Raw genomic sequence first — 62,207 nt, 5'->3', positions numbered from 1 at the left:
AAAATTCTTACAACATCAACTGAGATGATTTCTATTACAAAGTTTCTAAAGTGTCTGATATTGCAATGCATAAGCTGCTCAGTACACACTGACTGACCACTGTTTACTAAGTTTACACGCCACATGAGAAAGTTAAACTCGATAAATCTCATGTATATATATCTACTTCTGTAGGTTCTATGTTGTGAATTGTAATCAGAGCAGTGTTAAATTGGCATTAAACAAGATATGTTTGTAAAACATGTATGCCCCCTATCAGCAGCCATTTAGTCATGTGATAAGGTTATTATGCATGACTTCTGACCCAGTGATCAAACAATTAATAAGGGTTATCAAGTATCTACTGGTCATGACCTTAACCTTTGACCCCTTGACCCAAAACTCAATAGGGGTCATCTGCTGGTCACGACCAATCATCATACAAAGTTTGAAGTTCCTAGGCCTAAAGCGTTTTTAGTTAATTGAATCGGAAACCGTTTTTACCTACAAGGTCAATGTGACCTTGACCCTTTGACCCCAAAATCAATAGGTCATCTGCTGTCATGACCAATCACCATACCAAGTTTGAAGTTCCTAGGCCTAAAGGTTCTTTTTATTTGATCGGAAAAAAACCGTTTTTAACATACAAGGTCAATGTGACCTTTTGACCTTTGACCCCAAAATCAATAAGGGGTCATCTGCTGGTCATGACCAATCACCATGCAAAATTGAAGTTCCTAGGCCGAAGCGTTCTTTAGTTATTGATCAGAAACCGTTTTTACTTACAATGTCAATGTGACCTTGACCTTTGACCCCTTGATCCCAAAATAAATAGGGGAATCTGCTGTCATGACAAATCACCATACCAAGTTTGAAGTTCCTAGGCCTAAGTGTTTCTTTAGTTATTGATCAGAAACCGTTTTTACTTACAAGGTCAATGTGACCTTGACCTTTGATCCCTTGACCCAAAACACAATAGGGGTCATCTGCTGGTCACGACCAATCATCATACAAAGTTTGAAGTTCCTAGGCCTAAGGGTTCTTTAGTTATTGATCGGATGGTCAATGTGACCTTGACCTTTGACCCCAAAATCAATAGGGGGTCATCTGCTGGTCATGACCAATCACCATGCCAAGTTTGAAGTTCCTAGGCCGAAGCGTTCTTTCGTTATTGATCAGAAACCGTTTTTACTTACAATGTCAATGTGACCTTGACCTTTGACCCTTTGACCCAAAACTCAATAGGGGTCATCTGCTGGTCATGACCAATCATCATACAAAGTTTGAAGTTCCTAGGCCTAAGCGTTTTTAGTTTATTGATCTGAAACCATTTTTTACCTACAAGGTCAATGTGACCTTGACCTTTTGACCCCTTGACCCCAAAATCAATAGGGGTCATCTGCTGGTCATGACCAATCACCATGCCAAGTTTGAAGTTCCTAGGCCCAAGCGTTCTTTAGTTATTGATCAGAAACCGTTTTTACTTACAATGTCAATGTGACCTTGACCTTTGACCCCTTGATCCGAAAATCAATAGGGGTCATCTGCTAGTTATGACAAATCACCATACCAAGTTTGAAATTCCTAGGACTAGGCGTTCTTTAGTTATTGATCAGAAACCGTTCTTACTTACAAGGGTCAATTGACTTGACCTTTAGACCCCTTAACCACAAAATCAATAGGGGTCATCTGCTGGATATAACCAATCACCATACCAAGTTTTTGAAGTTCCTAGGCCTAAGGGTTCTTTTTGTTATAGATCAGAAACCGTTTTTACCCCAAGAGGTCAATGTGACCTTGACCTTTGACCCCCTTGACCCCAAAAAATCAATAGGTTCATCTTGCTGGTCATGACCAATCACCATACCAAGTTTTGAAGTTCCTAGGCCTAAGGGTTCTTTAGTTATTGATCGGGAAACCGTTTTTACCTACAAGGTCAATGTGACCTTGACCTTTGACCCCTTAACCCCAAAATCAATAGGGGTCATCTCCTGGTCATAACCAATCACCATACCAAGTTTGAAGTTCCTAGGCCTAAGGGTTCTTTTCTTATTGATCGGAAACCGTTTTTACCCAAGAGGTCAATGTGACCTTGACCTTTGACCCCTTGACCCAAAATCAATAGGGGTCATCTACTGATCATGACCAATCACCATACCAAGTTTGAAGTTCCTAGGCCTTAAAGTTCTTTAGTTATTGATCGGAAACCGTTTTTGCTTACAAGGTCAATGTGACCTTGACCTTTGACCCCTTGACCCTAAAATCAATAGGGGTCATCTACTGATCATGACCAATCACCATACCAAGTTTGAAGTTCCTAGGACTTAGGGTTCTTTAGTTATTGATCGGAAACCGTTTTTGCTTACAAGGTCAATGTGACCTTGACCTTTGACCCCTTGACCCCAAAATCGATAGGGGTCATCTATTGATCATGACCAATCACCATACCAAGTTTGAAGTTCCTAGGCCTTAAGGTTCTTTAGTTATTGATCGGAAACCGTTTTTGCTTACAAGGTCAATGTGACCTTGACCTTTGACCCCTTGACCCCAAAATCAATAGGGGTCATCTACTGGTCATGACCAATCACCATACCAAGTTTGAAGTTCCTAGGCCTAAGGGTTCTTTAGTTATCACTCGGAAACCATTTGGTCTACGGACCGACGGACCGACAGACCGACGGACCGACAAGTGCAAAGCAATATACCCCCTTTTCTTCGAAATGGGGGCATAATAAACATTTGTGATTCATTTGTAAAATTTAATATGAATTATTTGTAATAAATTTTTGTAGGGCATTGGATTGGGTTTTGACTAATCTTTGTTTGTATAACAGAGCACTCCAAGCTTCAATTTTCGCATCATTTTGTTGACTGTTATAAAAGTCCATTTCACAAAAATTGTCAAATGTGTTCACTGTAAACTAGGAATGCTTGCTCAATGTCAATGAGGGAACTTCTTCAAGAAAAGGAAACTTTGTCAAGGATAATTATAGTCAATGTTTATGTTTTGTTGATGATGTTTATATACATTATGTTACTTATATGAATATATTGTGAGAGTACATGTATATTGTTGTAGTTTCTCAATTTTTTTTATCCAAAACGAGTTCTGTCAGGGCAGTGATGTCCAAGAGATTTCAAAAGTCACCCTTTCATCCTAACATTTAAATACAAATACTTGTATATTAACATAACACAGAAATATGATCAAAGTTTTCATGTGACCAGTGCATGGCATAATATTAATTTACATACATGTATTTTAATTATATATCATTTCATTACTGTGACAAATTGACAAATATGTAATACAGTGTCATTCTACTGTACCCTAGTGGAGGAAACTCTCTGAGAATTGCCAATTCTTAGCAAAGAATGAGTTTATTAATTTTTTGAAAACAATTTTTTTTTAGAAATATGTCCCTTGATTACACAAGGGTTTTACAGTGTCATTTTGACCTTATGACCTCAAAATCAATAGAGATCATCTCCTGGCCATAATGTCCCTACCAAGTTTAACAAATTTAGATTTATTCCTTTTCAAGTAATTGATTGGACAAGGAGTTTCACTGTGACCCTGACCTCAAATTCAATAGGGGTCATCAAATGGTCATAGCCAATGTCCCCACAATGTTACACAAGCTTGTTTGTTATGTGACAAGTTCTCCTCGGGTGTCTGCAATAATGCAGTTTGGCACCTGGGGTATCCTCCACCAGTAAAGCTGGGAAGTTGTCATATGACCTATACAAAGTTATGTCCTGGAGAAGAAAAGAGGACGTATGGACAGACAAGTGGAGACTGTATGCTCACCCTTCGGGAAGCATGAAAATTATATATTAGGTGATCCATAAGTAAGATATTTTTTCTTTTTTTTTTACATTTTTTAATGTAAACTCTCAAAGAAACTAACAAAACAATGAGGAAAAAAGGCAGTGGCATACATGTATTAAACAGTTTAAAATATCAAAATTGACTTTAATGATTTTGAACTTAATTAACAAGTACATATTATATTCATATAAAAAATATATGTGAGACAATGAGAATGTTCTTATCAAAATCATATTTCAAACAGTACTATATCTAACAATTAAACCTTAACATGCTGAATTAGACTAATGGATTTGGCCACCTTTGATCAATATTGAAGGAATTTCAGTATCAATTCAAAAATTGAACTACCCACAGCATAAAGCTTAATTTTTGTCATGGCTTTGGCCTGCTTTGACATTGAAACAATCCATTCGAAGTTGAAGGGATTTCAACATCAATACAAAAATTGAGCTACCCACAGCATAAAGCTGAATTTTTGTAATGCATTTGGCCTGCTCTGATATTGAAACAATCCATTCAAAGTTGGAGGGACTTCAACATCAATACAAAAATTAAGCAGTATGATGCTGATAAGTTGACAGTATTTTTTGCTTTTTAAACATTCAACCACATGCTGTTGTCTTACTTATATCCAAAGGTTCGCTAGTCCAGGGACTTTCAGCTGTTAGTCACTAACAACTTTTCCCAACCAGTGGTGGATAAAAATGATACACTGTGTTTGAATCAAATTGTCACAAAAATACAACAAAAACTTGAAATACCCCGATACTTAGACTTGCAACCCTCTCAAGGAGTTCTTCTTTCTGAATTATCCTGGCATTGAAAGGATGTAAAGCTATAACAAAGAAAATATTCTAGAAAAAAATTGAGGTATAAAACTATCATTTTAGTATCATACTCTCAATTTTCAGAAAAACTTCACAAGTGTTTCTATTATTTAATACATAAATTACAATTAAACAGATTAATTTTTTCTCCAACATAATATTTCATGGTTATTTTTGGTAGGAATTTGCGCATGCACTGCCATGTTTCACTATAGTTTAGTCTAATAACCTTATTATATCAATATAAAAACCTTAGAATGATTCTTATTCTTACAATCATTCTGCCAAATGAGGCGAACTCAATATTATAGTTTTACACCCTTAAAAACTGATTTAGATGGCACAATTTTACAAATACAAATGTACTTAAAACACGCATATTGTTACATTATTTACATATAAAACAAAACATATATTTCATAATTATACAAATAAATGCACTTTATTTCAAAAGGAAAACACTCTTGTAACTTTGTAACTGGAAAATGAACAAGATTTTTTTGATAACATTTCTACAAGATTTGATTCAATTCTTTAAAACATGATTCAATCTATCCAGCATCTGATAATGATAACATCAAGAAAAACATTGTGGGACAAAATAGTCTTATATGGTAGTCACAGACATATAATGAAAATTTACATGAAGTTTAGACCCAACTTATACACAAAGAGTCTAATGCGCTAGTAAATACTGCATTTAAAAAAATATGAATCTTTTTATACAAATTTTCATTTATTAACAAAAAAAACAACAACAAAAAAACATGAAATTTGTGTTCAGTTTTCTTAACTGTTACACACATTTAAACAATAACTAAAAACAGTATATCCAAAAATGTTAAATGTATTAAAACAAAAAATACTTAATCATCAAGTATAAATATAAAGAAGAATTATTTTTTTTCTGTCATTTATCATTAATACTTTGTCTCATCTATTTAATAGCTTTAATTGTAAAAGCAATGAACAATAAAGTATTTTTGGTAAAAAAAAAAATTACGGACAGTACTGGAAAATGCAAGTTGATGTAAACACCCCCTTAGCACTAGCTTAAGCAGAATTCAACATGAAAAATCTATACAGAAATTTCTCACCAACACTAAAAGAATACAATTTATTGAAAACCGATTTAAATTTGAAACCTTACAAATTAAGTATTTATTAAAAATGTCATATATTAACCTAAAGATATCATATTTAATATGATAATCCAAAAGTTTGCAAATGAGAAATAATATCATATAACAATGAGATCCAGTGATATAAAGATGGTTTCTAAAAAAAAATATTGTACCCTGCAAATTATGAGATAATGGAATTATTTACAGAGAATTTGACAATATGGAACCATTTTTTGAGATTTATACATTAAAACAAAGTTTATTACATCCTCAGAATTTGTGAATTGTCAAGTAATCTATGGAGTATTAAAAATGCCATCAATTATAAACGAGATCCTTTAAGTTCAAATTTACATGAGATCAGATATGCAAATATATATTTTTCCTGAGATCCAAAACAAACATATTTAATGGTATTACATTTTACCTGAAATCCAAAATAGAAATTTATGAAGTTTTAACCCTTCATCCAATTTTAAAAAATTTATAATATTTTTTATGAGATCAAACATTGAAATTTATCCAGATGTTCATAAGAGCAGCCAAAGGGATTAAGTTTTTGCCAGACATCAATTTGAGATTTATCAAATTTTTCCTTAGATCCAATTAACCAATATAAAGTTCAATAATGTTTTTTTTTAAAGATCCAAAATGAAGAATTATTATAATCATTTAGATATGATTCTAAATTACAACTACTGGAAAAGTCAAATTACAACTATCAGAATCCTTAAATTACAACAATGAGGTCTTGTAATTTCACCTATGAGAATCCTTAAATTACATCTATTAGAATCCTTAAACTACAACCATAATAACTTCAACTATGAGATTCTTCTAACTACAATCATGAGAATCCTTAAATTACAACAATGAGGTCTTGTAATTTCACCTATGAGAATCCTTAAATTACATCTATTAGAATCCTTAAACTACAACCATAATAACTTCGAATCCTTAAACTACAACCATAATAACTTCAACTATGAGATTCTTCTAACTACAATCATGAGAATCCTTAAATTACAACCATGAGGTCTTGTAATTTCACCTATAAGAATCCTTAAATTACATCTATTAGAATCCTAAAACTACAACCATAATAACTTCAACTATGAGATTCTTTTAACTACAACCATGAGAATCCTTAAATTACAACCATGAGGATCTTTAAGTTACAATCATAAGAATCTTTAAATTACAACCTCGAAAATCCTTAAATTACAACCATGAGGATTTTTAAATTACAATCATAAGGATCTTTAAATTACAACCATGAGGATCTTTAAAATACAATCATAAAGATCTTTAAATTACAACCATGAGGATCTTTAAATTACAACCTTGAAAATCCTTAAATTACAACCATGAGGATCTTTAAATTACAATCATAAGGATCTTAAAATCACAACCATGAGGATCTTTAAATTACATCAATGAGGATCTTTAAATTACAACCATGAGGATCTTAAAATTACAACCATGAGTGTCCTCAATTACAACCATGAGAATCCTTAAATTACTACCTCAAAAATCCTTAAATTATAACTATGAGAATCCTTAAATTACAGTCCTGAGAATTCTCAAATTACAACTATTGGAATTCTTAAATTTTATCAAACATTTTCTCAAAAATTTAACATGCTACATTCTACATAACTACAGTAACCCAAACAATTAAAACAATAACATTAAGACTAATAAACCAAAGATACTTTGGGAGAAAAAACAGCAAAATATGTACAGCAGAAAATAAGATAGATTGTCTTTAGTCATATAATAGTCATGATACAAAAAATTAAAATGGTCCAAAAGATAAACCTAAACCATATATACAAAAAAAATTAAACCAAACAAAACAATTTTTTTTAAAAAAGCCCAAAAATAAAATTAACAACAAATTTGCACATATCTTTGGTTGTTTTGTATACATAAGAATATTAGTGATGATATTGGTGGAATCTCTCTGTTGCTGCTAAAACACAGCTAAAATACACATGAACAACCTATAGTGAAAAATTGAACCAAATTTTTACTCCATCAATTCCTAACCCCTTCAATAAAAGAATGGCATCCACTAAGGTTAAACAATATACCAAATAAACTTCTCCCAATATACCTTATAAATTCATGGATTTCATGAGAGTCTATTTCTAAGTAGTAACATGTAGAAAACTGTTGAAAGCACTATTTTCCTGAAGGAGTATAATTATCTTGAACTTAGTGCTCGCCAGTTTTTTTAAGCCAATCACCGGCGAGGATTTTTCAAATTTTCAGGTTTCAAATCTTAATAGAACAGATTTTATATAAACTGGACGTTTTATATTATAAAACGCAAGTCGGCGGAGCACTAAGCCGGTAAGAGTGCATATTGGATGTTCTTCATAAATAAGAAAGCAACAGTCGCTTCGCAAGCTCCGCTCCTTTTTAGCTTTCTTATTTACGAAGAACACCCAATATGAACTCTAACCTATACATGGTGAGAAAATTAATGTTTGTATCTCCTAAAATTAATAGAATACAAGTTGACTAATGTTCATCATCCAACCCTCCATCTTCATGTGTGTGCAAAAACAATCATTTCATGTCAAGTAAGTATAATTCTTCTGCACTTAATACTAACTTCAAATATATTTTACCATATAAAAAATAACTACATAAATATTGACTATGACATACAAATGTAATACTGGCTAGGTTTTTTCAAGATAATACTGTAGAATAATCATTTATTAAAATACTGACAAGCTCAAGTCATTATTTACATATGTAATGAAATGGAATGACTTCAAGTTGAATGGAATGTACATACAATGATTATAGTAACTCTAAATTTCTTTTCTTTCAGCAGAGAATGGCATGTTCGTATACCACAATAAAATGATCAGTATGGTAAGTGGGGTTGTTTATATACCAAATCTATCCTATAGGATGATTTGGATATATAGCCTTATAATAAGCACAATGTCTTCTTCCAATTTATTGCTTAAACATGTGCCATCACAGGGAGATTGAATAAACCCAAGTTTGATCCAATTGTCAACAACACCAGACAGTTAACTTATGAGTATTCAGGGCAAAAATATCAAAATTCTTGATTTTACAAGGGCAAACAAATCTTTGCAAAGCTAAGGCTATCCATTACACAATTATATAGATCTGGCCTTGAGGTTATAAAACATTTTTTCAGAGCTCTGTTTCAAACCTCAGGATTTTCATAATGTGTTGGTTTCTCACTAATCAAATACCTGAGATCTGAGTTAGAGCAAGAAAAATTTCCTTATTACCTCAGACATAGGTTCCAACTGAGGACTGTCCAAGCATGATCATCCATATGGTGAATATTGGCTACACCAAGGAAAATGAAAACTGCTATAATACAATCAAGAGTGATCATGCAAAATGTTACAGGTCATGCTGGCACTGTCACTGATATAAAGTTTCATAGAAGCTACTAGAGTGTAACTATGGTTGACATAGATACATGTATAATAATCCTTAACAGTTCATGCAGTCCTGTTTAGTTAATGTTCTGTAGACATAAGGATAAAATCTCTCTTCCTTAAGATGCCCTATTACTGTCATATTTGAACGAGAATACAAAATCTAATCTCCTGATTTCGTGACTGTTTTCTCTGGCTTCCTTTGAAAATTTAGAAAAACAGGTCCTTATGCAATTCTGCAGTTGTATCTTTATGAAATAATTCAACATAAATAAAACACTGACATGATTTTTTCCAGGAACAACAAAAAAGGAATTGCGCTGGTTTTCTTAAAAATATTCTTTTACCATTGTGCACCATTCATCTCTTTACTTTCAGCCTTTTTCCATTCTGACACTGGGAATACGCAGTAAATTCTAGGCCTATGTTCTTACCTGAATAAAGAAAGAAAACAGACTGTGTGCTGTAAATACAATTAATATAAATTTTACCTACAACGGTTCCATATTTATCCTGCTATACTTAGACAGTGGACTTGAAATTCAAGGATGTTAGTTGTTCCTTATTAATTTAAAGCTGCATGACTCCAGATGAGCCAAAATATTTCAAGACTAGAAATGTGTCATCATGCCACGGATGCCCCCGCATGCAGCCAAAATTTCAGATGTTATAATATTTAGTTCCAAATTTGTTTGCACAAATTATTTTTTTCATTTGCAGTTCAAAGCCCTTAAAACTTTTCAATGTTAACACAAACCATTTTCATACAATGTTCAAAGCACTGAAATTATTTAGTCTTAACCTTTTGAAAATAGCATATTTCATATTTGTAGCCAAAATAATGGCTACATACATTTCCACAAAAGTATGAGTGCTGAAACTGAAAGTTCAAAATTTTTCCAACATTCAAGAAAGATAAGTTTGTCCAAAATCATTGAACCAAGACCAAATTCAAACTTTCCACAAAAGTATGAGTGCTGAAACTGAAAGTTCAAAATTTTTCCAACATTCAAGAAAGATAAGTTTGTCCAAAATCATTGAACCACGACCAAATTCAAACTTAAACTGCTTATTCCTAAGATGTATCTATATTATTTTCAAAGTGAAAGGGACATAACTCTGCCAAAAAATCATCGAACCAGGACCAAATTCCAACTTGACCTGCCAATTCCTTTGACATATCCATATGTCAAATTTGAGTTGAATATGTAACACTGTTGGGGAGATAATAAATAGAAACTGTAAATTTCATATTATTTTCAAAGTGAAAGGGGCATAACTCTGCCAAAAATTATTGAACCACGACCAAATTTGAACTTGACCTGCGCATTCCTTTGATGTATCCATATGTCAAGTTTGAGTTGAATGTGTTGTACCGTTGGGGAGATAATGAATGGAAACTGAAAATTTCATATTATTTTCAAAGTGAAAGGGGCATAACTCTGCCAAAAATCATCGAACCATGACCAAATTCGAACTTAAACTGTATTTTCTCAAGACATATCCATATGTCAAATTTGAGTTGAATGTGTTGTACCTTTGGGGAGATAATGAACGGAAACTGAAATTTTCATATTATTTTTTCAAAGTAAAAGGGGCATAACTCTGCCAAAAATCATCGAACCATGACCAAATTCGAACTTGACCTGTATTTTTCTCATGACATATCCATATGTCAAGTTTGAGTTGAATGTGTTGTATCGTTGGGGAGACAATAAACGGAAACTGAAAATTTCATATTATTTTAAAGTAAAAGGGGCATAACTCTGCCAAAAATCATCGAACCATGACCAAATTCGAACTTGACCTGTATTTTCTCATGACATATCCATATGTCAAATTTTAGTTGAATGTGTGCAACCGTTACTTAGATAATGAACGGAAACTGATGATGACGGAATGACAGAATGACGGAATGACGGAAGGACGGAATGACGGAAGGACGGAATGACGGAAGGACGGAAGGACGGAACAGGGTAACACTATATGCCCCGGCCATTACATGGCGGGGGCATAAAAATCAAACTTGAGAAAAATGTACTAAGATTTCATAAAAAGTAAAAAGATTAAAGATTCATGTAATACTTTACATGTTGTGTGTGATTAATGACTGATTTTGCAGTATTTATCACCGTATTGCTATTTGTGTGACTGACACAGGCTATTTTTTTTGCATATTTTAACCCTTTTTTGGTAATTTTTGTACATTTTAAGTGCCCTTTGCAATGAGTAAATTTCTTTCTTTGTTCACTTCGCAATGTCTTTTTTTAAAAACACATTTTCAAAATTTTCATGAAAAGTATAGGTTTTAGGACAGTTCGAAAATAGTCATGTCTAATTTTTACAAGACCAGTATTTTACAAGTACTGTTAAAGCATTGAATTTTTTACTTGTGCCAACACTTTCTGTTCATGTAGAACGTAAATGCAGAATTTAAAAAGACCCTTACTTACTCCATTCCTTTAAAAAATGTATAATGTTACATCTAATGTTTATTAGATGTTTATGTGTACTTACTGTTAACATCCAAATTTTTCATATATTTCTCTAAAGAGTCTGGGTGAAGAGACACCTTGGCATTACCATTGTTGTTTCTTAGATCACTATGGATACCAAATACTGTTAACAAGATAACTTTCACTAGTAAAGGTGACATCTGTACTTGACCAACATATGGTAACTGGCAAAGTAAAATAAAACAAAACATATACAAATATATTCTGTGTGGGGATTGGTTTTCAAAGTTAGATGACATTCAAGAAATACTGCTGGAAAAAGACACAAGGCCTTGATGTTATAAATATATTTTTCTAAGCTCAAATTCTGATATAGGGTATTTGATTGGTCAGAAACCCACACAGGGCGAACACTTAATAACTAGAAATGTGTCCATAGGACACGGGTGCCCCCACCACGCCACTGTTCTGTCAATCTTATGACTAGGTCAAATATTTTTTGAAAACTAAAAATATCTACTAAGTAAAGGGCAATAACTTTACAAATACTGAATAAATCCACAAGCAAACCCCAAGGTGCATAAGTACACATGCTGACCAACATTCTTGTAAACTTTCAGGCCTACAAGTCAAATACTTTTTGAGCTATGCATGAACAAGTTGAAAATTGCAAATTTATACTACTGTAAGTCAAGGGCAATAAATCTAACAAAACTGAAAAAAATCCACATGTAATGTCCCAGGTGCATAGCTTCACAGTGATGTGAATCATTATTCCTGTAATTTAGTGATGTTGATCATTATTCCTGTAAAGTTGGTTGCTTCTACCTCAAGCACTCAAGGAACAAATAACAACATAATGAAATGGTTTTTACTAAGTCAAGGGAAATAACTCTACAAATACTGGATAAATCCACAAGCGAAACCCCAGGTGCAAAACTAAATATGCTGGGCAACCTTCCCATAAGGTTTAATGACTCTATGTCAAATACTTTTTGAGTTACATGCGACACAAGTTGAAAATTGCAAATATTTTACTAAGTCAAGGGCAATAACTCTAAAAATATCCAGACGAAAATACCCAGGTGCACAACTACACATGCTGATCAACATTCCTGTAAAGTTTCTTGACTCTAGGTCAAATACTTTTTGAGTTACATGCGACACAAGTTGAAAATTGCAAAATTTTACTTGCGACACAAGTTGAAAGTTGCAAAATTTTACTAAGTCAAGGGCAATAACTCTAAAAATACTAAATAAATCTACACGAAAATACCCAGTTGCACAACTACATATGCTGATCAACATTCCTGTAAAGTTTCATGACTCTAGGCCAAATACTTTTTGAGTTACATGCGAAACAAGTTGAAAATTGCAAAATTTTACTAAGTCAAGGGCAATAACTCTAAAAATACTAAAAATATCCAGACGAAAATACCCAGGTGCACAACTACACATGCTGATCAACATTCCTGTAAAGTTTCATGACTAGGTCAAATACTTTTTGAGTTACATGCAACACAAGTTGAAAATTGCAAAATTTTACTAAGTCAAGGGCAATAACTCTAAAAATACTAAATAAATCCACACGAAAATACCCAGTTGCACAACTACATATGCTGATCAACATTCCTGTAAAGTTTCATGACTCTAGGTCAAATACTTTTTGAGTTGCATGCGACACAAGTTGAAAATTGCAAAATTTTACTAAGTCAAGGGCAATAACTCTAAAAATACTAAAAATATCCAGACGAAAATACCCAGGTGCACAACTACACATGCTGATCAACATTCCTGTAAAGTTTCATGACTAGGTCAAATACTTTTCGAGTTACATGCAACACAAGTTGAAAATTGCAAAATTTTACTAAGTCAAAGGCAATAACTCTAAAAATACTAAATATATCCAGACAAAAATACCCAGGTGCACAACTACATATGCTGATCAACATTCCCGTAAAGTTTCATGACTCTAGGCCAAATACTTTTTGAGTTACGTGCGACACAAAAGAGAACGGACAGACGGACAAGGGTGAATCTAAATGCCCGCACTAAAGTGGGGGCACAATAAAAACCTAAGATTTGAGACAGGGTTCAGAAAAAAGTTGAATGTCCTTGAGGCCAGGTACCTCATTCCAAGGACAACCAGTTATATAGATAAAACCACATGTAGTTTCTTTACTGGCTTTAAAGTGGAATCAAACACCTGACAGCAGTGAGAGGTTAAGTCCTCAACCTTACAAAAATAATTCTATGTTAATTTTTTCTAATAGTAAATTTTTAAATCTTTTTTCTATTATTATTATTATCAAAATGTATATCTGTTTAAATTGTGTAATTTTTAACATTACTTACCCCTACTGGATGTACTTGTGATGCCATCTTAATTATTGTCACATCTAGTAACAGCTCCTCACTACTCAATCGGGAATTCATGACAAACAGATCACAGAATAAATCATACAAGTCAATCAAGTAACACTCAATGATCGCCTTCACTTCATTACAAGTGTGTATAGACTGTATACAAATACAGCGAGGTTTTTCGTAACTCGGCTCCGCAAATAAAACCGAGCTTTGTTTCATGTCCCGGTACAAATTTTTCCGGAGCTCATTTTTGTTCTCCACAAGGGCATTGAGCAAGCTACGTTTAACTGCCTCTCGAATATCAAACTCGGCATTATCGGCTATATATAACTCATAAATCTGTACAGGTATGACCACAAACTCAGCTTGTAAACAACTTTTTATAAAATCTGATGCAATCGTTCTCAAGCCTGCAAAAAAAAAGTTTTAGAATTGTTTCCTTTCCGAACCTATACAGACATCAACTTCTTGTTAGAATGGAAATTATAACCATATCAATCTATCTACGAGTATAAAAATGATATATTGATCAAATGCCTTCTTGACAACATTCCTGCACATTTTAACAGACAGCCGTGCATGATTTAATAGCACACTTAAAATTTTCATATATTTCCTTGCACAAATGTACATGCTTTTTGCCAATGAATGGATGTTACATTTCCGAACCTATACTGAAATCAACACCTTCGCACTTACAAATTTTGTTGAAATCTGCTTTGACTCTCAAAACATTTTGTAAGTGGTTTCCATACCTGCTTATACGGACAATTACTTCTAAAATATATGTTGTCTTTGCATTAAATACAGTTAATTTACTATTAGTCTATCCAGTCATACACAAAACTTCGTAATAGATACTTGTAAAAAACAATTAATTTGCTAAAACATATTATTTAGTAGGTCTAGTGCATTAATATTTTAAAATTTTACTGTAATTAAAGTCCTGATATACAAAAGTACCTCTCTCCTTCCAACTGAATGCCAAACAAAACAACTGAAAGGCCAATGAGAAATTCTCCTCCATACATAGCTGTTCTATTAATAATTGTACAAGAGTATTTAGTCTATCTTTAGCTCCAAGAAATTCCAAACTTGTTGACGGAAATGCTGAAACATAAGAAATAATCCGAAACATTCTTCTCATGGGGACTCCTACACAAAATTGTATATGACAACTGATATAAACATTTATTATTTGGAAGTGCAGGCCTAAACCAAAGATTTATAGCTTTCTGTAACATATATTTATAGTATTATTACAGATAAAATAAATTTTAAGGATGAGATTTAATTTCTTTTCCTCAACATTTCAACCTTTATTTACTTCAAACCACTTGCTTCTTAATCAGTGATGTGGGTTTGAATCCCACCAGGAACCATGGAGTCTTTGATAGGAAGCAATTGTATAACTCAGGTGCCTGCTTGCTTCTTAGTCAGTAACTATGCACAGTTGAAAGCCATTTGGACAAAAAGAACACAAAAATCAATTAGCCAATAATGGTTAATAATGCAGACACTTCAATTACTCATTACAGAAAAAACTGATATTAACATAAAACTCAATATCTACCAAGAACAATTTCTGCTGCTTTTCCAGGCATGCCAACTTTAGAGAGGTACTCTCCTGCCTCAAGTTCAAGACATACATTCCATTTATGACTCACAAACTGGCTCAACGACAAGAATGCTGTGTTCAGTATCACCAGTAGAACATCTTTTGTGTCGAACAAATCCATCATATAACAAGAGTAGAAGATTTCCGAGCCGAGCACAGACAAACTGTAGTTGTCCAGTCTTAAACCAGGATCACTTCTTTGCTCTAAAATAAAAATGAATTGTAAGTAGGAACATCTCTTGATGTATCTATTTCTAAGCAAATGGTGAAAGCTTATACTCCATAATCTCAAGTTTCTTTGCTATTTGCATGTAACGCCAACTGTGTCAAATCCTCAGAAATCCACAAATCATTTTAACCCAGACACTTTCAATAATACTGTGTAACTGTTGTATTCTCAAATGAATTCCCAACTGCCAGATGTTAACCTTCAGCCTACTGGTGGCAACTGAGTCTACCCAAGTGACCAGTGCTGACCAAGATAAGTCAGCACATCCATGCCATCTGATCATTATCAGCACTGTACATTATTCAATCAGTAAATGTTTTTTAAAACTCTTAAAATGGAGAATGGTTTTTACCACAATTGAAATATATTATGGTCAAGTTTATTTAAGATATTTAGCATGGTAAGGAATATTTCCAAAGGTCTCAATACCTATGTATCAGACATGAAATAATCAAGAGTAAATAAATATCAAAATTTACTTTGTTTAATATGGTCAATGAACTTTGCCCAAACATCTCCAATATTTGTATGATGTGTGGTGAGGGCCAGTTGTACTTGTTCAAGCACTTCCGGTGATATTCTGCCATTCTTACAGCATAGAAGAAACATATCTGCCAATCCCTGCCAATCACTTATATCAAAGGCATGCTGGAAATAAAATTTTTGAAGTTTTGATTCTCCATGTTGAGTACAAATGTACCTGACAGAAGATATAGTCATGTGTCCAAATATAATGCCACACTGCGACTTTTAAATTTGTATTTTGAAGAAAAATCTTTAGCTATCTCTCTGTTAGTGTACTCAAAGATAAGCAGTTTAGTCAAAAGTCTGAAAAGCTACTTTATAGTCTGTTTTTGTACATTATAAGCAAATTTTCACAAATTTTTGGTCATATCTTGGCAATGAAACATTTTCTGGCTTTCCCGGATAACTATAAACCAGTAATTACCAATTTCTCTGCAAGTGACTGATTTATCATGATTTCTAAATCAGTGGTGAGAGACAAATAACCATTAGACTAAATGTCCAAGATTTTATGTCACAGGAAAACTGCATAAAAGGATGAAACTAGTGACATCTGGATTACAAATCTAATGCTCTCCCTACTGAGCTAGGTGGGCAAACATCTACTTTATAGTCTCCTCACAAATAAAACCTCTATTTCCTGAGCCGAATACATAACCACAGAGATGAAGTTGAAGTTATCTAAAGTCAAGTCTTCACTGTTCATCCATAAAGGAACCATTATAACAAGTGATTTTAAGATCTTGTACAACTACAAAAATGTACATTTTTTAGCATATTGATAAAAATACAATTAATTCTTGTGACAAATCAAACCAATACGTAACCACTTACAGTTTCCAAAAATGAAATGGTAAATTATTAACTTTCATATAAAAAACTGGATCAAGATTCATACTTTATTACCTTTATGTCATTTAAGATATCTTGCTCAGTCCCGGACTGTTCTCCACTTACTAAAGGACCTAAATTATTCACATTGGTTGGAGTTACTGCCCTTGTTGGGTTTGACAATGTCACTGTTCTCTGTCCCTCACTGTCAACCTTTACAAAGTCCCTTTCTGGCTGCTTGTTACTTCTTGATTTTAATCGACTTGTTAACAGCTGCTTGGGTTTCAGCCTAGAACAATTCGCTGAGTCATGCCCGACTTGAGTAACTGCCCCTGCATGATTTTGATTCAAATTCTCCTGTTGTATACCAGTCTGTTGATTCCCAGTAGTCTGGTTCATAAGTTCAAAATAAGACCTAGTAACAGGTCTTGACTGCACATTAGAAGTTCTCTTATTATCTTCAGGAAGTGCAACATTTGCATTTGTACTATTTGACTTGAGGTTTGACCTTGGTAAATTTTGCTGTTCTTCCTTGTCATTATTACATTTTTTATGCCCAATACACTGTCTTACTGAACCAGCTAATTTCAACATATATCTCTTTTGCAAACTGTTGGCAAATGTTGATAAAGTCTGAAAAGAAAAAGTTATATATCAGTAAAAGAGGTAAATGCTTGAGTGGGATCTGAAAATGTAGTGTTTTATAACAGAGCTTAGGCTATCAGCAAGTTCGCTATAAACACAAGATTTTATATAAGATAAAATAGGAGGACGATGGGGATCCAGCAGAAATGTTTCTTATAATCAAGTTTCACTGCCTCCGAGTTCGCTACAAGCAAGGACCACTGTTTTTGATCTTAAAGCTTCACATAGGGATTTCTTTGCGCGACACACTGCCACATCATACTAAGTATTTATCGTAAGTTATAACAAAATCACCAAATCAAATGTGAATTTCTTTACTGTAATAGGACCCGATTGTTGATAAATATTTAAGAATCCCGGAATTCAAATCAAGTTTACAGTCTAGAAAAGCTTTCTACGTATGAATTTAAGGCTATATAATTCTGTTGTTTTTTTTTACTTGTAACACATCGTCTTAACATTTGTACCAAGTCATTTTACAATCACTCAAATAGAAGTTACAGCCCAGACAAAATATACCAACACCCAAGATCACAAAACAATCCCCCATCCCCTCCCCATCATCCAGGTCATTACAAGCGACTTAAAAAAAAAGCAAAATAAAAGTCAGTGATAGATATAGATTATACAGCATATTCTTCTTTTAAATATACCTCTTCATTTATGTTTGATTGTTGTTCTGGCGAGGTTTTCTGCAGCCAGTTGACAGCTGCCGACAAAACGTAGGTATCCATACACTTGACTAGCATCAAAACGGCTTTATTGATGAACTGTTCTGGTATAATGTAGTCCTTGTTCATTGTGCAGTATGTTATCACATCCCATATAATGTATACATCACCGTATGTTGCTGAAAATGCCCTGAAATAATCAAACTTTCATATATGGCTAAAAATGCCACCATATCCAATTGACTTTAAGTCACATCAGCAGTAAAGATCAGATGGCTTTTAATAAGTGTAGGATGGACATAATTCCAGACAGGAGCAGGCACCACAAACCATTCATAAACTTAAAGCCTAATATCTAATGGTCTTCAACTTTTTGTTTTTTTTGTTTTGTCCGCATCAGAATAATGTTACATATATATATTTATTTTTTTTTGGTTGAGTTTTACACTGCACCAACACAGAACAGGTCATATGGCGACTTTCCAGCTTTACTGGAAGAGGAAGACCTGATGTGCCCCTCTGTATATTATTTCAGGCACAAACAGGCACCTGAGTAGAACATTCCATTAAGATCCTGCAAAATGGTTCAGTATGCCCAATTATATAATACATTTTGACAATACTGTACAGACACTAGATGAAGATTTTTAAGTCAAAACAATGTAATTTTAAGAATAAAATAATAATGTAAAACATAAGGAACTAAATTAAGTTATAAATAAAAAGTGTAAGAAGACATGTCAGATTTTTTCAGTACATACTCTAGCATTATCAAAACTGCTCTGGGGTTGGGGAATAACTTGTTCTCTTTTGCTATATAGAAGGCATCATTCAACGGTTTGACATCTTCACTGTACATCAAACGTTTCCATAAATAGATGATATCATCAATGTGACTGAAACAAAATGAAATACTTTATATAAACCCTTACATTGATAAAATTTGTGCTGCTTTGCATTTGTAACTGACCACTGTTAAAGCGAGGGAATCAATATCAAAGGCCTATTATGCCTCAGACATATAATTTTTATTGCTCAAAAACTTTTTATTTTTGGTATCTTTTTACAGTTTCCTATAATCACTCATTTGCAGTATGGATGAAATATCTTTTTGCTTCATGTCTGTTGGCAATTTTTGTATTTTGATATTGAAATCACTGAAACTTTCAGTAAATTCGAAGTTGGGCAAATCCATTATACAAATTTAGCAGATCAAGAGCTAATAATAACCTTCACATATTATACATTTACAGCTTATAACAACAAGATACAAGTAATATCTTAACATAACAACAAGATATCAGTAATATCTTAACAATAGCATCACATAGGCATGGCAATTTACACCCAAAGGCAATTAGTTTTAAGTAATTAAAATTTAAAGATCTGAGAAAGGTCAAACCTGTGCTCTGCACATCATGTTATTATGGTTATCTTTTCTGCTAAGTAGTTTCAATTTCCTTTCACCAGTTTATCAGATACAGACTGGACATGAAACCAGTTAACAGACGGATGAAAAGACAACCGGGTGCAGAACATTATAAGCCAAAATTATTTTGGGCATATAAAATGACCAGTGATGTTAAGTCAAGAATTGTCTATTCAAATGTATATGAAGTATTTTTTCTTTTTCATTTAAGAAAAGAATTCAAACCAGTGAAGAATGATATCTTTATAACACCTACCCTTGTTTGACGAGTTTTCTGGTGGCTATAAGTTGTAGGAGGCTATGACAGAACTCCATCTTTAGATGATTGACACTGTAACCATAGAGACAGTCAAGGTCATCTTCTGATATATTCGTCTGGAAATAACTCTGACTCTCCAACATGTTCATAGCACTGCCAATAGACAAAATATTTAAAATACTTCCCTTTTAATTTCATGAAATTTAACTACAATATAATATTCTGAATCTTGACAACATTGCAACAAGTATCAACCTATCAAAGAACCAATTGATATTTCAAATACTATTTTCTTTTCATAATTAGAATTCAAGTAAAGCAATGCTGTTAGTAAAACAATGCTGTTAACTGAAAGGTCATGAAGCAACTTTCCAGCTTAAACAATTGATGAAAATCGCAGATTAAGTTCCATGCATTATTTCAGGCACAACTCAACATAACCAACCCTAAGCTACCCTACATTTATAACCTTTTCATACAATAGAATTACATGCACATAACTTTAAAGATAAAAACCCACAGGAAACAAAGTCATGTAAAGGCAGTGGGCTTTTTTTTCTTCTTTTTTTTTTGTTGGGATTTAAGTGATTTAAGTCACACCAACAACTTTACTGGACCATGCGTTAGTTCAGACATGAAAAGGAACTTGTGTAAAACCACTAATGTTCAGTAAGCTAGCTGGATAGCTTCCAAACATGAAAGAATTCTAATCTTCAACAGTAAGAAAGAATAACGACAGTAAGGGGTTTAAAGTGAATGACCTTAACTTCTTTGCCATGGACACCCCTTGAAGTCAGTGTACATTGGACTTTATATTGTATGAAGTACTGTAACTGTAAAAGAAATTCAACCTTGACATATGAATAGTAAATTAAGATACCCATTTAATTCTCCTTTTCTGCATTGTTTGATAATATCAGGCATGCATCTGTTAAGAACATCCTGCAAAATTGAAGATGACATAACATAAATGATCTCATGAAAATTATGTCTCTGCTTAAATGTACCTCAACATCTATTTTTTTAATTCTCTTTCTATTAGATATTAATGTGCATGTTAATTAATGTTCATGATTTTTCTATATTGTAGTATAATAATACAAAATTTATTGTTCAAATATTTTGTAATTGATCACTTTGGGCTACAGACTTTCATAAATTATATTAGTGTGTATTTAAAATTAAATCTTTCTACAAATACCCACTCCAAATTATAATCTATTTCCTAAATATATCCCTAAACAGTGTGAGGAACATAAATGTGCCGCGTCACGACAAAACCAACATAATGGGTTTGGGACAAGCATGGATCCAGACCAGCCTGCGCATCCGCGCAGTCTGATCAGGATCCGTGCTGTTTTCTATCACTTTTTATACTTGTAATAGAGTTGGTAAGCGAACAGCATGGATCCTGATCAGACTGCGCAGATGCACAGGCTGGTCTGGATCCATGCTGATCGAAAACCCATTATGTTGGTTTTGTCATGAGGTGACTCAAATGCTGTATATCATTACCGGCGATGGAACATCATGCCTAAAACTGCACTGTACACTACATGGCTTCCTGTTGAAATGTCTAAAGCACCAGCCACTTGGCATCCAGCGGAACTTCAGAGGGTTGCTTTTCATTGGTTGAAACACTGGTACCTCCTCCTGTTTCTGCTGTTGGTAACAGTTCTCGTCTATCATGTTTGCAGTCAAAGGCAATCCAAATTGGCCCTTCAGCAACACTGGAGGACTGGGAGTTTTCTTGTCATTTTTCTCAGGGAAGTTTTTCTGTTTAAAGTAAAATTCATGTTTAAAACATTCCAAAAAACACACAATAGTAGCCAGTGTTTTTTTCACCAAAATATTCGGCGAAATTTGGCCCCATTCCCCCCCTCAAAATAGTTATGTTTTTTCCACCATCAAAGCTGAAATTTCCCCCTAAAAGGCAACCCGAATCTGCCTGCAATGAGTATCATTTCTTTTTGCAACTACCTGCCAAAAAATGTTTTATTTTATGTCTGTAAGACTTACTGTTCAGCAAGGTTGTTTACAAATCGTTCTCGGGTAGGTAAGTGGAGCTACTCTCGGTGTCCCAACAAGTTTAACATGCGACACGTCAATATTTAAGATCCGCATATCGAGGGGTGAAAGCGAAAGAAGTCTAAGTGCATATCTGTAAATTTTTCAGGAGAGACAAAAAACTGTCCTGTTTTTTTCAGGTTATATATATAATTATCATTTGTGTACTCTGAAATGAAAATCAGTTATATTGTACATTTAAAAAAATTACTTGAAAAAAAAAATGAAAGAAAAAGATTATATTTGTAAAAATGTACTTAGACTTTTTTCGCACTCAATATTTGTCAAAATATCACAAATTTGGTAAATGCGAAAAAAGTCTAAGTGACGGAAAACAGGAAATAAACACCCTATTTAGACAGAAATGCTCAATACAGAATAAGTTTAATCATTACTTACTATTCTGAATATAGAATTGGAAAGAAAATAATATAAATTAAAAAAAAAAATTCACTTGGACCTTTTTCGCAGTAAATGGTCATTTAAAACTTGCCTGATAAATAAGTGACATTCGACCATATTAACCAGATACTTTCATCTTAAAGGAAAATAATATTAAAGTTTATAAGATTCTAAGACTAATTTAGGTTTCTACATATTTATTATTGCATTCAGTTTCTAAAATAATGGATTTTTTGTGTAATTGTGATCATAAACAGAAGTTTTAGTTGATTACCATAAGATAATCACTAAAACAGATACTGGAAGGAATTATGTTCTTCAATTCTAATGTAAAACCAAATAACAATCACTGTCACTGCAACTGTATCAACATGCAACTATTCCACAAGTCCAACTCTACAATCACTGCCACTGCTACAGTATCAACAGCTAACAATTGCACAAGTCCAACTCTACAATCACTGTCACTGCTACAGTATCAACATGCAACAATTCCACAAGTCCAACTCTACAATCATTGTCACTGCTTCAGTATCAACATGCAACTATTCCATAGGTCCAACTATACAATCACTGCCACTGATACAGTATCAACAGCTAACAATTCCACAAGTTCAACTCTACAATCACTGTCACTGATACAGTATCAACATGCAACAATTCCACAAGTCCAACTCTACAATCACTGTCACTGCTACAGTATCAACATGCAACAATTCCACAAGTTCAACTCTACAATCACTGTCACTGCTACAGTATCAACAGCTAACAATTCCACAAGTCCAACTCTACAATCACTGTCACTGCTACAGTATCAACATGCAACAATTCCACAAGTCCAACTCTACAATCACTGTCACTGCTACAGTATCAACAGCTAACAATTCCACAAGTCCAACTCTACAATCACTGTCACTGCTACAGTATCAACATGCAACAATTCCACAAGTTCAACTCTACAATCACTGTCACTGCTACAGTATCAACATGCAACAATGCCACAAGTTCAACACTACAATCACTGCCACTGCTACAGTATCAACAGCTAACAATTCCACAAGTCCAACTCTACAATCACTGTCCACTGCTACAGTATCAACATGCAACAATTCCACAAGTTCAACTCTACAATCACTGTCACTGCTATAGTATCAACATGCAACAATTCCACAAGTTCAACTCTACAATCACTGCCACTGCTACAGTATCAACAGCTAACAATTCCACAAGTCCAACTCTACAATCACTGTCACTGCTACAGTATCAACATGCAACAATTCCACAAGTTCAACTCTACAATCACTGCCACTGCTACAGTATCAACATGCAACAATTCCATAAGTTCAACTGTACAATCACTGTCACTGCTACAGTATCAAGATGCAACAAATCCACATGTTCAACTCTACAATCACTGTCACTGCTATAGTATCAACATGCAACAATTCCACAAGTTCAACTCTACAATCACTGTCACTGCTACAGTATCAACAGCTAACAATTCCACAAATTCAACTCTACAATCACTGTCACTGCTACAGTATCAACAGCTAACAATTCCACAAGTCCAACTGTACAATCACTGTCACTGCTACAGTATCAACATGCAACAAATCCACAAGTTCAACTCTACAATCACTGCCACTGATACAGTATCAACATGCAACAATTCCACAAGTCCAACTCTACAATCACTGTCACTGCTATAGTATCAACATGCAACAATTCCACAAGTTCAACTCTACAATCACTGTCACTGCTACAGTATCAACATGCAACAATTCCACAAGTTCAACTCTACAATCACTGTCACTGCTACAGTATCAACATGCTAACAATGCCACAATTCCAACTCTACAATCACTGCCACTGCTACATTATCAACAGCTAACAATGCCACAAGTCCAACTCTACAATCACCATCACTGCTACAGTATCAACATGCAACTATTCCGCAAGTCTAACACTACAATCACTATCACTGCTACAGTATCAACATGCAACTATTCCGCAAGTCTAACACTACAATCACTGTCACTGCTACAGTATCAACATGCAACAATGCCACAAGTCCAACTCTACAGTCACCATCACTGCTACAGTATCAACAGCTAACAATGCCACAAGTTCAACTCTACAATCACTGCCACTGCTACAGTATCAACATGCAACAATTCCACAAGTTCAACTCTACAATCACTGCCACTGCTACAGTATCAACAGCTAACAATGCCACAAGTTCAACTCTACAATCACTGCCACTGCTACAGTATCAACATGCAACAATGCCACAAGTCCAACTCTACAATCACTGCCACTGCTACAGTATCTTCAGCTAACAATTCCACAAGTCCAACTCTACAATCACTGTCACTGCTATAGTATCAACATGCAACAATTCCACAAGTCCAACTCCTCAATCAATGTCACTGCAACAATTCCAGCTAACAATTCCACAATTCTTACTGAAAGAAATCACTGTAGCAGAATCAAGAGCTAAAAATTCTTCAAGTCTAACTCTACAATAACTGTCATTGCTAAAGTATCAACAGCTAACACAGGTGTAACACTACTATTATTATCACTTCTAGGGGATCCCATATAGTAAGTTGGTTAAGATGGCCAGCTTCAAAACACTTCAACCTCACAACTGTGGGTTCAAATTACATAAGGAACTTTATATTCTTTCATTTGAGAAAGTATACTTAGGTGTCCCAAATGTGCCTGAAATAGTGCATGATGGTCTTCCTTTACCATTTTACGCTAGAAGTTGCCATGTAACCTTTACAGTGTCCAGGTGACAAAACAAACAATCCAAACTATCAATGCTGAAGTATTCACAGCTAACATTTCCACTAGTCTCTCAATACTATCAATATAACTGCTACAGTATCAACAGCAAACTACATGAAATATACTTCTTTGATTACACTTTTAATACTTACATTTGTATCACTATCACTGCTTTAGTACTACAACCACTAAATTATCAATAATTACAACTATATCACTATAGCTGCTACAGTATCTTCAGCTAATAGTCAACCACATAGCTTCCTTTACTTAGCTACAGTATCTTCAGTTTACTATGATATCACATAGTAGTAGTATTAACTGAAGATTCTGTAGCAATGATAGTGAAAGTCACTACTAAGACCACTATTTTACCCATTCCTGAAATTTCGTTTATCATGGGGGGTGCCAGATGAGTCACATGCTATACAATGGCATTCTAAGGATGATATGACTTTGCCGAATGGAATGAAGTTGTAATTTCATACGCAGTTATAAGAAATTAGTTACGGGTGTAATGACATTAACTTCCATGGAAAGTTGTTTTATTAAGATAAAGTATTTAAAATATGATTGAATATGGTAGATTATGCAAGAAAAAATAACTGACACATGTTTTCGGTTGAAGGATCAGAATATCTGTCCTTCTGGAACACACCCATGGGCGGGTCCCGTAGGGACGAATATTCCAATCTGAACAGCAAAATATGACAGATATTATAATTCTGTAACTAAAACAGCTATCACTTCATCACAAACGTTACCATTACTACAACAGCTACTTTCACAATGACTGCTACAGTGATTTACAGTTACCTCTAGTTACACTAAATTCATACAACACCAATCACTGCAATTGTTATAACAGCTTTAAGATACAGCACAAGTACAAAATATAAGTGGCAGTTACAGCTGTTACAAACTATTTTCAACTCTGTTGATGAGGATGATGCTTAATGACAGTGATGAAATAAAATATGATAATCAGCTGACAAAATGAACTAATAGAAGGTGATATGCATCTTATTGTGAGCCATCAAGAAACAACACCCTGTATCACATGTTTGATAGGAAAATTTGGCAATCAAATCGTTATGTCAGTTTTGGAGGGGCCCATGGTTTACATTTGCTTTCTAAACAAGCATTTCCTGTGGCATTGTCATAAAAAAGCACTAAATTAGTATTTAAATTTTCTTAATCTGACCATCATTATAAGAATTTGACAATTTGATATCAATGGGGTTGCTACATTATTATAAAGTGCTTCATCTTCTTTATTTTCATGCAATACAATGAGTTTGTTACTACTTAACAGTTGCACAAAGGATATTACTTATACTTAATGACATTCTATTAGTTTTATTGTTAATGTATTGCTGTTACCTCATTTAATTTAACATTCAATATTAAAGGCAGCTATGCCCACTATTTTGATATAAATTAACATTGTAAGTCTATAGACAATTAGCTTTTGAGCTTTAATAGGTTTTAATGAGTTGTACATTCTTTGTAATATTTAAATATACATTCTGTATGAAATAATCCATCCAATCTTTAAATATATAGAGATCTATTATATGTCATGACTAACATAATTATTTTTAAATATTGAAAACTTAAACTATGTAGCACTAAATATATCTTATAATTACAAAATTATGTCAAAATAGGCGTGTGCTAAGTATATGGACTCTATTACACCTACACCTGTCAAAATCAGACAGCAGTTCATGACTGTGCTTCTTATGGCTGCACCATTGGCACAATATCACCTTTCACGTGGCCCAACATTGTCACAACATCAAGGTTCCAACTTTTATTAAATAAAATATCACTAAAATATAGGATCCTTTGTGCACAAATTTTTATGCCTAAAAAAAACTGGCCCTATTAATGTTGCAATATTACCAATATAATGTAATACAATATAGTTTATTTGCTTTAAAGGCACATTATGCCTCAGAAGCATCTTTAGAAAGGTCAAATGATAAAATAATGGTTTTAGAGAATTTTAGAAGATGTAACCTGAAGAAAGTAGTGATAAACATAAAATAATTTGTTATAAAGGTAGAAAAATATAAACAAAGTAGTATTTTGACTTCCATACAAAGTCATTGTAAACTGCATGTACCCTATAATTGTCCAAAATGAACAGATGAAAAAGATAGTTGGGCCAATGAGTAATGTTTGGATCCTATAAAAGTACATCAAAATTATTAAAAGCTTTTGAGAAATAAAATCAATTCTGAGGCAAAATGGGCCTTTAATGTTGATTACATAAAATAAGCCAACAATTTTTCTAATATAGAAATTTCAAAATCATTTTATCATTGGGCAGTTACTATATTTCTTCTTCTGAACGCAACAAAAAATGATTTGTTATTGAACAGCATACATAAAAAATGTGTAAGATGAACATTATGAAGTTGACTAGGGCTGATTTCCTTTTACAATTAACTGATTGTTAAAAGCAAATCTGCAGTAATTCATAATATGTGCTGATAAAAAAGTAAGGATGTGCCTAAGAAGGCTAGGATGCTATAGTACGAGGGACGGTCAGAAAATATCGGGACTTTTCATGCTCCTCTCTTTCCATGTGCAGCTATATACATGTACACACATTATATATTGGTGAAAACTACATTCATTCGCCAATAGCGTGGTCAGTCTATTTTCAATGATAGTTGTGTATACACAGTATTTTGCCCTCTGATATATGATAGGTGTTTTGTCTATCATGGACTCTTTGTTAAAGGAACAACCATGTTTCACGGGTCACAACCATGTTTCTCCATATGACACCAGTACTGGTTGGTTCGAGGAAGCGGACTCGAAAGTGATTAAAATAAGTTGCAAGAACTTGTTTCGCAATCGAGCTTAAATAAATATGTTTAAAGAGGAACAATGCTCTGTAATAAAGTTTCTGGTTGCAGAAGGTGAAAAGCCCTGCCACATCTTTCAGAGGCTTAAAAAAAGATTTTCTGATAAATGTGTATTAAGTTCAACTTTCTTCAACCGGGTTTTTCAGTTTCTTGAAGGCAGAATAAGTGTTTGTGACACGCCTAGGACTGGGCGGCCAGCTGAGGTGGTGACCCCAACAATGGTAGCAAATGTTAAAGCTTTTGTCAACAAAAATCGTCGAGTAACTTTGGAGGATGTAGGCAACAAGTTTAGCATCGGTAAGGCATCGGCACACAAGATTTTACACAAACACCTAAGCATGAGCAAGATAAGTGCCAGGTGGGTGCCTAGACAGCTGTCGGCAGATCAAAAGGCAACCAAAGTAACCAATGCAAATGAACATTTAAGTTGTTTTAATCGTGAAGGAGATAAGTTTTTGAACCCCATTATCACTGATGATGTGATGAGATGTGGGTTCATTATTCCGAACCTGAGACAAAAGCTCAGTCAAAGCAGTGGAAATGAGCTGGTTCCCAACCTCTTAAAAAGTTTTAGCTGTCTCCTTCGGCTGGCAAAGTCATGCTTGTTGCCTTTTAGGATTCGTGAGGAATGATACTTACTCATTTCATGCCAAAAGGTCAAAATGTCACCGCCAAGTACTATTCTGCAGAAATTCTGAAAAATCTCAGAGAAAAGCTGAAGCAAATGCGTCCCAGGTTAGAACAGAAAAATGTCCTCCTTCTTCACGATAATGCCCCCTCCCATATCGCAGCAGCTACAGTGCAGGTTATCAACTCTTACAAATGGCAATTGTTTTCTCACCCTCCTTATAGCCCAGACCTCGCTGTGACTTTTGTTTGTTTCCAGAACTGAAAAAATTGCTTGCTGGAAAGAAATATAAGACCAAGGCGGCTTTGATATCTGCTGTTACACAGTACCTAAAACATAAGTCTACGTCATGGTTCACAGCGGGAATACAAAAGCTCCCACGAAGATGGCAAAAGTGCGTAGACATAGCTGGAGAATATTTTGAAAAAGAGTAGAAAGATTTTTTTTTAAATGTTGAATGGTTTTCGAGAAAGAGTCAAAAGTCCGGATATTTTCTGACTTCCCCTCGTATGTGCATGCCTTACATTACTTCTATGTTATTCTGGACTAATTTTGCCATGAGATAAATTACAGAATGCTTCTATTTGTTTATAAATGTTTATTTTGGGTACCAATCTTAAGTTCAGGATCATGAACTATTATAGTCATCATACACTGTAGTTATCAAAGAAAATAATTATAATCATAATCATTGTCACTGATACATACTTTGCATTTTAAATTCAATGTATTTTTTTAATTAACAATTTTTCTAGAATGATCGTTTATTAGTCTCTCAATTTGTATTTTGTCAAAAACTCAAAATGTTCTATTAAAATGTGTATAAAACAAACATCCTTCTGCTAACCCAAATCTGATCTTGCATTGCTACTGTTTACATAATGTTACTTGTATTAATTTATACCAATCTGCCCCTTATTAACGTTACACTAAGGATCTGACACCCGCCCCGGCACTAACAGGAGGTCACCTTGACGGGCACTAACAGGAGGTCACTTTCTAGCAACCCTTTAAACTGCCAATCATAATGGTAAGCTTTCACAATTTTGACAGTGAAGCAGTTTCTTATTTTAATCACTTGAAAACCAATATAGAGTAGGTAATTTTGATTATTTCTAGAACAGACAAGGCGTTGTCTATATAGCCGGCAGGTAAACAGGCAAAACAATTTTGTATAGTTATTTCCATTTATTTGTTTCAAATTACTTCATTTTTTTTTTTTTGAACAAAAATGAACAAGTTGTTTTTTCGCACAAAAATGAACAATTTGTTTTACTTCCATTTAAAGCAAATTAATAGACTGTATAAACAGAGATACTTTGTCTCATGCCTATCAGTTCTGTAAATGACGTTTTGATTGCATAAGCTTTTTCGGGAAATACGAATCAAAATGAAGGTTAAACAAATACGGTGGCAATGAGATCTACATGCAAAAGTTCATCTGATCTTTAACTATAGGTATATGCAGTTACAGTGAATTTGTCTGGAAGTCAAAATACTACTTTGTTTACATTTTTCTACTTTTATAAGCTTGACTATGCAATATGGTTGGAATAATATATCAAATTATTTGAGAGGACCACCTTATACATTTTAAAATACTGCTTAAACTGACTTTAGAATAACTTAAAATGTCACATTATGAAGGGTTATTCTCTTCCAAAAGTAATGAACATTGACTTTATAACATGAAATAACAATTATATCATTCATGTTTTTAATAGTTTGTCAATAGGCAAACATTTTTTCACTTAGACTTTTTTCGCATTCAGTTACTAGAGTATACACAGTTTCAGCACTGAATACGAAAAAAGTCTAAGTGAAAAAAATACATGAAAATACGCAAAAATGATATCATCTTATTATCAGTACTACTTTTATCAACAGTAATCATTATAAAACATACTTTAAAACTGAAAATGAAATACTGCTTATAATTTTTGTCACTTAGACCATCACATTTTTTTATAAATTAATTGCGAAAAAAGTCTAAGTGACTATGTTCACTTAGACCTTTTTTGCATTGACTGATTTTCATATTTCACTTAGTCCTTTTTCATATTTTTTAAATATATATAAAAATTAATGTGTTGTGTTCAAGATTTTTTCACAGAAGATGTATATACAGATTTCAAACACATTTATATAAAAAAGTGATTTTCTGAAAAAATGTCACTTAGACCTCTTTCGCTTTCACCCCTCGATATTAAGAAAAAGCGACATATTTCAAACTTGTGTTGCAAGAGTTGCTCCCCTTTTCTACCGAGAAGAAAACTATATAAACAAGATATGTTTGTAAAACATGTATGCCCCCCTATCAGCAGCCAATTAGTCACGTGATAAGGTTATTATGCATGCAAGTTCCTAGGCCTAAGGGTTCTTTAGTTATTGATCGGAAACCATTTTTACCTAAGAGGTAAATGTGACCTTGACCTTTGACCCCTTGACCCCAAAATCAATAGGGGTCATCTACTGATCATGACCAATCACCATATCAAGTTTGAAGTCCCTAGGCCTAAGGGTTCTTTCGTTATTGATCGGAAAACGTTTTTACCTACAAAGTCAATGTGACCTTGACCTTTGACCCCTTAACCCCAAAATCAATAGGGGTCATCTGCTGTTCATGACCAATCACCATACCAAGTTTGAAGTTCCTAGGCCTAATGGTTCTTTCGTTATTGATCGGAAATCGTTTTTACCTACAAGGTCAATGTGACCTTGACCTTTGACCCCTTAACCCCAAAATCAATAGGGGTCATTTGCTGGTCATGACCAATCACCATACCAAGTTTGAAGTTCCTAGGCCTAAGGGTTCTTTTGTTATTGATCAGAAACCGTTTTTACCCAAGAGGTCAATGTGACCTTGACCTTTGACCCCTTGACCCCAAAATCAATAGGGGTACCTACTGATCATGACCAATCACCATACAAAGTTTGAAGTTCCTAGGCCTTAAAGTTCTTTAGTTATTGATCAGAAACTGTTATTGCTTACAAGGTCAATGTGACCTTGACCTTTGACCCCTTGACCCCAAAATCAATAGGGGTCATCTACTGATGATGACCAATCACCATACCAAGTTTGAAGTTCCTAGGCCTTAAAGTTCTTTAGTTATTGAATTGAAACCGTTTTTGCTTACAAGGTCAATGTGACCTTGACCTTTGACCCCTTGACCCCAACATCAATAGGGATCATCTACTGATCATGACCAATCACCATACCAAGTTTGAAGTTCCTAGGCCTTAAGGTTCTTTAGTTATTGATCGGAAACCGTTTTTGCTTACAAGGTCAATGTGACCTTGACCTTTGACCCTTTGACCCCAAAATCAATAGGGGTCATCTACTGGTCATGACCAATCACCATACCAAGTTTGAAGTTCCTAGGCCTTAAGGTTCTTTAGTTATTGATTGGAAACCGTTTTTGCTTACAAGGTCAATGTGACCTTGACCTTTGACCCCTTGACCCCAAAATCAATAGGGGTCATCTACTGATGATGACCAATCACCATACCAAGTTTGAAGTTCCTAGGCCTTAAAGTTCTTTAGTTATTGAATTGAAACCGTTTTTGCTTACAAGGTCAATGTGACCTTGACCTTTGACCCCTTGACCCCAACATCAATAGGGATCATCTACTGATCATGACCAATCACCATACCAAGTTTGAAGTTCCTAGGCCTTAAGGTTCTTTAGTTATTGATCGGAAACCGTTTTTGCTTACAAGGTCAATGTGACCTTGACCTTTGACCCTTTGACCCCAAAATCAATAGGGGTCATCTACTGGTCATGACCAATCACCATACCAAGTTTGAAGTTCCTAGGCCTTAAGGTTCTTTAGTTATTGATCGGAAACCGTTTTTTGCTTACAAGGTCAATGTGACCTTGACCTTTGACCCCTTGACCCCAAAATCAATAGGGGTCATCTACTGGTCATGACCAATCACCATACCAAGTTTGAAGTTCCTAGGCCTAAGGGTTCTTTAGTTATCACTCGGAAACCATTTGGTCTACGGACCGACGGACCGACAAGTGCAAAGCAATATACCCCCTTTTCTTCGAAATGGGGGCATAAAAAAATAAATAAATAAAATTCCCCCTCCTATTGCATTTCCTCCTCCAAAAGGCACCAACCCCTTCCCTCAAGTGAAAAAAAACACTGGTAGCAAAAATCAATAATCAGAATTAAAAGATAGTACAAAATTCTTGTTTTATGCCAAAAACAAAGAATGACCTAGATTAACAACATTTTGTTACACAGGAAAACAGTTATAAAAGAATTGTTTTTAAATGCTCAATAAGTGTTCAACTCTGTCACAAATCTCAGTCTCATAAAAGTGAAGACTTACATTAAAATGTCAGAATTCATTAAGACTAGATCTGCAAAACACTTTTTCCTTTTTATTATTTGAACTTGTGCCAAGTTATCTTAATATATCTCTATGTACAGACAAGTGCTTTCCGCTGACCTCTTAAGTGTGATCTTGACCTTTGGCCTAGTTCATACAAATTTGGGGGAACTTTTGGGGTTGATTTTTTTCCCAAAGATCATTCCATGTTGTAGAACAGCAAAAAAAGATTGGAATTTTTTTCTGGATAAATGTCTGGCCAACTAAATAGGGAAAACCCGAAAATTTAAAATCCAATGAAATTTCATTAAGATATTTTGCATGACATTATTTTCATTTTACCTTTAGGAAAAATAAACAGTCCACAAATTTAAGAATCCATGAAATTGTTTTTGTCACAAAAGTTCATACCCACGAAATTTAGTGAATTCACAGTACACTTAATATTTTCTATACATAACTAATGATACCTTTGTCTTTGGGCTTGCAGATAAAATACAATCAGTGTCTAAGTCCATATCTATGACATCACAACTTTCTTTCACAAATTTGGTTTTGTTGGCATTTATATCTCTGCAGTGACTTTCACATTGATTAACCTTTGGTTTATTGCCATTTATATCTCTACTGTCACCAATAACTTCATCAAACTTGGCTACTTTGTCTGAATTGTTGTTCCTGCCGTAAAAATTTAGAAATTGTAAATGAACATTAATGCATTAAGATGTACACATAAATTGGTAATATTAGAATATATTATAAGGACATTTTAAGCTGAAAAAGAGTATGTTAAAAATAGCATCAAAGACCTAAAAACAAACCTCACACCAGATGTATAATTACTCTTATTTTTACTTCCAAATTCAATAATATTGGAATATTGGTCAAGACTATTGCTGGCAATTTATTTGTACTCTTCATAGTTAATATTTGTTATCAGTATTGAATTAACAAGGGCAGGAAATTTATTTTCAAGAAAAAAAACCCAAATCTTACATTAATTTTGAGGCGACAGGAGGAGGTTGTTCATTATCTAGTAAGAATGAGGCATCTTCATCAGAAGCATACAATTGAAGTATATCATCAAGCCCCTCCTGCAAACACATATCATTTTCCTGTTCATCTGCCGCTTCTTCACTGTCAGAATCATCTTCTGTTTTCATACTTATCTCATTATCATTGTTATCACCCTCAGCTTCTGCATGACTATCTAAATCAGATTCTTCAACATTTTCATTACTGTTATCTTCATCACTTTCTTCATAATGTTCTGTACTTTCATTCTGGTTAATTTTAGCACTTTCTTTATTGTTTTCTATAGCACTTTCTTTCTTGTTTTCTATAGCACTTTCTATATTGTTTTCTATAGCACTTTCTGCATTGTTTTCTATAGCACTTTCTGCAATGTTTTCTATAGCACTTTCTGCATTGTTTTCTATAGCACTTTCTGCATTGTTTTCTATAGCATATTCTGCATTGTTTTCTATAGCACATTCTGCATTGTTTTCTAAAGCACTTTCTGCGTTGTTTTCTATAGCACTTTCTGCATTATATTCTTTAACATTTTTGTAATTTTGTTATTTAAAGCATGTCTCTAAAATTTGTTATTTCATGGCCTATTTATATTGTTTTTTTTTAGTTTATGTTCTACATAAGATCTTGTTATTAACTTTTTTGTTATCATTTGTCAAGAGCTTCCCGTACCTTTTTTATTTAAATCATCATTCTTCACAACACTAACATGGTTCAAATGTTATAAGTAAAGCTTCAAAATTCAAGTATTCTTGGGTTTTTTCTACTATTTTCACCAACTAAATCCGCAAGGGAATTCTCATTTTTTCACTTACTGATTCAACACTTATTCCACAATCTTCATTCACCACAGTATAATTCTCTTTTAATTTACCTTCAGGCATAGCTTTCCTAAAAGTTGTTTTTTCTAAGTTACTGAGATCAATTTGACTGCAATCTGCTGATATGATCATCATTGATGATAGCTGTGTATCTGTAACGTGCAATAAAATTGGCAATTAAACCCACAAAAGAAACTTAAGTAAACAGAGCAAAAAAAAACAGGCTGACACCATAACCACTTATACTTCAATTTATTCTTTCTTTACATCTTGAAACATATACCAAGTTAATAACTAATACTTCAATTTATTCTTTCTTTACATCTTGAAACATGTACAAAGTTAATAACTTGGTATATGTTTCAAGATGTAAAGAAAGAATAAATTGAAGTATATGTGGTTATGGTATCAGCGTATCCTCTGGTCATATCTCTGCAGTGGACCCACCTATCTTTCCTGGATATCTAACCTGTAATTACCAATTCCTCTGCAAGTGACCAACTAATTATCTCACATGATTCCGAGTCAGTAGTGAGAGATAAATGACCCCAAGACTGTATTTCCGAAATCAAATGTCATGGAAAAAATTATGCATCGCCCAAAGATTGAACCAGCCACCCTTAGATTACTAACAAGATGATCTCCCTTTGATCTAAGTAAGCAGACTTCACAAACAGCTTTCTTTATCAGTGCTGTAGAATAATTTAATAGAAGAGGATATTATTAAACTAGGTGGTATTCATGAAATTTTTAATCCTTTGAGTGCAATAAGTGATGGTAATGTTGGGATGTCAGACCAACCTGTGCACCCATATAGTCTGGCCAGACTCTCTTGCCCCCCTCTCAAGTCTAATAGATATTTTCAAATGTAAACCATTATACTAGTTCAACCTAGGCACTCCATCACAAAATATAGCAAGAAATATTCAAATAAATTTCATATAGAAATTTATTTTAGTTCACTATCAAAATTTATTTTAGTTAATTTGTGTTGGAAGCTTGAAGCTGATAGACACATCTAGACCAACCAGAACTAAGCAACGAGCATAACTATGTTGACTCAGGAAACATGGGCTGGGGTTTGAACAAACACAGCAATCAATCCTTAGGTAACTAGTCCATCTTGTTAACCACTGTCATGCCTTAATGGAAATAAACCTTTTTAATAAATTTCATATCTGATGGGGAGAGAATTTACTATCTATACTAGTGAGTTGGTTATTGGTTTTTATAGAAATACATTACATCAAGGTCATACATCACTGTAAAATTTATCAATACTTACCATAACAATTGTCTTTATTTGCTTGTCCACATGTTGCCATTGACACTGGTTCTGGTATCTCAAGTCTTTTGATTTTCCTGCGTTTTGGCTTTGATTCAACAGCAGCAACATCACTTACAGCAGTCAATTGTTGTAACTGTGACACCTCTTGAGCCTTCACTTCATCCTGAATATCAGTTGATGAGCATTGACTGATATGTGAAATATCCAAAGCATGCCCTTGTGTATCATCAAACATTGACTTCAAATTGGTCAACTTCAAAGCTGGCGTACTCGAGAAATCATTTCTATTTTCTTCCCGATCTTTTTCAGATGTAGGTTTCAGGACTTCAGGGCTGTATATAGGTGATATATCACCATCCTCTGTAGGTACCGTCACCGACTCTTGTACAGGAAAAATGGTACTAGTACTGTCCTCCGAACTCTTTCGTTTACCAAGTCTACAAAACACAGACAGATGAGGTGACTCTGAAGGAGAATCAATGTCCGCTCCTTGTTCTGACAGTTCAGTAAATGCTGAATCATGGTCAGAGTATCTAGAATCTGTTCTGGTGGAAATTTCCGTTGTATTGGAACCTGAATTCCTTTCGTATATTGTAAAACCATTAAACGTTTGATTCATACTTGCAGGTATATGTGTCTTTTTACTGAAAGTTTCGGAAAAGGAAGGCAGAACTGATATTGAGTTATTTCCACTGTTCTCTTTCCTCCAAGAAGACGTAAAAGCTAAACTAGGATTAAAAGACTTCTGAAGTTCATTAACAATCATGTTGTCTTTTTTCATCACTATCATTTCTAATTCCTTTTTCAAATCTTTCAAATCTTCTCTATAATTTTCTCCTCGGAAATTGTTGGACATTTCAATCTTTGCACCAAAATTACAATTTGTTTTATGACATTTAATACCTCCTGCTTCAGGTATTGCAGCATCTAGATTTGTAAAAATACTTCTAGTGTCTACAGCAGAAATGTTTAATTGTTTTGAGCTTCTTGGAAATGTCAATGTTTCTTTATGAACATTTTCATCTATTTTTCTTTTACCATCAATTACATCACCTGCTAATTTTGAATTATAACCAGCACCTGTCTCTGTTGCAGTTGATTTTAATGGTGAGTCAGATTGACTAGAACTGGTTTCTGATAAACTTAATTCTTTCTTGTAAAACAGAATAGTACTATCTTTATTTGTATCTTTTTTTAAAGATTTGTCCTTCTGAGACACACTAAGTGGTGGCAGATTTCCTAAATCCAATTTAGTTGCTGAAAAATCAGGTAATTCGTCATCAAAACTCTTCCTCTGGTGTTTGTTGTAAATCATTTGTGCAGTTTTAGACTTCTGAAAATGTTGTACTGTAGACTTTTGAGAGGTGGATTTATGAGCATTTTTCCTTTGAAGTAACATCATCTTATTCTGAGCTTGTATTTTTTCAATAGTTTGATCCTCCTGTATAGTTCTATTTTTTGTAGTCGCCTTCTTTTTACCTCTTTCATTCCTTTTAACTGTATGATCATTCCATAGAGCTTTTTCAAATTCATTTGGTACATCTATATAAGCAGCTTTATTTTGTAACTGATTTATTTTACTTTGTTTAGTTTCTGCCTTCAGTTTAGTACCATTCTTTCTTCTGTCTTCAACACTCTCACCATTTTTATTTATTTTGCTCCTAAAACCTGGTCCGTCCTTATCATATTCAGTTTTTTTAAGCTCTTTTCCTTTTGTTCCAGATTCAGCGTCCTTACTCACTGATTTTTCTAATGTCTGATAGCTTTGGTTTTCACAGTAAATGTCAAAAGTCTTATTTACATTATAACTTTTCACCTTTTCTACCTTGTTTCCATTATTATTACATGTAACTTTTAGAGGAGTCACTTTCATTTCATTCCTTTTCACTATCCAACATGGCCTGGCTGGTGACCCAATAAAGTCACAATCTTCTGATTTTACAATAGATGTTTTCATTTTCTGTAAAACAAGCTTAACTTTTTTCTCCTTATCTGAAACTGTTTCACCCGGGCATTTCATTGTATCTATAGCATCACTATTTTGTGTTTGAATGTCATGGGATACATCTGAATGATCTCTATCTTTTGTATTTACAGAGCAACTCGCTCCATTAAAACTAAGTTGACAATCACTTTCAGATATTGTATCAGTATATTTCTCTTCATTTTCAAATCTCATACTTCCTGTTTCTTTCCCTTTGCAGTTATCCAATTCATTATCTTTTTTGGACTCTTTTTCTTTACAAGTCAGACACTTCATTAAATCATTCCTTGTAACACCATAAAACAGTGCTTTACATGCATCACACCTGTAAAATTTGTTGACTTTTTCTGCACCAAATTTCACTTTATCTATGCCATGTAATAAGGCTGTATTTGTACAATTCTGAATACTGCTATGTGAATTCAGACTATCCATTGATTCTGCCATTTGTTCCATTTTGAAATTTTTAGAACATGTATTTTCATTATCCATTTTTTCATCGAGTATACCCACTGCCTGTTCTTTCGCAACAGGTTTGATGATCCTCTCATGATTTATATCAAACATCTCAGATTGTGTCTCTTGCTTGAAAATACTTTTATGTTCCTTCTCATCATCACATCCTTGTTTGACAAAAGCTTCTCTCCCTTCTTCATCATTTCTAGTATGTGAAACAATCAAAGAGTTCTTCTCCAAGCTTATTAAACTGTCTAGTCCACATTGATCATCTAGTTTCACATTCTTAGTTTCAAAATCATTGTTTTCATTACCAACATTTCTAAGTTCTTTTTGACTTAATTCATTATCTATTGCAGTTCCATTAACAAAATTTACCTGCATTTCGGAACTCAAAATTTCAGGTGATAGTTCAGAGCCATCAGTTTTAAAGGCACTTTTCTTTATAACATCAAGATTATTAGTTCTATTTGTCGTTGATTCGCTTTCACAGCTTATGACAAATGCATCTCCTGAAGTCTGTGAACCAAGGCTTACAACACTTTCAGCAATTTCCATATCATCTTCGTTTACAGACGAAGCAGAATCATCACAACTTAAAGAATCTTTTAAACTTAAGTTTTCCAAATTTTCATACAGTGCATTTTCATCGAACATCAGCGCTGCATCATCCGGAGAGTTTAGAACAATGCCAACTTCCTCTGCAAATTCATTCAGAATGTCATCATAACAAGTATCCTGTAATCTGTGGCTGTCATCTTCTGAAGGTTCAAGCAAAAGAGAACCACCATCCAGCACACCATCATAAACATGTGACTCATCTTTTAAGACATCTACTGTCTTGTTTATATTAAATTCACCAAGCTGTTGTTTTGCTTGCAACTCTTGATGGACCAATTTATGCTCATTTATGTTGGTTACAGATGCATAGCTTTCATCACCAGGGATGCACTGGGTTGGCTTATCAATGTCGATTCTTTCCTTTGAAATGACACATAACTTCATTTTCTCAAGGTTTCCTTGAACCTCATGTTGTCGATCATCCTTTCTCTTTTCCTTGGTTCTGCTTGAAATGATACCTCTTCGAGACATATCATTTGCTTGACCTGAATTGACATTTTCTGAGTCAGTACCTTCTATTACTTCATTGTCATCATCATGATCAGTACAATCCGATGACGATATACATTCTTTACTTAATGCCTTGTGTTTCTTTCTTGTCTTTACTAACTTAATTTTGCTTTCATTTCCTCTAGACTCTATATAATCATCAATATTGTGTTCATTTTGGTTAGACATTTTTCTTTCCATACTTGATTTTTTATCTTCTACCTTTCTCCTAATTCTTCTACACCTACTTTTTGCCACATCATTTTCTTTCTTACATGAATTCTTGACTGTGTTTTCAAATATTTGAGGCGACTTTAAATAAGTTCTTGATTGCAATATATACTTTTCAGTTTTGCTCTGTAAAAAATCAGTCAGTTTATTAATCTTACACTCCTCTGATACATTGTCTTGAATAAAGTTTCCTTTTTGTTCTTCATCGGCACCATCAAAGTTTCTTTCACAATAGACTGCTGGGTATTTGGAAGACAGTGGTACGTTTTCTTCTTCTATAGAATGCTCTTTTACAGCAGTAACGCCCTTTTTCCTTTCAGTTTTATCAGTGGTTATATTTTCTGTGCTTCTCCCTCTTTTATTTTCAACAGTGTCCTTAAATTTAATTTCAATACCTGTATCATCCTCTCTATTTGTGTCCAATAACCGAGAATTGGCGGCAATATTTTCAGTGATTGATTTCATTCTCTCAAATTCTTTAGTCCAGCCTAATAAATCCTTTTTGATATTGTCTAAATTAAGAACACATTTTTGTGGTTTAGTGTTCTCATCTGACCTACTATGGACTTTTTGTAATGATTTAGAACTTTTATTTGGACCTTGTTCTAATAAACTGGGAACACTCGTTGCAGGTATTGTTGCACTTGTAAAGTTTCCAGCAGTGTCTTTTATTGTTTCAGGCAATTTACCCACTTCACTATTCAATTTCATGCTTGAGACCATACTTTGAACATGCTTCTGATTAGTTCTATTCTTTTTTACACTAAGCTCATATTTGTTTTCTTTCCGAAACTTCAATTTCAAGCTGCTTTCCTTTTGATCTTCGTTAACACCAAGCACATTAGTTGATTCGATTCCTGTCTGTTTTTTATGCTGATTTTGTAAAACGGACCAATTGGCTATGTTTGTAGCTTTCTCTCTCTTTTTTGTTTTACACTTATCATTTCCATGCAAACTATCATTCACCAAATTGAGGGTAAAATGGTTTAACATGATTTTCACATCTTTGAGCAAACATGATCTTGCAATGTCTATTTTATGATCACAATACATTCTTTTCCCATCTACCTCAAAAGTTAATTTCTCAGGTCTCGTGTCACTGACTGACGTATTTCTATTCATGTTGACAGAGGCAGACTTAACAGTTCCAACTTTTAATTTCAGTCCTATCTCATTTTTCTTCTGATTTTTTCTTTTATTTTTTATATTTGGCTTCCTTTGTTGGGTATCCATCTTCACTAGTTGTCCTTTACCTACTGTTTCATTACCATTTTCTTTCTCAAACAAAAAATCTGATATTTCAGAACCATTTATCTCAGGTGACCTACAATCAACACCTTCATCAACATCCATTTCAAACATCACTTTTTTCTTGACACCAGATTTCTTTTTCTTGGAATGTTTTAAAATCGAATGACTGTTCCTCTGAGTACATGATAGTGAAACTTTACGCTTTCTTTTCTTGTTAAGAAATGTATTTAATCCTTTAATGGTTTTGAAATGCGTCATATAATGATCATCCAACTTGCCATCTGAATAAAACATCTCCTGGCATAGTTCACACTGAATATTTCTAGCTTTCTTCTTTTGTACTCCAGCATAAGCATTACACATTACACTGTCTTCTTCACTGATCTCTGGATCACTTTCACACAATTGTAATTTAGACCTTTGAACAAAATCTTTTGTTTTCTGACATCTTTGAGTAGCTTTTAAATAATTTGGCTTTACTTTCTTGAATCGATTCCACAATTTCTCGTCTTGCCCAACTTTCAATTTTGCTTCACCTTCGCCATCAGAAGTTCTCTCTCTATACTCCCTTTCCAATCTATTTGATATTCCTACATCCTTAAACTTTCTAATATCTAAATTGCCATGGCCAGAAGTTTTATACTTTTTAATCAGTAAGTTTAACTTCTGTCTCCCACAGTCATCATTATCACTTTCACTGGCACTATAAACACAAACATAATCATTGTTTCTTATTTTTTTCTGCTCATCCACACCCGGTTCTTCACTTTCATTATCAGTTAAAAGTGTTTCCAATATACTTTTGTTAACTGATTCAGCTGCACCTTTTGCTTCTAATTTTTGTTCACTAAATGTACCTTTAGTTTCTAATTTTTGTTCATTAGCTGATTCAGATGATGTATTGCCTTTGACCCTCGTTAACTTCATTAGTATTCTCCTTCTGAACTGTTTTGACAGATTTTTTGGATATTCACCATTGTCACCAGTATTGTCACCTGTACAATCAGGCCAACTTCCTATTCCATTACCACCTTTGTCTGAATCGTATCCAGGATTTTGACTGTTTGGATCCCTCTTTGGTAAAGAATCTGTCTTTTCATTGTTGTTCTTTTTGGTTTTATACTTGGATGTCCACTGTTGGTATTTCAACTGCTTCTCCTTATTGTTTGAATCAGTCATCTTCTCCTGAAAAGTAACAAATCATACTTTACTGCAACAAACCATTGGCTCAAAGTCAGAAATCTATTTATAAACAAGGGCATTGCAAAGACAGGGCAATATACATCCAAATGTAAATTTGTTTGAAACTAGAAATGTGTCCATTGGATACGAGTGCCCCCACACTCCACAGATTTGTCAATCTTTTGTCTCTAGGTCAATTTTTTTTTCCGGCTACATGTGCCCAAGTTGAAAACTAAAAATGTTTTATTAAGTAAAGGGCAAATGCTACAAATACTGAATAAATCCACAAGAAAACCCCAAGGTGCATAAGTACACATGCTGACCAACATTCTTTCTTTCAGGCCTACAGGTCAAATACTTTTTGAGTTACGTGTGCAACTAGTGATGTTCCGATTGTAGCAAGTCGCTGATAATCAGTTACTGTTATGTAAAGCGACAATAATGGATTCACAAAAAATTGTTCCGCGACGTCGAAAATGTTTAAAGTATCAAAACGAATTAATTCTGACGATAATTTTCTTTTAGGAACACCTCGCCAATGGCAAAAAAATTATCTCAGAGACAATTTGGAGTTGAATAGGATCAATACGTGATGTAAACAATAGTAATATAATGTGATGTGAATGTTATTATTTGACATCCATTGGAAAATTAAATCTATTTCGTAAAATAATAACTAAATAGGGTTAAAACTGTGTTGAAAAGTGCTAAATGAAGTTCATATTACTGAATATAATCAAGTGCCTTGGGAAAAAATGTTTCTTCCCTATTTCTTTTTAACGCGACTTTAATCGGAAAGTAATCGATTATGTCCCATCCGATTGAACCGATGATCGATTGGGACAAATTTCATCCGATTTCCATCACTACGTGCAACACAAGTTGAATATTGTAAATTTTTAATAAGTCAAGGTCAATAACTCTAAAAATACTGAAATATCCACACAAAAATACCCAGGTGCACAACTACACATGCTGAGCAACATTCCTGTAAGGTTTCATGACTCTAGGTCAAATACTTTTTTAGTAACATGCAACACAAGTTGAAAATTGGAAAATTTTACTAATTCAAGGGCAATAACTCTAAAAACACTAAATATATCCACACAAAAAAACAGGTGCACAACTACACATGCTGATCAACATTCCAGTAAGGTTCCATGACTCTAGGTCAAATATTTTTTGAGTTACGTGCAACAGAAGTTGAAAATTGCAAATTTTTACTAAGTCAAGGGCAATAACTCTAAAAATACTGAAAATATCCACACAAAAATACCAAGGTGCACAACTACACATGCTGAGCAACATTCTTGTAAGGTGTCATGACAAGGTCAAATACTTTTTCAGTTACATGCAACAAAAGTTGAAAATTGGAAATTTTTTCTAAGTCAGGGGCAATAACTCTAAAAATACTAAAAATATCCACACGAAAATGCCCAGGTGCACAATAACACATGCTGAGCAACATTCCTGTAAGGTTTCATGACTCTAGGTCAATTACTTTTTGAGATACGTGCCACAGAAAAAGAGAACGGATGGACGGACGTTCTAACAGGAGAGTAATAATGTGGCTACTCTATTGTTCTTTTTAGCCACACAAAAGAAAATAGCCACATAAAAGCATTACGGAATGAATGACATCAAAGAGAAAGAACAGTCACCTATTGTCCCTCTAGCCACATAATTACTGTTCTGTGAGTGCGGATGGACGGACAGACGAACAAGGGTAAATCTAAATCCCCCCACCCCCCCCCCCCCAAAAAAAAAAAAATCGAAAAAACTTGTGTGAAAACTTTTATCTCACTTATCCTAAGTAAACTGTAATTATGAACTACAAGATCGAGACATTTTTTACCTGAAGTGAATGATTCATAAGACTTTTATAGAGGTCAACTAGGCATTGCTTTATGCCAAATATCTGAAGGATATTCAAGTTTTTTTCTATAATTACAGGATTTATTTTCATCAAGTATTTATAGAAAAAAACTTGAATTTTCTGTTTATTATATACATTTTATCATTTTAAAATGTGACAATTTGACAGACTTCCACTTAAATTTTGAGTACTGGCTGAATTTAGAAGAAAGTAGAATGGCAAAGACACCAGTGAAAATACGGAAAATATGTTTTACTGCAGTGTAAAAATAACTATTTACAGTGAAAATATGGAAAATGAAAACACACATTTTATTTCATCAATATTTCTCAATATTTCATTTATAAGTATATAATAAAGAGGCAAAGTATTTATCCACAAAAAGATAAGAATAAAGATGTGTTTTTCTTTACCTTGGTCTACATGAGGAAAGGGACTCAGAGGGCAGGGCCGATTCTGACCTGAGGGTCATGATTAATATAACTTTGTAGAACTTTCTACAAATTGATGCTACATGACAAATATCTAAGCTTTGGAAAATGTAGTTTCACACGTGTTTTCCTATAATAAAATGACCACGGGGCGGGCAAATTTTGACCCTAGGTGTATGATTTATATCAATTTTGCAGACACTCACCAGGTAATGTTACATTCCTGTGTTCTGCACTATGTCTCATAATAAGAAACATTTCTGCCAAGTGGCTTTAATTCATTTCTATTGGTTCAAAAGATACAGAGCAAACACAAAATTTTGAAAAAGAACATAATGACTAACTGCTACTTTACTTGGTAACCAACATTACTAAAAATGGCATTTTGTTTGGCATTTTGTTTAAGTGTATTTAATTATAAGGTTTTAAAGCTGTGAAAGACACTAGTTGATATGAATGCAACAAATGATAATTAAAGCTAATTGCTAATTGGTTACATCGAACATATAGATGCTTTTCACAAAGCAATTTTTACCTACCCTGGCCGTCACTTTGAGTGTCATTCCAAATATATTTTATGCTTAAGGAAAGTTACGATAAGATAAAAATCTGTAACAATTCCATCATCTTCATAAAAACTGATAACAAGAGCAATCAGTAATCACAGTCAAGGTGATATCATATTAAGCAGTTGCACTGGAGGGTGACTGACCACTTTGTTCACTCTATATGTTGCAGCTATTTTGTAGCATGTGTTAGCTACTGTGAAGCAGGAGACACAAAAATCATTAACAAGCCAAAAAAGTCTTTAATTGAAAGGCCATAACTCAGCCAAAAATCTTTCAACTGGAAAACCCATTAATTATGCAAAAGTACTTGAGGTATCAATCATTCCTGTAAACTTCCACTCAAATTGCATTTGTAGTATATAAATAAGTAGTCTTGATTAAAATAAATTATTTTAGAAATTAAAGGGTCATAACTGAGCAAACAAGATTGCATTTGAGAAAAATGCTATGCCACCGCATTAATACAACACTAAATAGTAGTGTTGGAACAGATTTTTTTTGTTTCTATACAATTTTGAAGATTGTCATAATGCATAGATCCCTGACCTATCTTATTCTTATTATCAGATTAGTGGTTAAATCTGTTGTTAACTCAATAAAAGATCAGAGTAGGAATATATCAATGCACTCGAGTCTAGTGAATTTGGTGGTGAAGGTCATATTTCACACAGCCTAAATTTCATGACTACATCAAAGAACAACACAGTAAGACACTTTGTCAAAATCTAGGTCAGCTGAAATCAAAGTTCACTTTACATCTTAATCTGTGCACATGGTTCAAATTTCATAGCTGTACATCAAAGGACAAGAAAGTAGGTCACATCATCAAAATCTAGGTCACCTGATATCAAAATTCAATTTTACAACTAAAACTGCGCACATGGTCAAAATTTCATTGCTGTACATCAAAGGACAAGAAAGTAGGTCACTGTCCCCTTGGGCAAGGCAAAATTTTGGACCCAAGGGTTTCATTCAAAACAATCTTGATACAGGTCCACCGAACAACATTTCAAGTCAAATATCTAAGCTGTAGCTTTCTCCCATTCAGAAAACATTTGTTTTATTTTCTGTTATTACTATGTGTACATAATGAGATTCACTGCCCCCGGGCAGGGCCAATTTTGACACCAGGGGAATAATTTGGACAACTTTGGAAGAGGACCTAAAGATGATATTATATAGCAAACATCAAAGCTCTATGCCTTGTACCTTCAGATAAAAATATATTTTTTTACTATATGTACATAATGAAAATCAATGACCCCCTGGGCGGAACCAATTTTGACCTCAGGGCTATAATTTGAACAATCTCGGTAAAGGTTCACTTCGCAAAGTCTCATGCCATATATTTAACCTCTAGCCTTTGTCAATTCAGAGAAGAAGATTTTTCAATTCAGAGAAGAAGATTTTTCAAGTTTTTACTTTATACATATAAGGAAAACTATCTCCTCTGGGGCAGGGCAATTTTAACACTAGGGGCATAATTAAAACAACTTTAGTAGAGGACCCATAGATGATATTATATACCAAATATCAAAGCTCTAAGCCATGTACCTTCAGACAAGAAGATTTTTTAATTTTTTACTATATGTACATAGTAAAAATCAATGACCCCTGGGGGTGGGGCCAATTTTGACCCCAGGGCTATAATTTGTACAATCTTGCTAGAGGTTCACTACATAATGTTTCATGCAAAATATCTTAACTCTAGTCTTTGTAAATTTAAAGAAGATGATTTTTTAAGTTTTTACTATATACATATATGGAAAACCTATGGCCCCCTGGGCGGGGCTAATTTTGACACTAGAGGCAAAATTTGAACAACTTTGGTAGAGTTCCTATAGATGATATCATTTAAAAAATATTAAAGCTCTAATAAAGACAATAAGATTTTTTACTATAAGTATATATTGAAGATACATATAAGGAAAACTAATGACCCCCCAGCGGGGCCAATTTTGACCCAAGGGCTATAATTTGAATAATCTGGGTAGAGGTCTACCAGACAATGCTTTATGCAAAATATCTAAGCTCTAGGCCTTTTGGGTCTTTGCAAGAAGGTATTATAATTTTTTACTATATGTACATATAGTGAAAATCAATGACCCCCGGGGAGGGGCCGATTTTGACTCCAGGGCTATAATTTGAACAATCTTGGTAGAGGTCTACCAGACAATGCCTTGTGCAAAATATCTAAGCTCTATGCCTTTTGGGTCTTTACAAGAAGATTTTTAAAATTTATAATTCCTTTTGGTTGCCACGGGGCGGGGCTGATTTTGACCCCAGGGCTATAATTTGAACAATCTTGGTAGAGGTCTACCAGACAATGCCTTATGCAAAAAATCTAAGCTCTAGGCCTTTTCGGTTTTTACAAGAAGGTTTTTTAAGTTTTTACTATATGTACATATAGTGAAAATCAATGACCCCCGGGGCGGGCCGATTTTGACCCCAGGGCTTTAATTTGAACAATCTTGGTAGAGGTCTACCAGACAATGCCTTATGCAAAATATCTAAGCTCTAGGCCTTTTGGTTCTTTACAAGAAGATTTTTTAAATTTATTCTTATAATTCCTTTTGGTTGCCATGGCAACCAGATTTCTGCATGGAATGAAATTCTTTGAACAACTTTGGAAGCCCTTCACCCAAGGATCAATCCTGCCAAGTTTGGTTGAAATTGGACTAGTGGTTTTTCACAAGAAGATTTTTTAAGTTCACTATATAATCTATAACACACACACACACAAACAAACACACACACACACACACACACAGGTGAATCGCTATATGCCACCGCATCGCAGATGCTGCGGTGGCATAAAAATCATTCAACTGGAAAAACCCATGAAATATATGCAAGTACTTGAGCTATCATAATCAATCACTCCTGTAAACTTTCATTCAAATTGCATTTCTGGTACAAGACAAGAGCCGGTTGAACCGGGTGATGCTCCCCGAATAGGTTTTGGACACAGGAAGGTATACCTCTTGTAGTGTCAGAGTTATGTCACAGACAAAGTTCAAAGTGTAAAAACAACCCAAATGTTGCGTGTGACACATTGTCTCAATATGGTGATCATTTCTGTAAAATAGTTGTAAAATCTGACTTCAAATAACAAATATGGACTGGATACGAATTTGCTGCAAGGTCATGCTGTGACCTTGACCTTCAAGGTAGCGACCCAAATGTTGCGTGTGACACGTCGTCTAAATATGGTGATCATCTCTGTGACATAGTTTTAAAATCTGACTTCAAATAACAAAGTTATGGGCTGGACACGAATTTGGGACGTACGTACGGACTGACAGACGGACAACCCGACGACTATATGCTCCCCCGAAATTTTTCAAGGAGCATAATAAACGATATTCTTCATGTTAAACAGTACTTGGTATGTTTTACATTTTCTTTCATTGATTTTTAGATGAAGTTATTTACAGTAATGTTTTTTCTTTCTTTTGTATTTGCAGGGGAATGCCAAGTCATTGAGAGTGAATAAGAGAGATGTAAGACTGCTGTAGACAAAACAGAACCTCCCGACCTCATAAATGACTTAAAATGATGTTTTTGATTACATATATCATATATGATATATGTTGTCATGTGTACTTATTTGAATATAATTTGAAATCCATATATTTATATGTCTATTTTACATAATAAACAGCTGTAATAAAATAAAATATTATAAATGTGTTTATAGTCACAATGATATGACTACAATGATATTAATAGCTTCTAGCATATCTTTACGAGGTTAGTCATGTCTCTCTTTCAGAATTATTGGCTCCAACTTTGGAGCCATTGGCTCCAACTTTTTCTGATTGGTAAATTTGGTGGCGCAAACTATAATTGTCCCAGAGGGAACCCTGAGAAGTGTATATGCTTCTCTTGGTTTTCGGTTTACTTTGTCCAGATGTAGCATGCCCATTCATGCACTACAGTGCGTAATTCACGCACAAAATTCTAGATGCACGCATAAAAATTGTAAGTAGGGGGTACATGCACGTAAAGTAAAATCGTCAGAATGAATGTTTGGGATAGCCTAATTTGCATATCAACTTGATGTTGTTGCCATCTACCAATGGTTAGGAACAGTCTAAACCCGGTCACAATTGCAAGTCTGCTTTCAAAGTCATCTCAGTCTGATTCGTAAATATTTTAGTCATGTTTTGACGTCACATGTACTGTCTTAAGAAAAAAAGTTTTGGATATTTACAACTTCCAAAAAGTATTTTGTGTTCTCCAATGATAAGCAAAAAGTTAGTCACTTGATTTTTTAACAACTACCTTCAATTGTGAGCTTAACGTATGTCATATTGAGATTTTGAAATAAATGTACATATTTTCAGATATACAAAATTTTGGTTATGGGTAATAATCGTATGGACTTAACAAAATACCAGAGATTGTAATGGCTGTTATATTGCTACCTTAAGTGACGAGTTTGTGTCTGTGTTAGTGGGTAGTAATACTTAGTGAAACAGCTGTTCATTAATATCATGTTGACAAAAACATGTTTAAACTTATGACTATGTGTACCCCCAGATTTTGAAATGTATCCCCAATTTTCAATGACAGGGGGTACATGTACCCCTACCTTTGAAATTGAGTGGGCATGCTGCAGATGTACTAATCGTTAAGAATTTTCCGAAGCATCAGTGCACTGGCAGCCCAGTGTGAAGGTGCCAAAATCATTGAACTAAATTATTGATATATATAATTCTGTTTACATACAGTCAAACGTGTATTAAGCGACCGCGCAAGGGAAAGACCCAAAACGGTCGCTTAATGAAACGGTCTCTTAAGACAGTCAGCATGATATAAAAGTCAAAATTTATAAATGACATCTTTCTTATGCGGTAGGATTGTTTTTCAACTTCATTTTTATATAAATGTTGAATAATTAGTACGCTCCGATAATCTAAATGGATGCAAATGTAATAAATAACTTTCTGATATTTATTGACAAAACGGGGTGCAAAATAGTTTTGATCCATTACGTACATGTTTGACATTTTTTCCAGAATTTGTTGACTTCTCCGTTGTTTTTCCTTCTGAAAACCCCATTAGTGAAGATGTTTTCTTTTGTGCATTTTTTCATTTGAAATAAACAAACCACATCTAATTGTTACGATAAATTTAATTGCTGATAAAGTTCAAGGTCAATTCAATGCAGTCTAAATGTCAACAAGCGAAGCGTATACACCATCTCAGTAGGGGCGGAGCGTTGCATTATTTATCCGATATTATTGGATAATACACGTCACGCGTATACTTAACTTCATTTGCATACGCTAAAACTGTTTGGGAAATAGAGTTTTTCACACGTTTATTTGTTGTGTTTTGATTGTTGACACTTGTGACATTACAAAGCGGCGTTCTCTAAAAACACAATTACTTGACAGGTAAAAGTGGTCGTTTAATGAAAAGCTTTATCTCAATTAGTCTCTAAAAACACAATTACTTGACAGGTAAAAGTGGTCGTTTAATGAAAAGCTTTATCTCAATTAGGTGACTAATTAGCGGTCGCTGGTCGCGTTGAGCAAAAGTCGCTTAATACATTAAAGATATAGAGAGAAAATGATCGGGGGGAATTTAAAGTGGTCGTTTAAGACAAAAGTCGCTTAATACACGTGGTCGCATGGGCAAGTTAGACTGTACATATGCCAGACTTTTGCTGAAATTTACCCCCTCATTTTGCTAGTATATAGTCTGTATGGAATTAAAGTTTCAATTGCAAAATCCATTGAATACATGTAAAACAATATTTATGTTTACATTTTGATTGTGGTAAAAAAAGATAACTTCACATAGTTTTTTGCTGATAAATATAATTTTCTTTATGTACACAAATTTTTTGACTGCTGACACTTATCAAGTGACTCAAAATGCTATAGTCCAATCAGGTTTTTTTTCGGGTCCAGTAAAATCATGTTTGGTCCAGTAAAAATTTTCAGTTTACAGGACCTACTGTCCAGTAAAACTCGGAGGTCTTTCGCATAGACTGGCTGGTGTTGATGGTACCATCACAGAGTCTGGATGGAGTAACAGAGTTGTTTTCCGCCATTACGTTGTACCTCATCTCATTAAGTACTTGCCTGAACATTCACCAGATAGTCCAGTACTTGTGTTGTATAATGGGCACAAGTCCCATATAAATTTAGGTTTGATAGAATTGGCAAAGACACAAAATCTTATCTTATTTATCCTGCCAGCACATACCAGCCATGTGTTGCAATCCCTTGATGTTGGGTGCTTTTGACCATTTGAAAGGATTTATAACTCTGTGAGTCACAAGTTTATGCATGAACACTGCGGTCAGAGCATAACTAGATACAATGTCTGTTCACTTGGATGTTCAGCATATGATAGGGCATTGTCAGTCAACAATTTGCAGTCATCTTTCCGCAAGACTTGTATATATCCATATGATCCCAATGTTGTGAGTCCTTCCAAATTCAAGCCATCTGAGGCCCTACGATGTTCAGGAATATATTGAATCGTTTTATAAAATGATCCTTGGAATACCTATTACTCATTAGCAGGTTATATTTTGTATAGGAGGATGTGAAAGCAAAATTGACAGCATATATCCAAGGATTTTATATCCATTAATTATCAGCCAATAATAGTTTATTGCGTTGTAATGTTTAAAATGTTGAATATTCTACCCACTGCTGAAATTCAAGATACATTTAGCAAGTCTGTTTCACCCTCTGAATTTTTCACTGCCAAAGCAGCTAATATTACTGCCAAAAAATTAGCAACCAAGAAGAGAATGTACCCGAGCACTGTTGTCAGTGGCAAGGCAATTACAGAGGAATCTATGGTTGACCAGGTTAGGCAGCATGAGATTTCCAGAGTTAAGCCTAAGTCTCAGAAGAGGAAACCCGAGCCCAAACCTGGACCTTCTGGAACTTCGAAACCAACCGTTAACACATCAAATGCATATGTCAATAGTGATTCTGAACCTGAGGACTCAGAAGTTTGTTGTAAGTGTAATTTACTTACACCTCAGGAATAACATCAGTGTACTTCTCTGACATTTGTCAAGTGGGTATAGTGCACAAAATGTGGACACTGGGTACACTTGCTTTATTGCACCAGTGTGAGACTAGTGAGAAGGGGAGATGTGTTTCTGTGCCATCACTGTGTTACTGAAGAGTAAATTTACTATAAAAGTACTGTGCTAAAATAAAATACAAAATAAAATTTAAATGATTTATGTATCATATAAATAAATAGTCCTATAAATATGATGTTGCGTTGAGATATTTTTGCTTCTGGGCAAAGCAACGTATTATCGAAATTGCTCAAATACCAACAGCACGTTCAACCAGAAAATCAGGCAGAATGAAAAACAATTAAGACAGCGTTAATTTACATTAATTTTGATCTATTTATGAACAAAATTAAAATATAAATACCTTTTAACAAAATAATTGAACTGTCCCATCAAAAAAATCATGATTAAATCCTCTCATGTATTTAAATTCTTTATACAGCCGATAAACAAATGGCCCCCATACAGTGTGCGAAATCTGATTGGCTAATTCAAATGCAAGCGTTTAATTGCGTCAGAACAGTCTAACGGAATATTTTTTAACGAAATAATTGCCCATGCACCTTCAGTGTGTTCGAATATATTTTTCTGTTCAAAAATTTTGAATCAATCTGCATAGCACCTTACTTAACCAGTATGGCCGATTAAGACAGAAATAGATTGATGTTTATATTTTATTTTAAATTGATAAGTACATTGTTTGAGAGTTTTTGTTTATAATGGAGCATAAAATTGAAAGAAAAGAAGATGAGCTTTTGAATAAAGCTTGAAAGGCAAGACAATAGACATTTTTTTAATTTTTTATGATGCTATGCGTTTATAAGCAATAACAATTAGATGTCAGGCTTGTCAAGTTGACCAACATAAACTATAACAAGCCTGTAATGTCTAATATATTGGACAAATAAATAAAAACAGAAAAAAACTTGTTTTTAATTGTTAAATACATTGCAGGTCCACGTTCCTGATGCTGTGGTCAACGTAAGTACACTATTTAACGTGTACAGTCTCCTATAGTGTGATAAAAATCAAGCCAATCACTGGCGTCGTTTCAGGGCACTCTTAAAAAAATGGCCATTCCAGGTGGATTATGAAACCATTACTGTCCTGATAAAAGTAAGCTGGTGAAAGTATCTATGTTATAAAGGTTAGGCAGGGTTCATACAGATCTCCAATGCCAAAATTCAAGGACTTTTTAAGCACTATTTAAGCATGTTTTCCCATTTTTCAAGCACATTTGTTGCACATATACCGACACAATTTTCAATCGAAGATGGGTAGTTTATTTGCCATTTTTGGTGAATACACATTTTCTGACCACAATTTTAAGGAATTTATAGAAGAACAAGAAAGGGTCATCAAATACAGATTAGTTCAAAACAACTGCAATTTGCCCACTTACTGTTACCTTGAGTAAACATTTTATTGATTTTGATACTAAATTGGATCATTTTCTTTTTACTTTGTTAATTTTTATCGAAACTATGTTATTCTGTGTTTCAAATTTTCAAGCACATTTTCCGCATATTTAAGCACTTTTTAAGCACTTTTCAAGAGAGTAATCAAATTCAAGGACTTTTAAGCACTTTTTTTCATTTTTAAGCACTTTTAAAGAAAGGGACTCAAATTTAAGCACTTTTTAAGACTGTACGAACCCTGTTAGGGCTAAATTAATAAGTTAAAACAGTTTATTTAGTACTATAACGTGACTTGACATATCACAGGCAAAACAATTCTTAAGGGCGTCGAAACTGGTCACTCGCGGATAATATCATTAAAGGGCCATAATTCTTACAAGTTACATGAAATGGAAAATGCCAACAATATGCATGCATGCAACTTGACTAGTCCAAATATTTAGACGTAACCGCGTATTTGAAGCTATTTTTTACATGGGATAAATCCGCTTTAACCGATAAACTGTTAAGTTCTAGTTCTACATCATACTGCTTTAAAATCGTTTACGATCACTCTAAGCAGGTATACATTGTATACATTTTTAAGAGACAGTTATGAGATACAAGGGAATCCGGGAACCAGTCCCTAGCTCTTATTGAATAGACCCTTGGTTCTTTTACATGCCCAGTGTATAGCACTGATACATGCAAGGATTACCTGGATTTCTTACCAGTACACCTCTAGTTAGGTGGGAAACACTGAAAGTATCTCTGAAAAATCACAAGGTTATAACCCAGGATCGAACCCGGGACCTCAGGAGTGATAATCAGTGGTCTAACCAACTGAGCTATCGCGCCACCTACAAAAAAAGAAAATGTGATGTCTTTCATTGAAGGACTAGCAAATAGACTTCAGATACTCATTCCTGAAAAGTTTAGATGTAAATGCAACAGTAGTTATTGAGAAGTAGTCCCGATAAGATTTGTGTCATACGGACTGACAGACAACAGAGAAGTAATCCATATACGTTTATAGCAGGCGACACAATAAAGTGAATAATCTCGGACTCCATACTGTATCCATCTTATTAAATGAAAAAATTGCTGCATCAAAATTTCTCAAAATGATGTCCTCAATCTCCAAATTACCATCTATTGATGTTATATGAAATTCTTTTTAGAAAATGGTAAAATTTGAATTACCATATCGCAGATCTGCTTATTTCAATATTTGTTTACAAACCGCATGGTTGCCGATTCGAGGAAAAAGGCGGGTTGCTTTGTGGCACTTCACGACATCAGTTCTTTGGTCTTTGGCCGTCTGCAATATTTTAATGCACGAGTTTAAAAAAGTTAACAAGTAACTTTGCTTTTTTGCAAGGGATAATTGTTGAAAAAGAATAATACTCAGTAATTTCTTATGTTACAAAAGTTTCTCAAGAAGCACTGTTTTACATCATATTACTCCCCTTGAATGTTTTGACGCCATTTGTAATATAGGGCAAATACTACAACTGAAATTCCCTATCAATGATTCATGCATGGGTCGATCCATTTGTACAATCCAAATTTTTCTGACTTATTTACTTAAAGGTATGAAATTGTGAATCAGTTTCTACACGGATTAATATAAATCCGTGGTTTCTAGGAGGTAAAATTGTTGTCATCAGAGATACGCTTTATACGCCCTGGGCAAATGATAATTCAGTAACCCCATGTACGCTACTTCATTCCCGTCTCTTGGGCATTTCAAATTTAGAGTCCACTTAAAAATTATCAAAATATTATGCTTAATTGGTAACTATGTTGCGTATGAAATGTAAAAATCATTAAGAAATATTAGAGATATCAGTAAAGTAGAAGCTATATAGCAGAATCTTTAATTACAAGACAGTTTACTATATATCTATATGTCCCGGCCTGAACAACAAACGTTTGTTTCGTATAACTGCAAATCGGCTCTTACTCGGCAGTAATTAGTGTAGCCGCTTTTTCATGAAGAAACCAGTGCTGATAGTGAAAATTGTGATTGGCATATTTTAATTAGCCAGGTCAGGTGTTTCTAAAAAGGCTGATAACACTGTAGCAATGTGAGGATACATTCAAATTTATTACATAGATAATGCACGTGGAGCTCAGCTCGCAGAGACAAATGAGAACACAGTATTTTTTTGATATCCTTTTAACTTCAAGAAAAATGTCAATTATTAATTGCTGACTGTTTTATATTTTCTAGAAAAAGTAAGCAAAACATTATTTTGTTTCATATGACAGGAATGAATTGCATTAACAATCCTAGGTATTGTTGAAAACTCAATGTTTTACATGCCAGATTAAGTAATTGGACCCATCCTTGTTTGTACGTGACTGCTGGGGAAAAATAATGTTATGCTTAATTAAAGAGGTGACACTTTCTATATTTTTATCTGATATCGAGTTGTAAGAGCCGATTTGCAGTTATATGGGTAAGAGTTCGATAAGACTCCCTACGGTCGTCTTAATACGAACTCTTAGTCTCTTACCCATACTTATTTCCCCGCAGAATATTGAAATTGACAAGAGTCACGGGGGAGGAACAGTTACACGAGGGATGAAGTTCTTATGATAACTTGTCAGGAGTTCTTGTGATAACTGCTACAGAAATCGTCGGAAAAACTTTTGGATATACTACAGAAAGTTCAAACACTTGTCAAAAATGGTCATATTCAATTTTAAAAATTGAGTTTTAGGTGCAAAATTAAACTTTAATGATTAAGCTGGCTGCGCCCTACATCGTGTACTATTTGTCAAAAACTAATAAATAGTCCGTTTTTTTCAGCGCCTCATGTTTAAAATCTGTTAGTTCTGAGAAAAATTTCCAAATTATTTGCTAATTCGCAAGTTGTTACTGACGATCAAGTTGTATCTAAATTTAAACATTCAATAAACACCAGCTCTCTATCACATGATTTAGAAAAATCATGTTGTCGTTTAGTTGACATTGACTTCGGCACTCAAAATAAAATAATAATAATTTCAAAGATGTGTAATATTAAAATAATAAAGTCACAGCAATAACACGTATAATATCATTTTTTATTTTTCCAACGTTTCGGCAAATGTATGCCTTTTTCAAGGTAAATAAATAATAATAATATCAACGGACGTGACGTCGTAATTTTACAATTAACGTCACGCCCACTTTAGCGGAAAAACGAACAAATACGAACAATTCCAATTCATGATAAAAGAGATAAGTGCACCAAACAAAGCATCAAAATATAAAAACGACACAAATAGATATCGGATTAAGAAATACGAATATTTCCTATAGGGGTTTAATTATAAAAATGATAATAGGAAAAAAACGAATATCTATGTGGCGTAAGTCTAGCATTTGTAGCGTGGATTGATATTTTATGAATTATTTAATTGAGTATAACAACTTTGTGTTCATTCCTTCTGGAAAATGAGTTTTTAGCTTATGAATCCAAAATGTTTCTTTGCACAAACGATCTAAAGTATTGTAAACAACATCTATGGGCATAAATGAAAAGTCGGTAAAATTATGATCGTCCTTATTAAAATGGTTTGCAACATTAGTGGAGAATGCAGGATCTACAAAAATTGCATATATCAAATTTATGGCTATTCATTCGTTTAGACACAGGTTGTTTGGTTTGACCAACATACTGCATGCTACATTTTTTTACATGTTTATCAAATATATACAATTCTTGGTTTGACAGTTAGTATGTTGACGTAAGTCAAATATCTCTCCTGTATTTGAACTGTAAAATGACGTACCACTATTAATACGAACACAATGAGAACAGCGTTTTCTACAACAACCTCCAGAATGTGATGTAAAGTCACTGTCAGTATCAAATCTAGATCTAACTAAAAAGTCTTGTAAGTTTCTTGGACGTTTATAGGCAATTATGGGTGTGTAGTTATTGTGAATATATTTAACACCTTCGTTTTTTGACAGATTTAGTAGGTCCCAATATTTATGAATAGTATTTCCAATATTAGGTAAGGACGGATTATATGTCACAATAAATGGAAGAACGTTTTTCTTTTCTTTATCTTGTGGCCGTAAGGCATCCTCTTGTGACATCTGTGACACGTGAAGAAACGCTGAATCTATAACCGTCTCAGGGAAATTTCTACTTATGAAGAATTCTCGTAGTTTGCTCAGTGAAGTAGAGAACACGTCGTCGTCGGATATAATTCTCCTGTAACGCTTAGCCTGACTGTGGGGTATTCCGTCTTTACACCGTTTTGGATGACAGGATGTATAATCAAGATATTGGTGGTTGTTAGTTTCCTTTACATAAACATTAGTTTGAAGTTCGTACGATTTTCCTTTTGATACTTGAACATCAAGAAACGAAACAGATTGTTGAGATATGGTGTGGGTGAATTTAATGCTTGGGTGAACATTGTTGATTTTGTCAATAAATGTGTTAAGTTCTTCAAGAGAATGATCCCAAAGCATTAAAAAATATCGTCTAGAAAACGAAGCCACAATGACGGTTTAAGCTGACTATCTTTCAAAAACTCCTCTTCGAATTTCCCCATAAAAAGTGCTGCGTACGCGGGGCGACTGGGCTTCCCATAGCGGTACCCATTTTCTGAAGAAAATAGTCATCCCCGAACTTGAAGTAGTTATTTTCAAGAATAAGTTTTCAAAAGTTTAACAATTTCATCTGACGAAAGTCTGCTGTTATTATTTCCTTGTCTTAAATAATACAAACACGCATCAGTTCCATCCGTATGTGGTTATATTAGTATAAAGTGAAGAGACATCTAGTGTTACCAAATATGTGTTTTTGCTTTGTAGTTTAATATTACGTAATTTGTTGATGAAATCTGTGGTGTCTTTTACATATGATGGCAATCTAAGCATATGTGGTTTAAGTATAAAGTCGAGATACTTTGAAATATTTTCTGTCAGTGAGTTACATCCTGACACAATAGGTCTACCCGGATACTTTAATGGCAGTGTGAAGTCTGGAGATTTGTGTGTTTTAGGTAAGATATAAAAACACGGTGTACGTATGTTCGTTGGAAATACATCAAATTCATCTGAAATACAGTCGTTTGTTTCTTTAATCTTATCAGTGCATTCCGATATGTTACATTTAATAATTTCTGTCGGATCTTCCGTACATTTTTCATAGTAGCTGTTGTTTTCGAGTTGACGTAAAACTTCCCGTCGGTAATCGTCAGTATTCATAATAACGATAGTATTCGATTTGTCCGCTTTCTTTATAATTATACTTTTATCTTGTGACAGTTTACGTAGCGACTCCATTTCTTTTTTTTAAAGATGTGTAATGAAATACTCGAACAAAAAAAATTGTTTTATGTTTAAATATCTCTTTATGAACAAAACAACAGAATGTCTACAGCATTTTTATCTTCTTTTTTTCAAATAGTTATATCTCTCTTTTCAAAACAATATCATCTTTTCAGGCATCTGTTTCTTTTTTTTCAAGAATGAAACGAATTATGTCCGCTGTTGATCTAGAACAAACTTTGTACAGTATATTTGCGCATTGGTCTTACTTTGCGTTGTTTTGTTTTAATGTAAAGCTAGATTTTCATGACAATCGTTAAAACTCTCTATGTATAATATTATATGTCCCAGAATTGAGACAACTATTGATACTGTCTGGATATAAAATCGATTAGGCGGATTTCTTAACACACTAACATCTAGGCATAGATCTGCATATTTACTGCTGTAAACAGTAATTCAGTTAAAACAACACTCAGGTGAATTGAATTACACCCGACTGTACATAGTGTGAGATACTACGGATAATAACTAGTGTACAAGGACTTATCTTCTTTATATACTGTACTTGTTAACCTTGAATTTGTCAGGGATAAAATTAGTGTTTCATTGAAATACAAAATGTACTTTGCATTTTCATGTTTATCGGACTTGTACAATGTAAAAGTAGCTTCTATTCCGTGGTAAACGTCTGCATATATTCGAATTAGGATAAATATATCACGACTGTGAGAACGCGAAGTGCTATAAACATATGTATATTTATGTTAAACCTAACCTTAACCCTATAAACTGTCAACACGCCCGTGTTTTCATTACATGAATACTATACAAAATGGATTATGAGCGCGATCGTGTGATTCGATTAATTGCAAAGAACACAAATATTCTCGTTGGACTTTTTATTGTAACGTTAATAGCCGGTATACTGCAGGCAGCCGGATATGCCACACCGGGATGGTTGGTATTTACTGGGACAAGCGATGCTAACATAACATTTTCTGCAAGCATAGGCCTTTGGTATCAACGATTTTGCACGGAAGAGTGTGAAATTGGGTACATTAGTAGTGCGGTGATCTGGAGTAAAGGTAACTGGGCTGTACAACAGTGGTAAATTAATGAGTTTCTGCACACACTAAGTAACATATAGAGAAAAGCTGTTGATTTTTTATTAGCTCACCTGAGCTAGCTCATCGTTGAATGTCCGTCGTCCGTCCGTTGTTCGTTAACACTCTAGCGGTCACATTTTTGCAAACTTTGTCAGGATGCTTATCTAGCTATTACATGCTTATCTAGGTAATAGCTCGGATAACTTCGAACATGGGTCATCTCGGATGAAAAACTAGGCCACAGGAGCTCAAAATAGAGAAACCTTGTTAACACTCTAGCGATCACACTTTTGCTTAGGATGCTTATCTTGGTAATAGCTCGGATGAAAAACTAGGTCACAGGAGCTAAAAAAAAGAAGAAAAAACTTGTTAACACTCTAGCGGTCACATTTTTTACTCGATCATCATCAAACTTGGTCAGGATGCTTGTCTAGGTAATTGCTCTGATGAGTTCGAACATGGGTCATCTCGGATGAAAAACTAGGTCACAGTCCTGAGCTAAAAATTGAAAAACCTTGTTAACACTCTAGTGGTCACATTTTTGACTCGATCATCATCAAACTTTGTCAGGATGCTTATCTTGATAATAGCTCAGAGGAAAAACTAGGTCACAGGAGCTAAAAAAAGAAAAACCTTGTTAACACTCTAGCGGTCACATTTTTGACTCGATCATCATCAAACTTGGTCAGGATGCTTATCTAGGTAATTGCTTGGATGAGTTCGAACATGGGTCATCTCAGATGAAAAACTAGGTCACAGGAGCTAAAAATAGAAAAATCTTGTTAACACTCTAGTGGCTACTGTTATGATCCAAATATCCTGGAAATTGGTCTGAAAGTTTTTTTTGATGATTTCTAGGTCAAGTTTGAATATGGGTCACCTGGGGTCAAAATCTAGGTCACACTGCTCAAATATGGATCATCCTTGTTAACACTCTAGTGGTCACATTTTTGACTCACCTGTCATGAAACTTGGTCAGAATGTTTGTCTAGGTAATTATTTGGATGAGTTCGATGGGTCAGGTGAGCGATCTAGGGCCATCTTGGCCCTCTTGTTTTCATTAGTTCTACTTAAATGCATCAACAGTCTGACTGAAATTTCGCACTTTTGATATTTTACATATACTAAGAATAGCGTTATGATGCACCAATTGGTTCAGTAGTATAACATATTGATTGCAGTATATAACTCGTGGTACATTAATTAAATATGCATATTTTTAAAACGTCTGCTAAAAGTTACAGCTAGATTTCTGAATTTTGTAATTTCTATCTGTATAATGTTGAAGAGTTTCAAAAACAATTTATCAAAGAGTTTCCCCGTCAATTTACATGCAAAGATAATAAAATAGAAAACAAGAGGGCCATGATAGCCCCGAATCGCTCACTTGAAACAACTATTTTCCAGTGTTAGAAATAATGTTTCAAATGAACTTGCCAAAAGCCAAATCAAGCTCAACTTCAATTTACCTCTCTAGTAATATAGTTTCACGACACTGATTTTCTTTCTTCATAATAAGAAAGTAACCTTTCACAAATGGCCAAAATTCATTGTTACTGTAGGCTTACTGTAGGCCTAAATCTGGCAAGTAAAGCATGTCAACTCACGCATTTTATAAAAGACTACCTAAAATGCCATGTATAGACAAAGTGTGGTGATCATCCATCAATTAGTTCAGTAGAAGCAGATGTTTAAAGATTTTTTACGCTTTAGCGGCCCCTAAAAAAAGCCAATCAAGTTAATATGAGCACATTTGATAAAAGACTACATA

General features: G+C 34.1%; 3 protein-coding genes across 4 annotated transcripts in view; 1 reads left to right on the top strand and 2 right to left on the bottom strand.

Annotated features, from left to right (window-relative positions):
• Window positions 1-7,371: 7,371 nt before the first annotated feature.
• Window positions 7,372-34,933, bottom strand: LOC132746633 (uncharacterized). 2 transcript variants are annotated; one of them, XM_060735852.1, is made up of 14 exons: window positions 34,349-34,933; window positions 33,823-34,033; window positions 21,754-22,014; window positions 21,119-21,180; window positions 20,236-20,391; window positions 19,312-19,446; window positions 18,533-18,740; window positions 17,310-17,867; window positions 16,358-16,526; window positions 15,605-15,853; window positions 14,995-15,141; window positions 14,020-14,441; window positions 11,726-11,888; window positions 7,372-9,642 (listed from the first exon to the last, which is right to left on the bottom strand). In XM_060735852.1, exons 1-14 carry the CDS (start codon window positions 34,513-34,515, stop codon window positions 9,569-9,571), a joined length of 2,982 nt encoding a protein of 993 aa, XP_060591835.1. In that variant the 5' UTR covers window positions 34,516-34,933; the 3' UTR covers window positions 7,372-9,568. The 2 variants fall into 2 exon arrangements, with proteins under 2 accessions (XP_060591835.1, XP_060591836.1); XM_060735853.1 differs by having other exon boundaries at window positions 33,823-34,030.
• Window positions 34,518-55,394, bottom strand: LOC132746634 (uncharacterized). Its single transcript, XM_060735854.1, has 5 exons — window positions 55,247-55,394; window positions 36,491-42,710; window positions 35,165-35,357; window positions 34,593-34,891; window positions 34,518-34,558 (listed from the first exon to the last, which is right to left on the bottom strand). Exons 1-5 carry the CDS (start codon window positions 55,247-55,249, stop codon window positions 34,518-34,520), a joined length of 6,756 nt encoding a protein of 2,251 aa, XP_060591837.1. The 5' UTR covers window positions 55,250-55,394.
• A 4,462-nt stretch (window positions 55,395-59,856) lies between these two features.
• The window catches only part of LOC132746631 (uncharacterized), an 8,226-nt gene continuing 5,875 nt past the window's right edge, over window positions 59,857-62,207 (top strand). The window contains exon 1 of the mRNA XM_060735851.1: window positions 59,857-60,415. Within this exon, the coding sequence (XP_060591834.1) occupies window positions 60,163-60,415 (253 nt within the window). The 5' untranslated portion in view covers window positions 59,857-60,162. The remainder of the gene's footprint in view (window positions 60,416-62,207) is intronic.

Source organism: Ruditapes philippinarum, unplaced genomic scaffold, assembly GCF_026571515.1.
Source record: "Ruditapes philippinarum isolate M1 unplaced genomic scaffold, ASM2657151v2 ctg7213_1_1_1_1, whole genome shotgun sequence".
In the NCBI taxonomy this organism is placed as follows: Eukaryota; Metazoa; Mollusca; class Bivalvia; order Venerida; family Veneridae; genus Ruditapes; species Ruditapes philippinarum.
Note: the sequence above shows the minus strand (reverse complement) of the source record. Positions and strands in the feature narration are given on the sequence as shown.

What these genes read in the sequence shown, in the direction of transcription:
- LOC132746633 (XM_060735852.1), bottom strand. Translation starts at nt 34,515, where the DNA reads ATGAAAACAGAAGATGATTCTGACAGTGAAGAAGCGGCAGATGAACAG. An exon ending in GGCATGATGTTCCATCGCCG is followed by an intron (nt 21,181 to 21,753) that starts GTAATGATATAC and finishes TCAATTTTGCAG; the next exon opens with GATGTTCTTAACAGATGCAT. An exon ending in CACAAGTACATCCAGTAGGG is followed by an intron (nt 11,889 to 14,019) that starts GTAAGTAATGTT and finishes TTACTTTGCCAG; the next exon opens with TTACCATATGTTGGTCAAGT.
- LOC132746634 (XM_060735854.1), bottom strand. An exon ending in AAATAAAGACAATTGTTATG is followed by an intron (nt 35,358 to 36,490) that starts GTAAGTATTGAT and finishes TGCACGTTACAG; the next exon opens with ATACACAGCTATCATCAATG. An exon ending in AGAAAGTGATGAAGATAACA is followed by an intron (nt 34,559 to 34,592) that starts GTAATGAAAATG and finishes TGATTTAGATAG; the next exon opens with TCATGCAGAAGCTGAGGGTG.